General features: G+C 49.3%; 2 protein-coding genes across 4 annotated transcripts; both read right to left on the bottom strand.

Moving 5' to 3' along the window:
- Nucleotides 1-41567: 41567 nt before the first annotated feature.
- On the bottom strand, nucleotides 41568-50695 carry CENPA (centromere protein A). 2 transcript variants are annotated; one of them, XM_045883725.3, is made up of 5 exons: nucleotides 50419-50695; nucleotides 44324-44433; nucleotides 43743-43820; nucleotides 43062-43214; nucleotides 41568-42702 (listed from the first exon to the last, which is right to left on the bottom strand). In XM_045883725.3, exons 1-4 carry the CDS (start codon nucleotides 50507-50509, stop codon nucleotides 43080-43082), a joined length of 414 nt encoding a protein of 137 aa, XP_045739681.1. In that variant the 5' UTR covers nucleotides 50510-50695; the 3' UTR covers nucleotides 41568-42702; nucleotides 43062-43079. The 2 variants fall into 2 exon arrangements, with proteins under 2 accessions (XP_045739681.1, XP_045739680.1); XM_045883724.3 differs by having other exon boundaries at nucleotides 41568-43214; nucleotides 50419-50694.
- A 906-nt stretch (nucleotides 50696-51601) lies between these two features.
- On the bottom strand, nucleotides 51602-68991 carry SLC35F6 (solute carrier family 35 member F6). Of its 2 annotated transcripts, XM_045884238.3 has the most exons (6): nucleotides 68784-68989; nucleotides 59720-59792; nucleotides 58799-58970; nucleotides 58349-58561; nucleotides 57497-57607; nucleotides 51602-56213 (listed from the first exon to the last, which is right to left on the bottom strand). In XM_045884238.3, the coding sequence occupies exons 1-6, from the start codon at nucleotides 68858-68860 to the stop codon at nucleotides 55744-55746; spliced, it is 1116 nt and encodes a 371-aa protein (XP_045740194.1). In that variant the 5' UTR covers nucleotides 68861-68989; the 3' UTR covers nucleotides 51602-55743. The 2 variants fall into 2 exon arrangements, with proteins under 2 accessions (XP_045740194.1, XP_064428031.1); XM_064571961.1 differs by lacking the exon at nucleotides 57497-57607 and having other exon boundaries at nucleotides 68784-68991.
- Nucleotides 68992-70177: the final 1186 nt, after the last annotated feature.

Genomic DNA, 70177 nt, shown 5'->3' with positions numbered 1-70177 from the left:
TGTTCTCTGGAGACCCCCGACTTACACAGACTCTAAGCAGACTCCTTGGGTTTGAAATTTGGTTCTGCCGCTTCACTAGCTGGGTCATTTCTGTAGCTCTGTCATTTCAACTGTAAACTGGGGATAATAATATTACTTAACTCATAGGAACTAGAACAACCCCTAGCACAGAGTAAATGCTTTGAAAGGGTTTGTTAAATAAGTCATTCTGTGGTGTCGAATTTATTTCTTAGCGGAAAGACCTGAGATATTTTTATTCCCAACAAACTGTCAACAACCAAACATGAGTGCTCTTTCCCACACGAAAACCGGAACAAGCTTGGAGCAGAAGCCCCTCACCGGTTACAGGTGTCTGGTGGTTCTTTTAGATGGTGAAGGAGCAGGTGAGATGCCAGGTTAGCTCCACACATGGTGATGATTTGGCAAGGCTGGCATCAGAGCACTTCTGGAACATTCTTCACTGCAAGTTCTCAGCTGCTGACAACAGCTGTGCTTAAAGAGGCTCAGACTCAGCATAGAGCTATTCCTACTATTTGCAAGGGTGGGAGTTCATAAAGGGGTCCTAATCATTCTTTCTGTTGCAATTAAAGATTAAATGGAGAAAAAAATTAACAAAAAAAGGGGCGCCTGGCTGGCTCAGTCACTAGAGCATGCAACTCTTGATCTCAGGGTTGCGAGTTGAGCCCCATGTTGGGCACAGAGATCACTTAGAAAAAAAAAAAAAGTCAGAAAAAAGATTAAATGGGGAATCCAAATGTTGTTTTTGTGGGCATATTCTGGGGGGAGATTGTAACGTGGTGATAACTAACATTTGCTGAGCGCTTAGTAGGGGCCAGGCACTACTCTCAATGCTATATAAACAGTAACTCATATAATCCTCATTGTATAAATGGAGAAACTGAGTCCCCAAGAGAAAAGTAATTTGCCCAAGGATAGACAGACAGAAAGTGGCAGAGTGGGGATTTGACCCCTGGTTTTCTGGCGCAGGCCCAGGCTCTCCCTCTTGTGCACATTGCCTCTGAGTCTGGACTGTGAGGAGAGGGTCCAGGAACAAGCACTAGGCTGATTGATGGGAGGGCATGAGGGGGGCACCTGGGTGGTCCAGTTGGTTAAGCGTCTGACTTCTGTTCAGGTCATGATCTCAGGGTCCTGGGATCGAGCCTGGCTTCGGGGCTCCATGCTCAGTGGGGAGTCTGCTTGTCCCTCCCCCGCTCCTCCCCGCTCCTGTGAATGTACACGCTCTTTCTCTCAAATAAATAAATACAATGTTTTTTAAAAATGGGAGGGCATGAGGGCTCAGGGGATTCTACAGTTAAATTTATTTCTTTTAAGTTGAATGAGTTTCAAAGACTGAAATAAAAGAAATCATAAACAATATTCCTTCATGAATTTCTCTTGAAGAAATGTGCCCGCTTTATACACAAATATCAAATTTCATTAAAGATTCCTACCACAGTATTTGAACCTTTCTTTAATCTTTATATAAAAAATTTAAGGCAGGGGCGCCTGGGTGGCTCAGTCAGTTGAGTGTCCAACTCTTGGTTTTGGCTCAGGTCATGAATTCAGGGTTGTGAGATCTGCCCGGCCTAGGGCTCCGCGCTCAGCACAGAGTCTGCTTGAGATTCTCTCCCTCTGCCCCTCCCCCCACTCAAGCTCAAGCTCTCTCTCTGAAATAAATTAATTAAAAAAAAACTTAAAGCAAAGAGACCCCGAAACTATTTCTCATTTATTCACTAGCAGTGCAATAAAATCAAACACCTTACTTGTTATTCTCATTTGATTTCACAGTACGCCAACTTCTTCCTATAGTTTTTCACACTGACAAAGATTTTCTGTATTATTGTTCTCCTATACGATCCTGTGAACTAAGTCTTAGAAGACTTTTCTGAAAGTTCTTATAGTTCAGAAAACAAAAAAGAACAGGATCAGATTCTATCAGAATTTGGTTAATTTTTACACCAAAAAGATAGAATCTTAGATTTTTTAAAATGTAATCTCTACACCCAAAACTCATCACCCCAAGATCAAGAGTCGCATGCTCTACTGACTGAGCCAGCCAGACACCCTGGGGTCTTAGATATTGTTTTCTAATAATACCGACTTCTCTGGCTCTGTATAATTATCTAAATCCTAATTTACCCCAGAGAGGTGTCCAGTTGTGATAGCCTTTGGCCTATAGTTCCCTGGAGCTAATGTAGGATTATGCTGACTCCTGGGTCAGAGGAGCTGTTATGAAGGAGGGAAAATTCCCAGATATCCATGGTAGAAGAACAGAGAGAGGTGGATGTACCACAGATGAAGCCTACACCAAGTCCCCAAACTTAACTGTGGCCAATCATGTACACTTGCTTTGCTGCATGCCTTGCTGTTCCCATTGGTGGAAATACCCGTGCATTCAGCATATTGAAACTATCCTGGCTTATATCTCTATCTTGGAGAGGCTATGCTGAAAACAGCCAGGTCTTCATGTCCTATGAGCATCTTTTTTTTTTTTTTTAAGATTTTATTTATTTATTTTAAAGAGAGAGAGAGCACGCACGCACAAGCAGGGAGATGGAGCAGAGGGGTCGGAAGAGGTTAGGGAGAAGAATCTCAAGCAGACTCATGCTGAGCATGGAGCCCAATGCTGGGCTCGATCCCATGACGGACTGGAGATCACGACCTGAGCAAAACCCGAAGTCGGATGCTCAACCAACTGAGCCATCCAGGTGCCCCTATGAACATCTTATATATACCTAGCTGAGGTCCCCAAGGTCAGGGAGATGGGAGTTAACAATGGCACTCCAGAATTCTGGGGTCACCTGCCCCTCCCTTCTGGGCGCTGTCTCCCAGACATTTTCATAAGAGGTAGGAGGGGGATGCTGCTTTCTCTCCATCTTCCATGTAGAAATGGGCTGGTCATACTGGCATTCCTCATCTATGGACTCCCCAGGAGGAAAATATTGGGTTGGATGTTCACACAGTGCTTGACAGGATTACAGCCTTAAACAAATCCATAAAATTCTTTCAAAAAGAATAAACCAACAAAACATTCCCTCCTGAAACTTTCCCCCTTGGGTAATGACAGAAAAACATTTCCTATTGGAGCTTTTTCATAAGAAAAAACCTTCATGTCAGATTTTAGGTTTTCTAATATTGAGATTCCTGGTTTGCATCTACTGTAGAGATAGATAGGTCTAGTCTATTAACTTAGCTTAAAACATCCAATGAACATTCCAGCTAATCCTCTCAGACAAGTTTTGTAAATTCGGAGAGGCACCACCTCAAAACACCATCCTTGAAAACCAGCAAGATATAGTCTACTTGCTTTCCTATGACCACTCGGTATAGCCCAGATAGAAGGCCTTCAGGTTGGCAACTATCGAACGTTCTGGGAAAGAGCCAACAGTGACATCACAGCCTTATGCATCAACCTGGTTAAGAAAGAAAATCCTGGGTTTCAAGGCTAGACAGAGCCAAAGGCTCATCGGTTAACTTAATGGCAAATATAAGTCACAATGATTAGGCCTGTGATGCTCTGTCTTTTATCCACGCTTCCTTTGCTCTTGGAATAAAAATGCTTCTGCCTTGCCTTCCCTCCCCACTTTTTTGTTAAATGAACGGCAATTCAAAAGTATAAACCTTATGCTAAAGAGTCACCTTTAATATAAACTAAACAATGATCAAAGAAAACCTCTAAACCAGAATTTTAGGATTGGGCAGTCCTTTCACATGTCAAGATGTTGCAGCCCAACATGAAAGATGCTTACACAGCCAGCAAGACTACGAGTGCATGGAAAGCTCTGCTGAATCCCTGTTTTGTGCTTCCATTTCTGTTCATCTGCTTTCCCATGGGCAAGCAGCCACCTCCTATCACAGAGCCATCCACGTCTTAGGTCAGCAGACAATATGGGCAAAATCTGCAAAGGATGGACACACTGGCTTGGGTGTGGTCACTGGCAATGGGAAGCTTTGGACCCCGGCTGCAGGCTCAAAAAGTCAGGAGCCGCACCCTTGGCAGGTAATCTCCAAAACCACTTCTCTGGATTTTAGCACACAATCCACACCAACCCTGACTGCTCCCTCTATGAACACACAGCAGACCTTAGACGTGGCCAGTCTCGGCAGACAAAGCCGACTGCTCAGGGGGCTCACTCTGCACCGAAGCAATCTCCAGGTCGCCGCCAGGCCACGTCTGGGCTACTGGTCAACCAGCAAGGGGGCAGGCGGCCAGCGCCGAGGCCAGCAGGCACCAAAGCCGGTGGTGGGGCTTTCTGCCCGACCCCCAGTCTGGGGGGTCCTGAGACTCACACCAGGGAATTAACAGCGGGGCTTGATGCCCCAACACAAACCCCAAAAGACGAGAGCATGCCCTGAGATTTCTACGGGAGCATTTTCTGCACCAGAAAACTGCACACTTGAGTTCTGGGGGGGCGGGGAGGGGAGAGGCCCTAGTTCGGGGTCGGGTGGATACCAGTGCCGGCTATTGTTCTCCCGGTCTCTCCGGCGGGAGACGTTCCCCATCCCGCCTCCCAGCCAGCATCTGCCACTGGACCAAGCCTTTCAGCTCCGAGAAGAAAGGGGTGTGGCCTGCGGATTATCGCAAAACCTGAAGCGAGTCCCTACGGGCTGTGTCAGGCTGGGAGACAAAGCTCCTGGTGGGGACGGCTCAGCCCAGTCTCCGATCCGCCATCCCGGGTCTGTCGTCTGTCCAAGGGCCACGCCCAGCTGACCACCTGGACCGCCAGGCTCCACGTCGCGAGCCGAGGGTCTTCAGGCCCGAGACCTGCCTCCCAGACGCCCGCCCCTCCCTGCACCGGAGACCATCCTCCCCTGGGAGCCCTCCCTCCCCAGAGAGTCCCTCCCCCGGCCCGCGCGGGTCTCCTCCTCCCAGGCGTCTACCCTCCTCAAACCCCGGCGGTCTCCACCCTCCAGCATCTCTCCTCCCATCCTCATTCTTCATCAGCCCCAGACTCGCCCCGCCTCGCGCCACCTGCACCGCACTCCTTCCCTCCCTCCTCAGGCCCGCCCCCCGCCCCCTCTCTTTCCTCCCCGAACCCTGGTCTCCACTTCCCCCTCCACCCAGACCCCCAGTCCACCTGTCCCCACCCAGCTTCCCCATCTCCCCATCTTTGCTCAGACGGAGGCCTCGTGTCCGCCTCTCCCCATCCCAGCTTCTCTCTGGCTCGGGCTCTCGCCCCTCCCCAGGCCTGGGGCGTCGGTGTCTGTCGCCCGCCAAGATCGATGCTGCGGGAAGAGCTCCCGCACTGGGCTCCAGCGAAGGGATTCAGCTCGGCGTTCGCTCTGAGCCGGGCAGCCACAGGCGGCCTTTGTGGTTCAGGCAGGTGCCTCGGAGGCGGCAGGCGAGTCGTCCTTAGGCGACCGCTGCGTTAGCCAGACGGGTGGAACGGGCCGTCTGGTCCGGTCCAGGCTGGGCAAGCCCCAGCCCGGAGGCGAGATGGACGCAGGGTGTGTGTACGGATGGTAGTGGGGGGCCAGAGGCAGCGACGACCTAGGGACTCGGGCAGGACGGGCCCGTAGCCAGAGAAGCCCCCGCCCAGCCTTCCAGCCATTCACTGCACCTCGACGAGCCAGGTTGGGCGCCTACTGTGTGCCAAGAGTGAACCCCCTTCGACGAAGCCGTCTCCTCACCCCAGTTCTTTGCAATCCCACGAGCACACACGAAACGCCTACTATGAGCAAGGCACTGCACGGCGCTCTGTGGGCGTACAAAGAGCACCCGATTCGGGCCCCAGTTTAGCCCCGATGGCCGCCCCGATCCCAAACCACACCTCCCGCCGCGTCCCCTGCGGCCGGGCCCCTGGGCGCACCCCTATCCCTGCCCTTTTGTGCGCCTCCCAGAGAAACAGAGGCCGTGAGAAGGATGTCCCAGCCCGGAGAGAATAAGCCCACCGCCCGCCCCGCCATCACGCACTCCTCCGGGATGCTGCGGCTGCGAGGGTCCGTCGGTCGGTCCGTGTCTCCTCGGTCTCGCCGCGGCGCGGGAGCTGCGGGTGCTCGGGGCGGCGGCGGCTGCACGCGCGCTCGCTCGATCGCCGCCTTGGCGCGCGGGGCTCTGGAGTCGGAAGCCGGGAGCTGGGGAGGGGACGTGGGTGGGGGCTGGAGGCGGCCTCGGCCAATCACCGACCCGACGCCTCCTCCCCAGTGCTCCCCACCTCGCGCTAGCAGGTTAGGGGGAGGCGGGGACGGGCGGCGCCCCGCATCTTCGCCGCCGCGCGCGGCCGCCGCCTTGGGACTACAACTCCCGACAGGCCCTGCTGCAGGGCCGGGGTCCGAGAGGGGAAGGAGAGTGAGGCCCGAGAACCCGCCGACCCCCTAGCGCCCCTCTCCGCGTTCCTTTGGGTTTCCATGGTGACTGACGACACTTCACAAAGCCCCAGCGCTGGGACGCGCTGATGCACGAGTCCCCTGGGAGGGCTACGGGGCGGGTCCCGAGGACACACCACCTCCCCTCCCCCTGCAGGACCCCACCCGAGGGGCTGAAACAATGCCCCGGCCGCCTCTCCCGGCTGCTGCCGGGCCTGCCCTTTGCCGCCTGGTTCCTTCCGAGACCCAGTACAACGCCTTCGAAGTGGGCGCTCGGCGGGACCGCAGGATGGAGAGGGCGGGGTGGTCGTTGTAGCAAAATGTTCTGACGTACAGTACATAGTGGACGGCCACTCAGGGCCAACTAAGTTCGCATCTGTTCCCTCCTGGAGCTCGAACTCGGAGTTCATTCTCTGGGCTGCTCTGAGCTAGAGCTTCTCCATCCCGAGCTCTCAGATCCAGCTGCCTGTCCTATTTCTGACACCACCTTTCAGGACATGGCGAAGTCTCTGGAAACGTTTTATAACTCAACTTACACTCACCTGTTTTTCTTCGCGTTTTAAACACATAATTTAACTGAATCAACAAATCTAAAAAAAGAGAGGGAGAATCATCCGGCCTTTGTACCACGTACCTAAACCCTTCTCAAGTCTTTAATCTTTTATTTTATGTAGTGGTAATAGTAGCTCAGATACGGTTTAGTAGTTTGCCTCTTTTCACTAAATGTCACTTCAAAGGCGTTCCTATTGATTAAAATGCACCAGTGGATCCTCACCTCCAACCCCATCCCCAAGGGTCCCTCCAGGAAACCCTAATGGGTTACTGCAGAAACCCCTTTCTTCCCAGCTTGAGAGAAGGGGTGAAGGTGAGGGAGTTCCCAGCCTCCTCGGGAGAGGGCCAGAGAGGTAGTTCACACCTCTCTACAAGTTATTTTCAACCAAAATGGTGCTTCACTACTCCCCAGGGTGCCCCCCTCCTCCTCTCAGCAAAACCTACAGGGGTTGGCAGGCCCGCAGAGTCTGCCAAAGTGAGGTGTCCATGGACCACTTTCATGGCCATCCTTTGCAGTGGGCTCAGGGTCTGGAGCAGGTCAGGCCGGCAGTTGGGGAATGCACTGCTGGATTACCCACGTGCAGTCTCTGCTTCTCCAGGGAGGAAGGTTTACTATTCTGCCCCCTGCCCCACACATCCTGAGCTTATGCAAGGAGTCCCCAAACGAGCCTGGGGCCTCTATCAAAGTATCCCTGATCCAGGGAGCCCAGGATGTAGCTGTGAAAACTTGGGAGGGGGAGGGGCTTGTCCCTCCCACTGCTTCAGCTTGAGGCCTTGCCCTAGGGATTCACAGGCTGGCGGGGCTCTGCAGGGACCCAGGCATTTAGGCAAAATGGATTGAGCCTCAGGGAGGTGGAGTGAAGCCCCCTACAGGCTGGCAATAGCTGGATCCCTGGCTACCACTTTCCTTGGAAGCTGCACTTTTTGCCTAAGGGGGAGGGAGTCCTCTAGTGGAGGAAACGTTTTCTGCAGCATGTAGTGGATCTCAAATTTGGACTCTTGCTTTCCTGGGCCTGCGTCCCCTGGTAAGAGAAAGAGCAGCTTTGAGGTCATCTGTCTGCCTGGGACATTGATGAAAATCGCACCCAAACCTGATACTGCAAATGTCCCCAGTACATGATTTTAGCTTTATTCATTTACGTTCAATCTAGGTTATCTCTCCTGGGAAGTAGAAAGGGCACAGGACATGGAGTCATACATCCCTACGTTGGAATCATTGCTCTACTTTCTGGATAATTGATGTTGGGAATGCCACCTGAGCCTTAGCTCCCTACAGAACACGAGGGTCATAGTGCATCTTAAAAAAACTTTGCCTTGATGATTACATAAGGAAATACCTATAAAGGGCAGAGCACACACTCAACAAATGGAGCTGTGATGGTTCATTTATTCAACAAATGGTTATGGAACAGCGTGAGGGGATATAAGAATATGACATTGCTGGGACACCTAGGTGGCTCAGTCGGTTAAGTGTCCAAATCTTGATTTCTGCTCAGGTCATGATCTCAGAGTCGTGAGAAGGAGCCCAACCTCTGGCTCTGCGCTGGGCATGGAACCTGCCTAAGATTCTCTCTCTCCCTCTGCTTCCCTCCCCCCCACCCCCTGTCACGTGTGTGCATGCGCTGTCTCTAAAAAAAAAAAAAAAGATGTTCTCATTATAACAGCTATAAAAAACAGTTTGTTGTGATTTTTATAAAGTTCATACGACCAGCTTCGATGAAGTAGAAAAGGAATTCAGATGAGAGAGAAGTCAGTTCTAAGACAGATTATCAGGGAACAGAGGAGCTTGATTTGGATTTCACCTGGATATTGATTTGCTGGATGATTTTTTTTTTTTAAGATTTTTATTTATTTATTTGACAGAGAGAGACAGCGAGAAAGGGCACACAAGCAGGGGGAGTGGGAGAGGGAGAAGCAGGCTTCCCGCAGAGCAGGGAGCTCAATGCAGGGCTCGATCCCAGGACCCTGGGATCATGACCTGAGCTGAAGGCAGATGCTCAACTGACTGAGCCACCCAGGCGCCCCTGCTGGATTCTAGGATGAAGCAGTAAAAGTTGGTGGGTAGGGAAGCTGGGAAGTGTTTGGAAGGCAGCAAAGGAACCCATCATGACTTGAAAGTCAAGTCCATGAATGGGGGTGGTGGGAAGAGAAAGAGGATAGTAGATAGGCTGGTGTTGGGGCCAGACTTCTTAAAGCTGAAGGCTACTGGCTTTTATCAGTAAATGTGTTTGGGGTTCCAAATTGCCTTAACAACAAGCTTCTAAATAATGGGCAAGTGAAGGGGTATCATAAGGGGGGAAGAGGTGTAGGACTAGTAGGTGTTTCGGGAACACACTGGATCCTTACAACACCACATGGCAGATAGCCTTGCTCATTTCTTATAGATGAGGAGGTCCAGACTTAGAGAGGTCAAGTGTCTTGCCCAGAAAGTCACCCCGCTACAGTGGTATTACCAGGGCTCCAAACCACATCTACCTGATGCAGAGCAGAGCCCTTCCTGCCCCAGCATGGCCTACCCTACAAGTCTTCCAGAAGGCTGACTTTCCAGTGCAGGGGCTGTTGTGCCCATGAATGACTCTCAAGGAGTCATGTTCCTTCCTCTGTAGTTTCAGCCTGTTACTCCTCAAGGTGTCCTCAGAGAAAGGGTGTTCTCCAACATTCCCAAGGTGGTTTGTATTAGATTTCTTCCTCGGCCTTCTGTTTTCGCCCTCCCCATAAGTCAAAGACAACCCTAGCGTGGAGAACATATTGTGAAGTCTACTTAGCCGTTAAAACAATTGTGAGCCAGCGGTCAAACTTCTCTATTCAGGTCAGTGCCACGGGGCAGGAACCAAAAAGGAGTCAGGGAGATGGACAAATGGACATTGAGAGAAAGACAAGAGAGGAGGCCTGTAGAAGATCTAAAGGCATAGAGCTAGGGGCGCCTGGCTGGCTTAGCGGGTAGAGCGTGAGACTCTCAATCTCAGGGTTGTGTGTTTGAGCCCCATGTTGGGCATAGAGATCACTTAAAAATAAAATCTTAAAAAAATAATTAAAAAAATAAAGGCATAGGGCTAAACAGATACACAAACAAGGGCAGTGGGAATAAGACTAACAGATTGTCAGATTCCACAGCTGTGGCCACCCAGCCCAACACTGAGACACAGGGGAGGGGACCCTGGGAGGCTGGGGTGGCTGTGCTTGAGCGGAAAACATCAAAGTAAATTCCAGTGGCTTATCACTGCTCTTGAAATGCTGATGAGCTCTCCAAAAATTTAAATCATTCCTTTTGGCCTAGGAAACTTTTTTTTCTGCTTTTATTTTTAAATTTCAAAGTTTAATTTTAAAATACAAGCGTAACTTGTCTTGGAACTAGAATAGCACAAGCCAACATAAAGCAAGAATCGCTGGAAACTCCAGCTACCCTAGCCCCATAGCAGAAATCTACAATGTGAAATTTACATTTATTTCACACCCACATACAGAGAGTCTTCAAGCCCAAAGGAACCTGTGAACTGCATGGTCTCACAATGTTTTGTTTTAAGCCATATTCTCCCTTAACAAATCAACTTCATCTGGGCATTAGCAAGAATAATAGTGGCAACAAGGAACAACTTAAATATATAGAACCACCTTCAGAGAACAAAACAGTTACTCTAAGAACCAGATCTTTAATCATCTTTTTGTTCCCCACCTGTCACATTCCACAGCACAATGCTTTATTAAACCCCTGATGAGTGTCTAAGAGCTGAGAATATTGGAAAGAATCCCCTCACCCTGCTACCAAGTTGGATTTTCATTTATAAAACGAGTCCAAAGAAATACAACACTAAAAAAGACCCATCACTGCCTTTACCTGATTTTTTCTGATGTTATTTTATGAAGCCAGCCCTACTGTTCAGCTAATTTTTTTCCTTTAGTTGCATTAGTCGGAACTTATCTCAAGAATTAAAACAAGTATTTATTAAGCACTTCCTGCATACTTTATGTAAATGATTCATTTAATCCCTGTAGCAGACCTGTGAGAAAGGTGTCATGATAACTGCTTTATGAAAGAGGGGAACAGGATCTCAAAGGTAACTAACTTGCCGAAGGTCAATCAACTCCAAGGGGCAGAGCCACGTCAAAACCCAGGTCTGACTCCAGGATCCATATTTGTTCATTTAGACCACACTGCCTGTTATTGAACATTATTCTATTTACATTTGCCCTTTTCTCAACTCTATAGTGGGTTTTGGGGATTCATAGTGTAATTTTCAGACTGGCGGTCATCCCATCCAGCTTGGTGATTCTGTAGACTTCGATGAATTTGCCTCCTTACCTTCCCAATGAAAAGCCCCACGTGGGTGTGCTATGAGGGACCCAGAGAGCCATGTGTCCTGTTGTTCAAAGTTACAGAGTCTTAGAGCACTTGAATTGTCCCACATGCTTGCATATTCTGTTTTGTTTTTTCTTTTTTTTCTCTTTGCATTTAGTTTGAGAAATTGCTATTGGCATATTTTCAAGCACACTGATTTTTCCTCAGCTGTGTTAGGTCTGCTGATGAGCCCATCAAAGATATTCTTCACTTCTGTTACACTTTTTCTTCCTACTACTTCTTTTTGATTCTTAGAGTTTCCATCTCTCTGCTTGCAGTACCCATCTGTTCTTGCATGTTGTCTACTTTTTCCATTAGAGTCTTAACATAACAATCATTGTTATTTTAAATTCCCTATCTCATCATTCCACAACTATGTCATAGCTGAGTGTGGTTCTGATACTTGCTTTGTTTCCTCAGATGATATCCTTTCATGCTTTTTTAAAAAAAGTTTTATTTATTTAAGTAATCTCTACACCCAATGTGGGGCTCCAGCTCACAACCCCAAGATCAAGAGTCACATGCTCCAACTGAGCCAGCCAGGCACCCCTCTTTCATGCTTTTTTAACAAGCCTTGTAAATTTTTGTTGAAAGCCAGACATGATGAATTGGGTAAGAGAAACTGAGGTAAGTAGGTTTTTAGTATAAGGCTTTGTGTTAATCTGGGCAGGAGCTGGGCTATATTTAATAATTGCTATGGCTGTGAGTACCATAGGCTTGTTTCCTCTAATTTCCTTGTTTTTATTTCCTCTGTTATCTTTGGGTTTCCCCAAGAACTTCTTCCTAAATAGACTCTGTGATTTGCAGCTTTTCCAGTTGTAATCCACTTATTATCCTGGAGTGTGGATATAGTGGAAAGGTGTTGGAAAGGGAAGTGTTCCATAATCTTATGATTAAATCTCATTTTTTTAGCAGCCCCATGTCCCTGGGCTATGACCTTTAGAAGCATTTCTCAGCCTTTTTTCTCCCTTCTCTTACATCAGACACGGAGGCTAGACAGGGTCAGGTCTGGCTAATTGTTCTTCCTTCAGGGGCGCCTGGGTGGCTCAGTGGTTAAGCATCTGCCTTTGGCTCAGGTCATGATCCCAGGGTCTTGGGATTGAGCCCTGCATTAGGCTACCTGCTCCGCGGGAAGCCTGCTTCTCTCACTCCCACTACCCCTGCTTCTGTTCCTTCTCTCGCTGTGTCTCTCTCTCTGTCAAATAAATAAATAAAATCTTAAAAAAAAAAAATTGTTCTTCCTTCAGGCTCTGAAGAGAAGGCTCTAAGACAAGGCTCTGATAAGGTTCCCCCTTGAGGGCCCTTATTATGGAGAACCCTCTGGACTTATTTCAAAGTGGTTACCATGCCAGGACCATAAAGGGGATCTTCTCCAGTCTTTACCATGAGAACCTGGTGGGGTTCCTGGAGATAAAACCCATGAAAGGGTGAGGGCCCTTCTAAGACTGGGCTCTGCTATAGGCTGAATGTTCATCCCAAATTCATATTTTGAAATCCTAATGTCCAATGTGATGGTGTTAGGAGGTGTGGTCTTTGGGAGGTGATTAGGCCATAAGGTCAGAGCCTTCATGAATGAGATAAGTACCTTATAAAAGAGGCCTAGAAGAGCTGGAAGCAGGCCCTCACCAGACCATGACCATACTGGCACACTGATCTGGGATTTCCCGTCTCCAGAACGGTGAGAAATAGGAACTTTGCAGATTTAGTCAAATTAAGATGAGGCCATTAGGGTGGGCTTTAATCCAATAAGGCTGGTGTCCTCATAAGAAGGGAGAAATTTAGACCCAGAGACACAGAGAGAATGCCATGTGACAATGGAGGCTGAGTGATGTCTACAAGCCAATGACCACCAAGGCTTGCCAGGAACCACAAGAAACTGGAAGAGGCAAGGAAGGATTCTTTGCTGGCAACCTTAGAGAGAGCATAGCCCTGCAGACACCTTGATCTGGACTTTTAGCTTTCAAAACTGGGAGGATATCCATTTCCATTGTTTTATAATACCCATTTAGTGTTGTGGTACTCAACCCTAGGAAATTAATACAGTACTCTTTCTGTGGAAAGCCAGGCTTGGAACTTTCTGGGCTTACCTGATTCTCTTGTGTCTGTGCCTTTCATTATCTTTAATCATTTTGTAACTCTCTAGAATAAAATGTAATGTGGAGAATTGATGGTAATTGTAAATGATTCCTGTTTACAGACTTATAAATACATTTTCTCCAGTAAAGATGCAATTAATTTCATCCAGTGAAAGAGAACCAGTCTTGCCTCTATGATTAGCAAATTCATCTCGGCATCCTGAGTGTTCGTATACACATTTGTTATTTGGATTCTCCTTGTTAATAATTTTTATATCTTACTGGTTCTCTTGGTAATAAATGTGTTAAATAAAACTTTTTTTTAAAAGACTTTATTCATTTATTTGACAGAGAGAGACACAGCGAGAGAGGGAACACAAGCAGGGGGAGTGGGAGAGGGAGAAGCAGTCCTCCCGCTGAGCAGGGAGCCCGATGCAGGGCTCGATCCCAGGACCGCTGGGATCATGACCCGAGCCGAAGGCAGACACTTAACCACTGAGCCACCCAGACACCCCGAGTTAAATAAAACTTTTAACGTGTCTTCATTTTATTTACTATGTGTCATGATTTTACCTTCTTTTTTAAAATCATATTTTATTTTCAATACTTTGGTTACTTATTTTTATTTATTTATTTTTAAGATCTTATTTTTAAGATTTCTTCCCCCAACGTGGGGCTTGAACTTAAAACCCCGAGATCAAGAGTCATATGCTCCACCGACTGAACCAGCCAGGCACCCCTGACTTTATCTTTCTGAAAAAGATATCACTAAGGTACAGAGTGTGAAGGGATAATATTTTGAAATGTCTACTGAGGGATATTTCTCCATTTTTCCTTGGTTCTTTCTCCATTCAGTCAGCTAGGGTATTCATCATTCACTGCCTCCAGAGAGGCAGAAAGCAGAGAAAAAAAGGAGTTAATTCCTGTCTTTAGTGTCTCCAAAGCCTAGCCCTCAGGGAGAGCAGAAGGAACTCAGGTGTAATCCATAGACTTGGAAGAATATAGGAGTCTGAGCAAGTCTTGTTCACGCTCTGGAGGTCAGATTAATATTTCCAGACTTGGGCCGAGTAGAGCAACAGGGAGGGTGAGAAAGGCCGAGCACAGCTGTTTGTGGACACCAAAGAGAGAGTGTCCATTCCCCCCACCCTGAGCCAAACTGTGGTGAGGGGGACGACAGACTGTCCAAACGGCATAGGAAATCTAGAGCAGAGAGTGTTTGCTGTTACTCTAGGTAAGCCCCCTGGAATTTAGATACACCCCACAGGAGGGGAACCACAAATTCTCTGAGATTAATTCACCCCTGCTTCTCCTACCCCCAGTGAATGGGCACTTGTGATAAGAACCAAGTTCAGCTAGGGAAATCAAGTTCATAGATTTAGATTCAGCCCCCTTACAGTAGCATCCCACTTCTATTCAGGTATCATTTATTTTGTCTATTTCCTAATCCGGTGCACATTTGTCAATCTTTTTGGACTCTCAGCATCCAAATTCCTTTCCAGCACAAGGCGAAGCAGAGCCAGCCTCCCTCTACAGAAACCAAGAGTCCCAACTGGTTCCCAGGCTCCCTTGATGGTGGAGCCCAGGCACGGGATCCAGAGTCTGCCCATCGCGTGCATCCGCCCCTCATATCCAGGCCAGAGGCTTACTGGTTGGCCACAGTCAGCAGTAGTAAATTCAGGTGAGAGGGAGGGAGGCTGGGCAGGGCTGGGCCCCTGAAAGCACCAGGGTGGAGAAATGTCCAGCGTCTCCCATGGGAGGCAGTACCTGTCGCCCGATCCCCACCCCCAAACTCTTCCCATAACCTGTGTCTAAACTGGACAGGCCAGCCCAGGTTCAGCCAGCACCACAGCCCTGGGGAGAAAGGGGCTGTTCTCTGCTCCTAAAATTGAGGCTTTTCTGCTTCTCCTGTTGCCTGGTATTGCCTCCCATGCAAGTAGTACTCAATCTCCCCTTGACATTAAAGCTGTTTTCTGTCACATGCTCTCCCCTTGCTGACGACTCCTGAGGAGCCATGTCTGCCCTTCCTGCAGCAGAGGAGTCTCCAAGGCTGAGGCATGGGGTGTAAGGGCTGGTGGATGGGGCTGGGGTGTATTTGGGTCTCCAGTAAAGACAGTGGCCACCTGAGTGAGGTCCCAGGAAGTATGTTAAGGGCTTTATACATATTACCCCATTTAATCCTTTCAATAACTTGATTAAATTTTCAGATGAGAGAATTGAAACTCAGGAGAAGTCAGCTCAGGAAGGGGTTTAAGTTCTATACACTGTCAGAGTGTTTGGGTTTGGGAGAAGATTAAGGGTCTGAGCAGATGTGAGGCCAACATTTTGCTTTTTGGCTTGTGCTGGGAAGTTCGGGAGCTCCCAAGATACCATAGATTCCGGTTTTCCCTGGCCTTTTCCTGGATTGACCTCATTATGTATACTGGCATGATTTTCATTTTTTTTAAAGATTTATTTATTTATTTTAGAGAGAGAGAGAGTGCAAGGTGGGGGAGGGGCAGAAGGAGAGGGAGAGAAGCAGACTTCCCGCTGAGGAGGGAGCCCGATGTGGGGCTCGATCCCAAGACCCTGGGATCGTGACCTGAGCTGAAGGTAGATGCTTCACCAACTGAGCCACCCAGGTGACCCTTGGATGATTTTTAAAAACCAGGGCATGCACAGGAGACTTGAGCTCAGGGCAGAGGGTCTCCCAGGCGTAGGCAAGGCCAAGGGAAAGGTGATGGTAGATCAGCTCTAAGGAGATGAAGTAAGGAAGGAAGCAGTGGTTTGGGGAGCTACAAGGAGAAAGATATGTGACTGGCCAGGCCGTGGAAAGCCCGCCTTGTATGAAAGCCCAAGATGACCGAGAATTCCCGCATCCCTGGCAGAAGTGGAGAAGCCGCGAGGTGGAGACAGCTTTGAGGGGAAGAGGAGGAATCCAGGTTTAGAGAATTTATATTGTGAGATCTCAGGAGGTTGAGTGGCCAAGAAGCTGTGTCCTCATGGTTTTGGAAATAGGAGGTGCTAGGCACCAGAGGGAAGAATCGGAGGCCATCTGCAGAGAGGCTTCAGCTTGATGAGGAGAACAAAATGTAGCTTAAATTAAATCTCCTTAGAACTACCCTACAACCCCACAATTGTACTACTAGGTATTTATCCAAGGGATACAAACATAGTGATTCGAGAGGGCACATGCACCCCAATGTTTATAGCAGCAATGTCCACAATAGCCAAACTATGGAAAGAGCCCAATGTCCATCGACAGATGAATGGATAAAGAAGGTGTCACACACACACACACACACACACACACAGGAATACTACTCAGCCATCAAAAAGAATGAAATCTTGCCATTTCCAATGATGCAGATGGAACCAGAGGGTATTATGCTAAGCGAAATAAGTCAGTTAGAGAAAGACAAATACCATATGATTTGTGGAATTTAAGAAACAAAACAGAAGAACATAGGCAAAAGGAAGGAAAAATAAGAGGAAGACAAAGAGGGAGGCAAACCATAAGGGACACTGAATTCTATGAAACAGACTGAGGGTTGCTGGAGGGGAGGTGGGTGGGGGGATGCGGTAACTGGGTGATGGACATTGGGGAGGGCCCTTGATGTAATCAGCACTGGGTGTTGTATGCAATTGATGAATCACTAAATTCTACCCCTGAAACTAATAATACAGTATATGTTAACTAAATTGAATTTAAATAAAAAAATTTAAAAAAAAATCTCCTTACAACTTGCAGCCCACTGATAAATACCTGAGACATGCTGAGTGTGGCATTCCTCATCGCTGCCTTAAGGTTGGTGTTCTTTTAGAGACTGAAAGCAACCTTATCTGGCCAAGAGCCACACTTCCACGGTCCTGCAGACCCTGCTTTCAGCATACAGAAATTCCTTAGAAATTAAGTTATCTCTGCCTTCCCTCCCTCCACAAACTCAAAAGTATATAATCAGTCACTCCAAACAATCACAAGTGCAGCTCCTTCTGCCTACGGGTCCTGTCTCTGTGCTTTAATAAAATCACCTTTTTTTGCACCAAAGACATCTCAAGAATTCTTTCTTGGCCATCGGCTTCGGACCTCACCAACATTCCAAAACTACATCCTTGGGCGCCCTAACGTGGAGCTTTGAATCTTTTCATCTGGACCCTGAGCTTCGGTGCAAACTTGGTGAGTACTTTCTCTCCTCTTCCTTTACTCTCATTCAAGGGGCTCTTCACGGAGTGCAGTCTTATTGGAACACTTTCATGCCGATTGCTCAGGCTGTAATCCTCTAGCCCGTGGCTACTCTATGGGGAGGAGAAAGCCTGCCTTTTGGCTGGAAGTTAGTACCCTGGCCGGAATGGTAATAAGACCCAGAAACTTGATGCCCTCGCTTTATTCCTGTCCTTATACAAAGTTGTCTGTCTTGGGCGTGGGACGGCCACCTAAGCCATCAGGATGGCCACCTAAGCCACCAGGATGGCTGCCAATCTTAAGACTCCGTGTGAGGTTTCCTTCTCATTGGTCTAATGTGATCCCCTCCACATCCCTGGTCTAGCTTCTACATGGGACCTCCACTGGGAGCCAGCCAAAACCAGCACCCGATTGAATTAAAACCCAACTAGGGATGTTTCCTAGGGAAGTTGGCTGTTTATATGCGTTGGAATGTCACTTAGGTCATGATGGATTTCTATCTTTACTGTTTCCTGTCAATGTCCTCTACTAACTACTTAAGTTACAAAATTGGGTAATTTCCTCTTGTACAACTTTTCTAGGGTGTTCCATGGGTTAAAAATGGCAGGTTCTATGTGGTCTTCATGGCAGGGCCTTCATGGCAAGACAAGCCAAGGCACAATGGGGCCTTCACAGCAAGACAAAGGCGGTCCATCTGCCGGCACATGTCAGAGCCTAGTATGTGATGGGGAAGTGGGGGGAGGGAACGCCTCCCTCCTACAGGGCTTTTATGGCAGGTGGTGATCATAGAGATTTTGTTCGAGGGACGCCTCAGGTCGCCTTGACTCCAGGAACCTCTGACATATCCTGCATGTGGGACACCACCCAGGAGACAGGGTGGAAGGATTTTCTTGGTAATGGACCGTCTCTCCTTTTCTAGGAGCATGGGAGATTCTTCTTCAGTCCCCAAGGACTCTCCCTCAGGATGGCCTTTTAACCCACTGGAAATAATTTGGATTGTAAGATTTTTTTTTAAAGATTTTTTTATTTATTTGAACAGAGAGAGACACAGCGAGAGAGGGAACACAAGCAGGGGGAGTGGGAGAGGGAGAAGCAGGCTCCCTGCTGAGCAGGGAGCCCTACATGGGGCTCGATCCCAAGACCCTGGGATAAGGACCTGAACCGAAGGTAGATGCTTAATGACTGAGCCACCCAGGAGCCCCTGGATTGTAAGATTTAAGAAAAAAGAAACTAATCTTCTTCTGTAACACTGCATGACCTCAGTACTCCTTAGGAGACCAGGAAAAATGGCCCATTAATGGGACATTAAGCTTCCATATGATCTATCAGTTAGATCTCTATTGCAAGAAACAGGGCAAATGGACAGAGATACCCTATGTTCAGGCTTTCTTGGCTCTAGATCAGGACCCCAACCTAAGGGCTTCTTGCAGAATATGTTTGGCCACTAATCAGACCAACAAACCCCCTCCTGATATATTGGATGATGATTGTCTAAACAGGCCTCCTCCTATTAAATCTAAGTTGCTGGAGGAAGCACAGGCCTCTCCAAATGAAGAAGACATTGGTCCTGTCACTTCTCCTCCTTATGAGCCTGAAGGCCCTTCTATACCCAGCCCAGCTGAGCACATTAGGAGAGGGACTCCTTATCTCCCCGGAGCTCCCCCCAGATCAGGATTATATCCTCTTAGGGAGGTTGCTAATGGAGAAATGCGCACTATTAGAGTCCATGTCCCGTTCTCCAGGGCAGATTTGGGTCAAATAAAAAATTAGGATGATATTCTGAAAACCCTTCTCCATTTACTGAGGGTTTTCAATATCCATTATGTTTGATTTGACCTGGCAAGATATATATATCATACTAACTCGCTGCTGTACCCCTGAGGGGGGGAGGGGCGAAACATATCTGGGGTAGGCATCCAAGAGTTTGCTGATGAACTGGAAACAAGGGGCAGAGAGCATTATCCGGTGGGGGGTACTGCTGTCCCAAATACTGAACCACATTGGAACTATCAAGAGGATAGTCGGGGAAGAGAGGAACGAGATCATAGGATCACCTGCCTGACAGAAGGAATGAAAAAAGACTTTACTAAACGTATAAATTTTAACAAAACTCAGGAAGTCACTCAAAGAGCTGTTGAAAATCCTGCTCTGTTTCAGGGTCACGTAGTAGGAGCAATCCGCAAGTATGCAAACCTGGACCCAAGGACACCTGAGGGAATGACTATTTTATTTTATTATTTTATTATTTTATTTTTATTTTTTATTTTTTTTTAAGATTTTGTTTATTTTTTAGAGAGCCAGCGAGAGAGAAACAGCATGAGAGGGGAGAGGGTCAGAGGGAGAAGCAGGCTCCCCGCTGAGCCGGGAGCCCGATGTGGGACTCGATCCCAGGACCCTGGAGTCATGACCTGAGCCGAAGGCAGACGCTTAACCATCTGAGCCACCCAGGCGCCCCGGGAATGACTATTTTAAACAGGCATTTTATCAACCAGTTGGAGCCTGACATCTACTGGAAGTTAACTAAAATCGCTTTAGGCCCTCAAACACCCACTCAACACCTCTTGGCGGTGGCCATGGGAGTTTTTAATGATATATTGATGTGATTAAGTTACAGAGTGAGATATAGGTTTGACTATTGGCTGCCGCTACGGCGAACTCCTCACGACCCTTGGCTAACCAGGAGCAAGGCAAGGGCCGATTCTGGGCAAAAGATCAAGTTAGACCCCATGCTTCCGACGCAGCCAGAATGGACGTTGTGAGAAAGGGGCAGGCGGGGCTAGGTAGGGAGAGATAGGTAAGGGGGCTACACCATCAGGCTCACAGAAATCCCCCAAAATGTGGAGGTGTAAGGAAACCAGAGACGAGGGCACACTCTAGACCATCCTACCCTAGGTGTCCAAGGGGGGAGTCTTATTTATGACAATCTCCTGTGGTCAACAGAAAATAACCAGACCCCCAAAAGAGGTAAGCCATTAAAGATGTTATTGCTACTCCTTAATCCATGGTGTTGCAGGGAGAAAAGTCAAGAAGATGTAAGTTCCCTGGTTAAGTTTTAATAAAAGAACAACCCTAAAAGTGCACAGTGGCCACCCTGTCGGGACCCCTCTCACTCCTGAGAGCTTTTCTTTCTGTACCCTTGCTTGATAAAAACTCTATCACTTTACTCACTGTCCTGTGTCCACGGGATTCATTCTTCGACTCCGTGAGATAAGAACCTAGCTCTCCCGCTTCAATTGGAGGAGTAAATGCCCCAAGAAGGGCTCTCCACCTTGGGCCATGTCCTGCTTGGAAAAAAGAAGGACGTTGCAAGAGAGACTGTCCTCGTCCCAGAGAGAGAGGAGGTCAGACACTCACGTCCCCGAGGGAGAGGAAGCAGCACGGGAAGATCTGACATGACGGGCCCCCTGAGGCTGGTTGGTTTGGCTCCTTTGACATCAAGATGACTGAGCCCCCTCTGCTCAGCGGGAAGCCTGCTTCTCCCTCTCCCGCTCCCCCTGCTTGTGTTCCCTCTCTCGCTGTGTCTCTCTGTCAAATAAATAAATAAAAAATCTAAAAAAAAAAAAAAAAGATGACTGAGCCCCGGTTACCCTGGATGTGGGAGGTGAGTTTATCAATTTTCTTGTTGATACAGGAGCCACTTACTCCTTGTTCAGCCCTCTGGCCCTACTTGTCTTTCTAGCCATAGAATTGTTGGTATAGAAGGGGAGACGAAAACGTGCCATCAGACCAAGCCTCTAATTTGTCAATACAAGAGCCAATCGTTACTCATGTTTTTCTGGACCTTCTGTCTTGTCCCATGCCATTACTTGGGCGAGGCTTGATGTATAAACTGGGAAGCAGGCTTGCTCTTAGGAAAGAAGAGGACGGTGTGTTCTCTTTAACACTTGGAGAACAAAACCTTTACCCTGATATCCCTTTTGATATTTGGAAGGAAGTTAACCCACAGGTCTGGGATTGTGATGTCCCAGGATGGGCTCTTAAAGCACAACCACTTAAAGTAACCTTAAAAGACCCAACTGCTAGACCTTATAAAAGACAATATGTCTCAAAGCCTGAGGCAAAGGCTAGATTACACCCACTTATTGATAAGTTTCTCAAACATATTTTAAAACCATGTCAATCTCTTTATAACACTCCAATTTTACCAGTAAAAAAAGCCAAATGGAGAATATTGAATGGTGTAAGATCTAAGGGCCATAAATGAAGCAGTCATACCTATTTGTCCCATAGTGCTAAATCCATATACTATTCTCACCCTGGTCCCTGGGGATGCCAACTGGTTTACAGTACTTGATTTAAAAGACGCCTTCATTTGCATCCCTCTAAGTGAAGAAACACAGCCCCTATTTGCCTTCGAGTGGGCCTCCCCTTCAGACCTGCTCAGTGAGCTTGGACAGTCTTGCCATAGGGATTTACAGACAGTCCTCACTTACTCCAGGCTGCACTTAACAAAGACCTCCATGGTAACACTTTGCCTCAAGGGACTGTAATTCAATATGTGGGTGATATTTTAATCTGTAGTCCTACAAAGGAAATCTGACAAAAATTCTATAACCTTACTTAACTTCTTGGCAGACAGAGGGTATCATGTCTCCCCTAAAAAGGCACAAATATCTAAGCAGAAAGTACAATATTTGGGATATGAACTAACACCACGTCACGGTACTCACCTGATAGAAAAAAGGCTATCTTAGATCTTGAGCCCCCAGCTACTAAGAAAAAACTCCGAACTTTCCCAGGCATGGCAGGCTTTTGCCACCTATAGATCCCTGGATTGGGGCTCGTAGCCAAGCCATTGTATGATTCAATTAAAGGTCCTGATGAAGAACGTTTACTCTGGACTAAAGCCCTGCAGACAGCCTTCAGAATGTTAAAAACTAAACTCCTATCAGCCCCAGCCTTGGCTCTACCAAATTTAGAAAAACCTTTCACTTTATATGTGGCAGAGAAATAGGGCCAAGCTATGGGAGTTCTCACCCAAAAATCCAGAAATGAAACCAGACCAGTGGGCTATTTTTCGAAGCCATCCGACAAGGTAGCACAGGGGTGGCTGGCTCACCTCTGAACAGTGGTTACGACTGCCCTCCTGGTAGAGGAAGCCTCAAAACTTACTGCGGGGCAGTCCCTAACTGTGACGACCTCACACCAGGTCCAGAGTGCTTTAGAAACTAAAGGCCAGGGGCGCCTGGGTGGCTCAGTCATTAGGCGTCTGCCTTCGGCCCAGGTCATGATCCCGGGGTCCTGGGATCGAGCCCCGAACAGGCTCCCTGCTCAGCAGGGAAGACTCCTTCTCCCTCTCCCACTCCCCCTGCTGTGTTCCCTCTCTCATTGTCTCTCTCTCTGTCAAATAAGTAAATACAATCTTTAAAAAACAAAACAAAACCTGTCGTTATACCTGGACCTGACCATTGTATTTCTATAGAACATAACTGTTCAGAGGTTATTAATCTTGTTTATTGTAGCTAATCAGGCAAAAGATTCTCCTATTGATAACGCAGATGACAGTGGGTTTACTGGTGGCAGTGGTTTCATGGAAAAGGGGATAAGAAAATCTGGGTATACAATCGTCAGTCTAACTCAGACTATTGAAGCCAAAGCTCTCCCAGCAAATACATCTGCCCCAAAAGCAGAGTTCATAGTGCTCACTCGTGGTCTACAATTGGCAAAGGGCCTCAGAATCAATATCTATACTGACTGTAAATATGCCTTCCTAGTCCTACAGGCTCATGGGGCAATCTGGAAAGAGAGCGGGCTATTATTAAGTCATAACTCTCCCATTAAATTTGGACTTAAAAAACCAGATCTCTTAGAGGCTGTGCACGAACCCAAAGAGGTGGCTGTAATTCATCTCAGGAGACATCAGAAGGACGGAGCCCATGGAATCTAAAGGGAATAACACAGCGGACTGTGTAGCCAAGCAGGCTGCTCAAAGCCTGCAAATACCGAGTCTCATGCCAGTCCTGACCCCAACAAAAGAGATATCCCCAGTCTAGTCACATCAAGAAACCTGAGTAGCCCAGGAACAGGAATTTTCAAAAAATGCACAGGACTGGTTTATAAATGATAGAGGAAAAGTCTTTAAACCCAAAGGCAACCAATGGAAATTAATGCAGGGTATACATCAGACTACTCATTTGGGTAAAAAGGCCCTGGAACAAATGGTTAAAACCATCTTTGATGGGATTCACTTAATCATTACCATTAAACAGGTTTGTCAGTCCTGTGCTGTTTGCATACAAGCAAATCCGGAGGGTGCTCTTCGCGCCCCCAACGCCCCCCACCAAACGTTTAAGGCCAGTCCAAAGGTGGGGGCCAAATCCTGGGGAGGACTGGCAATTAGGTTTTACACAAATGCCATCATGTAAAGGATAGAAATACTTACTGGTTTAGGTAGACACCTTTACTGGATGGATAGAGGCCTTTCCTTGTAGAAAAGAAAAGGCCACTGAGGTAACAAAAACTTTGCTAAGGCAAATTGTCCCTAGATTTAGACTCCCTTGGTCCCTACAAAGTGACAACGGACCATCTTTTATCGCACAAATAACTCAGCAAATAGCTTGGGCCTTAAAGATTAATTACTATTGGGAGACAAACCATGAGAGACCCTTAACTCAAGGAAATAGACTGAGAGTTGTTGGAGGGGTGGTGGGTGGGGGGATGGGGTACCTGGGTGATGGGCATTAAGGAGGGCACTTGATGTGATGAGCACTGGGTGTTACATGCAACCAATGACTCACTAAACTCTACCTCTGAAACCAACAATATACTATATGCTAATTAATTGATTTTAAATTTTTAAAAATTAATTACTATTTACATTCAGCCTGGCATCCACAATCCTCTGGAAAGGTGGGAAAGGCTAACCACAACTTAAAGCAGCATTTTACCAACTGAACATTGAGACTCAAGAAAACTGGATTACTCTTACTGGTAGGGCTTCTCAAAATGAGGATTGCCCTGAAACAACAAACAGGGTTAAGTCCCTTTGAGTTACTGTATGGAAAACCTTTTCTCACTGCAGACCTATTAATAGATGGAGACTATAATGCTCTGTTAAATTATTCACTTGAGGCCGGCTTAATTCATAAATCTCTAAATGAATATGCAAACCATATCCTCCCTAAACCTGATCTGACTTGTCACTAGCAACCCACCCCATATAAACCCAGGAGACATGGTTTATTTAAAGGATTGGAAGTCTAGTACAGCAGGGGATTTAACTCCAAAATGGAAGGGCCCCTATGGAGTCATATTATGGACTCCCACTGCAGTAAAATTAGAGGGACGCTCTTCTTGGGCCCATATAACTAGAATAAAACCCGGATCTCCTTCACAGGAAACCAATGAGCAAACTAATGTGCCTTCTTATTCCTGTGAACCCATGGAAAATCTCAAATATATTTTCAAAGGACAATACAGGACTGGAGGAAAATTTTATTTATTTATTTATTTTATTTTTAAAAAAATTTTTTATAGATTTTTATTTATTTGACAGAGAGAGATACAGCGAGAGAGGGAACACAAGCAGGGGGAGTGGAGAAGGAGAAGCAGGCCTCCCGCCGAGCAGGGAGCCTGATGCAGGGCTAGATCCCAGGACCCTGAGATCATGACCTGAGCCGAAGGCAGACGCTTAACGACTGAGCCACCCAGGCGCCCCTGGAGGAAAATTTTAGTTAACTACCAAAGGTCTTTTTTATTCAGAGTTCTTTTTTTTTTTTTTTAATTTGAGAGAGAGAGAGAATGAGAGAGAGCAAGCACATGAGAGGGGGGAGGGTCAGAGGGAGAAGCAGACTCCCTGCCGAGCAGGGAGCCCGATGCGGGAGTCGATCCAGGGACTCCAGGATCATGACCTGAGCCGAAGGCAGTCGCTTAACCAACTGAGCCACCCAGGCGCCCCTATTCAGAGTTCTTGATCTTATTATAATATTAAGCTTCTTCTGTTGTCTTTTCCAATGTCTCCCAGGCTGGTGCCAAGACTCCTTCACTGTCATAACTTCCACCTGACAGATGATCCTTTCTACTCAAGGAGGTTCATCTATGTTGTCTACCTTGGATTGGCTGCCTCCACCTTTGGTAACTCCTATATATAAATTCCCATACTGACCAATGTTGACCCAGAGGTCTACACTCTACGCCCCTATTCAGCAGAAAGAAGTTACAGAAGATGAGACCTCCCACCCTCAACAACCTTAAAGATTTAAGGGTCAAAACTGTTCAGGGGGGAATGAGGTAGGAAACAAAAGCAGAAGGAAATGAAGATAAAATTAAATGTCCTTATCACCTGCAGCCCATTGAAAAATACTTGAGATAGGCCGATTATAACATCCCTCCAGGAACCTGAATCTTCTCTAGCATGTGAAAGTCCTTTCGGAACTTCCCTTATCTTTACTTCCCCTGACCCAAGGTATATAATCAGTGGCTCCTACAATCTTGAGGCAGCAGCTGCAGAAGCTCTTTCTGTCCATGGGTCCTGTCCCTGTGCTTTCATAAAACCACCTTTTTGCACCAAAGACGTTTCCAGACCCACCAACACACCAACATTCAAAAAACTACATCAAAAGATCACATCAAGCTGAAGCCTGGGGGACTGTCGGAATGAGGGCAGAGGGGCAAAGGAGGGACCTTGGGACGCTTGAGGCGGGTGGGGGGGACAGGAGAGGGGAAGCTGCTGAGGGTGGGGGATCCCACACAGAGCCCCGGCTTCAGAGTCCCGCTCTTGGGAGCTCCAACCCCGATGACGCTGAGTGAATCTGGCTACTTCGCCTGTAACCGGGCTAACAGGACCCTTCCCTGGAGGTGAGTTTAAGGGTGGCTGGCAGGGTGCCTGCAGCGGGAGGACCCCCCCCCCCCCCGCCCCGCCCCGGAGAGGGTGGTTATGACACAGGAGGAGAACGGTGTGTGGTGAGCAGTTGCAGTCAAGGGGGAAGGTGGAGGTCCGCTGGTGGGCTCAGGAGGAGGCGGTGAGACGTGAAAGCTCGCACGGGCTCCAGGCCGGGGGGGAAACCTGTCAGGGAGAGGAAGGGGCCCGGGTGGGGTGGACAGTGGCTAAGAGGAGGGCCAGCAGGACCGGGGAAGGTTTTTTCCAGCTTCAGGACACGGCCCCGGCCAAGTTGGTGGGTGAGGAGAAATGTCCCATGAAGAGCAAGAAGCCGAAAGCAGAGGGGCGCCTGGGTGGCTCAGTCGTTAAGCGTCTGCCTTCAGCTCAGGTCATGATCCCAGGGTCCTGGGATCGAGCCCCGCATCGGGCTCCCTGCTCCGCGGGGAAGCCTGCTTCTCCCTCTCCCACTCCTCCTGCTTGTGTTCCCTCTCTCACTGTCTCTCTCTCTCTGTCAAATAAATAAATAAATAAAATCTTTAAAAAAAAAAAAAAAAAAAGAAGCCGAAAGCAGAGGGGACAGGATTGAGAATACAGGAGGAATTTGGGGGCACCCTCGGAAGGAGAAAATAACAGACGTGGCAATGCATGGAGTGGCTGGGGTCCCAGAGCCCTGCGGCCAGGACAGCCCAGGCCTTCCACACCCACCTGCCCTGCAGAGGGCTGCTTCCGTGGTATTCAGCGCTGGCTCCTTGGGATTCAGAGAGCGGGGGGGTTATGGCATTGGCATGAGCTGCTTGATTCAAAGGCCTTCTGGGGACCTGGCCCTGCTTCGATCTGTGTGGAACTTAATACCAACGTGCAACGACATGTGCCCTGCTGCCCTCACTTTGGAGAGGCACTCAAGCTTCCTGGGCTCCCATTTACCCTAACCTGTAAAATGGGGTCAATCTCACCTGTCTGCTTCCCAGAGCGCCATTGGGGATCTATGCAAAAGCCTTTTGTAAATCATAAAAAACTATAAAATTTCAGAGATTATGACTGATGTCCAGCATAACTCATAGGTGAAATGGGGATTTTCCCACTGGCTTCTTTTTCAGAAAAGTTTGGCGGGAACTATTTGAAGTGCTTTGATCTCCTTGGCAGAAAAGCACCAAATAAATTCAAGATGTCATGGCAGATTCATCTCTCTGCTGTGGAACAGAGGGTGACCAATTTTATTCAATAGCTGGTGACAACCTTTCAGAATTGCTTAAAACCCCTGAGCCCCACCAAGTCCTACCGCGCCCCGCCCCCCCGCAAGACTGCTGTCCTCTGAGCTATCCTCACATAGCCATCCTGAAATAGGGCCCAGGGCTACCTGGGAAGACCTTTCCAAGGCCAACACCCGGTTGCTTGGTGATGCGGAGAACAAAGGCAAAAGGAAACGTAGACAAAATTAAATTTCCTTTCAACTGGCTGCCCACTGACAAATACTTGAGACAGGTAGCGTCTGACGTTCCTCCAGGAACTCCCAACCGTCTTAATGCTGATGCTTTGCTAGAGGTAAAAAACCTTAGCTTGACAATAGCCAGGGCTCCAGCACCCTGTAAGTCTTCTTTAACATATGAAAATCCTTTTGGAAACTTTCTTTGCCTCAACCCAGGGCCCCCCCCCCCCCAACTTAAAAGTATAAAACCAATGGCTCCTCACAATCCCGGTGCAGCTCGTTCTGCCCACAGGTCCTGTCCCTGTGCTTTAACAAAACCATCTTTTTTGCACCAAAAAAGAATTCTCAAGAATTCTTTCTGTACTGTTCACTCCCGGGCCCCACATCACATCACCTGGAACCAGGGGGTCTGTTCCTGGAGGTCGTCTGGTGACTTGGGTCTGCCCACTGCTCAGGCCCCGCTTCTGCCTCGGCGCCTCACCGGGAACGGTGACTGTGGAAACATAAGGATTATAGCAGCTACCATTGTTTGGGTGGCAGGTGCTTCCCCCACATCAGTGTGTTCAACCCTCACAATAGCCCAGTGAGAAGGTTCTCCCATCCCCACCTGCTGACCCTGTGGCTTAGAGGGAATGGGCAACTTGCCTGGGTCAGAGTCGGGGTTCAAACCTGGGACCGTCCCGTGCCAAGCTTAGGTTCCTTTCTACTGGTTACAGACTACCTCGTATGGGAGATGGAGAACCTGACCATCACCTCAGACCTGTCAGGAGGAACAGGTGCAGATCCCCTCACGTGAAAGCCCTTGGGACATAGAAGGTTCTTTATGTATGATCTTTCTTGTTACAATCATTTTCTTTTCTTTTTTTAAAATTTCTTTTTAAAAAAGTTTTATTTATTTGAGAGAGAGAGAGAGGGAGAGCTCGAGCACAAGCAGGGGGAGGGGCAGAGGCAGAGGGAGAGAGAACCCCAAGCAGATTTCCTGCGAGTGTGGAGCCTGATGCGGGGCTTGATCCCACAACCTCGGGCTCATGGCCTGAGCTGAAGCCAAGAGTCGGACGCCCAACCGACTGAGCCATCCAGGCGCCCTTTTACAATCATTTTCTAATTTAAATGTCTGCACAGGTGTTGCTCATGTAATGGTCTAATCAGGTTTATTTTCCTTCAGATTTCCTCCTGGGCCTGTGGCCTGCTGTTCTTGCCACCTGAGAAGGTGGGCGTGAGCTGGGGGGGGTTGCAGGCCTCTCTTCCTACCATGGATTCCACAGTTCTTCCTACTCAAGATTCTCTGCCTGGGGGTTCCAGTGGAAAAGGCGTCAAATGAGTCCGGGACTCCCACCCAAGCACGTAGGGACCCATTCCTTCTACTTAGGACACACTGTTTCTACCGTCTGCCATGGTGACGGTTGGCCTCCTCACCCCACAGCCTCCACGCACGCTCTCTGTGGTGGGCCCACTGCCCCCTTCCATTGTCACACCTGGCTTGTCTTCTTGTGCGAGACCTTCCTGTAACAGCAAGACCCCTGAGGGCTGGATTCGTGTGCCAGGGCTGACATACGAAATACCACAGACTGGGGGCGCCTGGCTGGCTCGGTCGGTGGAGCATGTGGCTCTTGATCTCGGGGTTGTGAGTGCAAGCCCACATTGGGTGTAGAGATTACTTGAAAAAGAAATTACTTTTAAAAAACAACAATACAAAGTACCACAGACTGAGGTACAACAGAAATTTATTCTCTCACAGTCTGGAGGCTGGAAGTCCAAGATCAAGGTGCTGGCAGGGCTGTTTCTTCTGAGACCTCTCTCTCCTAGGCTTGCAGATGGCTGTCTTCTCCCTATTCTGCCACATGACCTTTCCTCTATACCCATCTGTGTCCAAATGTTCTCTTCTTAGGAGGAGACCAGTCGGATTGCCCTGGGGCCCACCCTAATGACCTCATTTTACCTGAACTGCCTCTCTGAAGGCCCTATCTCCCAGTACAGGCACATTCGGAGGTGCTGGGGTTAGGACTTGAACCAATGAATGGGGGCGGGGGGCATAACTCAGCCCATAACAAGGGCCAGAGGGATATTTTAGAGGGATCTCCAAAGTCAGGATCCTGCACGAGTGAAGGCAGTGTAGCAGGGAGGGAAGGGGGACGGGAAAGGTCCCCTGACTCCTGCCTTGTGCTGCGGTACCTGGCTCAGGTGGTCACTAGGGCTTCAGCCCTTTCTCTCCTCACAGAAAGGCAGGGGCTGGAGTGCTCCCTGGGGCCCCAGGAGGGTCGGACTCTGCTTTTGGTGGGAATAGGTTTGGAGAGCACAAGGACGTGGGGACCTGGGGCCCCCCTGGATCTTGGGGGTGACTCGGGGCTGACTCATGTCACAGTCTAATGCTGTGTCTTTCTTTTCTCTGTCACTTTTCTCCCCTCCCTGTCTCCCTGGCCGGTCATCCCCATTGCTACGGCAGGACTAAGTAACCACCCCCCTTCTTGCCCTGTCTCACCTCAGGCCTGCAAAGTCTTCTTGACCTCAGGCAGGGGAGCCTCTCTGCCCAAGAATTCACTTACCCTCCCTGGGCTTCCGTTTCCTTGGCTGTGGAACGGGGCTGGGAGGGACCCCAGGGGGAGAGCCCAGAGAGCCCCAGGCCAATATGAGCCCCTGGAAATCTCTTGGGGGTTCTTTTTTTTTTTTTTTTTCTCTCTTGGGCGTTCTTGCAGGACTGTCCTCTCCTGGTCGGTCTAGGTTCTGGGAGAGACTGAGAGGCACTGGTTACCACTAACGGCCCCTGGGGCTGGGTGTGCAGACCACCGAGCTGCTTCTCCTTCCCCAGTACACCCTCCGGGGTGGGTGACCTTGGGTATGGTGTCCTAATCCTGGTGCATCTGTTAGCAAGGGAGTCACCCACGTATGGCCTGCTCATCACCACACTGTATCGCCAGGCCGTCTCTTGACTGTCACACGTATTTCTAATGTGCGTGGTACACCTCTGTGTAAGTTTTAGTTGAATTGTTTTTCTATACTCAGTCTTCCAAGTCTGCAGTTTACATAGTGAATTCATCTGCTCACAACTTTACACATTTAGTGAAAAAAACAGTGCTTCGGTCTTAGGGAAGACAAGAGGACATGGGGCAGGGGAAGAGCTGAGGTGGTTGTCAGAGCATCTTGGTACTGGGCATGGGAGAGCCCAGAGAGAAGCTGAACGCACAGCAGGGCAGGGAATGAAGGTATGGCTGCCTTGGCTGGGGCAAGCCTCTTCCTTGAGACCTTACACAGCCTGGCTTTAGGAGTCGATTGTGAACAGCTCTGCTCATATCACACTCCTCAGAGAACTAGAAGGTCCAGGGTGGTCCTGGGAAGCCGGCTCCCCCCACCCCCACTGCGGTCCCTATCCTACCCCTCCCCCAGGAGCCTGGGCACAAGAAGCTCCCCTGGGGGAGAGAGGAGTCCCTCTGAGAGAGGGGCTGCGTGTCCACCTGAAACCTTCTTTTCCTTCCCTGATTTGAATGGCGTAATCAAATTTAAATGTCCTCCAAACCAAGGAGCTGGAGTCTCTGATAAAATAGTCAAGACAGATAACCTAGTGGTGACATTGGAACTGGTCACATGGCTGTCTCTTCACTGGAAATCCTGTCCTGTTGGGGAGGGGCAGGGTCTGACCTGTATGGCCCCAATAGGGGAAATTTAGAAATAGTTGGTGGAAATTACAGACTTTTCTGGAGTGAGAGGTGTCAGGGATGGAATAGGCTTCCTTGGGAGGTAACGAGCTCCTGGTCAATAGAGGAGTCCAAGGAGAAGCACGGAGCTAGCAGGGAGGGGGTTGTTGGAGAGAAGATTCAGGCACAGGAGTGTGGATAGGTTGACTGGACATTACAGATAGGTGCATCTGATGCTGGCTGTCTCCTGTTCCTTGCTGCTTTTCCTGTGGGAAAGTTTCAGGGGAGTGTCATGCATTATTATTATTATTATTATTATTATTATTATTATTATTATTATTATTTTAAAGTAAGTTTTATGCCCAGCGTAGGGCTTGAACTCACAACCCTGAGATCAAGCGTCACATGCTCTACCGACTAAGCCAGCCAGGTACACCAAGTGTCATGCTATTATTTTTATTTTTTAATTATTTTTATTTTTGAAAAGATTTTATTTATTTTGACACAGAGAGAGAGAGACAGTGAGAGAGGGAACACAAGCAGGGGGAGTGGGAGAGGGAGAAGCAGGCTTCCCGCTGAGCAGGGAGCCCGATGCGGGGCTTGATCCCAGGACCCTGGGACCATGACCTGAGCCGAAGGCAGACGCTTAACGACTGAGCCACCCAGGTGCCCCTAATCTTTTTTAGTTTTAAAAAATACAAAAATGTATTTTTCATAATAAAAGTAATGCATATATAGGAGAAATTTAGAAAACATGGGTAAACCAAAAGAAACCATGGAAATCACCTAAGAGTCCACTTCTTTGAGATACCTCTGTTTACACTTGAATGTCTTTCCTGTCTTTATACATGCATGTTTATTTCTAAATCCTGTGATCATACTACATATACTTCTTCAACATTATTTTTCACTTCACTATAGGCTGTATTATGTTTTGCTTAAAGATAACATTTCAGCTCAGGCAATTTTCATTATCTTAGCAGTTCACCTCCAAATTTGTGAAAAAATACTCTTCTTTCTTATCAGTGGTGAGTGTCATGCCATTATTAACAGCAGAGTTGGGTTTTCAGTTCTATGGGTGTCTAAGCGTGATCTGATAAAATGTAGTGTGCACCATCTGTGTGTACTTGTACACTGGGGAAACTGAGGCAGCTTGAAAGGCTGAAGAGACTTGGAGAGACCTTTTTACTGGCAGGGATGGTTTTGTTTGACGGGGGGCCTGAATTGCGTTCTCTCTCCACAGCCTTGGCGGGCATCTCAGTATATGGCTCATTGCCTTCCACTCTGCTGAGCCCTGCCTCCATGCAGGCTGACGGCAAGACTAGAGAGGGTGTCCACACGGACACCTGGGGCTGGGGTGGCGTGGGGACTGTCCAGAACGCAGTGGATATACAGTGACAGCCACCTTGTGAGTTCTCTTCAGCTCAGCTGGAGACTCTGAAATGAAAGTCTCTTGTTTCTCTGCTGCGTTGAGCTGCATTTGCTTCTCTCTGGATGCCTCTGCAGGCTGGGGATTTGGAATCAGTTGTATATTCTCATCAGTGAGAACAATAGCTATTATCAGCAGGGATTCAAACATATAAATATTGAGGCCTGAGTCTGTTTTTTTTTCCAGGGGAAAGATGTAAAACTACAGAATTTGAAAAACTATTTCATTGAATGTTTATTAAGACAAAACTAACATTCTCTTTGCAAAATATTCAACGATATAGAGGTGCACGAAGGAAATGATCTCTCCTTCCTTTCCCAATCCCACCCACATATGGACAGCTCGGGTTGGATCTTCCTACACTTCTCTCTATACCCTTGTAAACATGCACACACACAAATTTAAGGTTATTTTAAAAAATAGCAGCTTTTTTGAGATATAATTCACATGCCGTGCAATTCACCCTGTTAAAGTGCAGAGAGTTCAGTGGATTTTAGTATATTCACAGAGTTGTGTACCCACATGATAGTTTTATTCCTTCTTAAAAAAATACCATGCTTCACACATCTATCCATGTTACTTCCCAATTTTCCTTTTTAATTAATTTTTTTTTAATTTAGAGAGAGAGAGTGCAGGGGAGGGGGAGAGGGAGAGGGAGAGAGAAACCCAAGCAGACTCTGCACTGAGCACGGAGCCTGAGGCAGGGCTTGATCTGATGACCCTAAGATCAGACCTGAGCCAAAACCAAGAGTCAGATGCTCAACTGACTGCATCACTGAGGCGCCCCACAATTTTCCTTTTTCCTTATTATATCATGAAAATCCCTCCAGACCAATAGATATAGATTTTATTTTATTTATTATTTTTTTAGATGGGGAGGGGCAGAGGGAGAGGGAGAGAATCTTAAGCAAGCTCCGTACCTAGTGTGAAGCTTGAGGGAGGGGCTCAATTTCAGGACCCTGAGATCACAACTGGAGTCAGATGCTTCACCGACTGAGCCACCCAGGTGCCCAGATATAGGTTTTATTTATTACTTTTAATAGCTATGTAATGTAATATGGATATACTATATTTCTTTTTTTTTTTTTAAGATTTTATTTATTTATTTGACACAGAGAGAATGAGAGAGACAGAGAGCACATGAGAGGGGGGAGGGTCAGAGGGAGAAGCAGGCTCCCTGCCGAGCAGGGAGCCCGATGCGGGACTCGATTCCGGGACTCCAGGATCATGACCTGAGCAGAAGGCAGTCGCTTAACCGACTGAGCCACCCAGGCGCCCTGGATATACTATATTTCATTGTATGGATATACCATAGTCTATTTAACCATTCAGGTAATTTCCCATTTTTTGTTATAACTAACAGAAGAATAGGGAGTGAGCAGAAATAGATACAAGTGTCAATGGGAACTTCGTATATAGTAAAGCAGATCTTTTCATCCTATAGAGGAAAATTCAATAGGCACTTTACTTAATAAATGATGCAGGCATATTTTGCTGGCCATCTGGAAGAAAATAAAATTAGACGCCTCTTACCATATATATGAATACATTCCACCCAGAAGTCAAAAAATATTTGCAATTGGGGCGCCTGGGTGGCTCAGTCGGTTAAGTGGCTGCCTTCGGCTCAGGTCATGATCCTGGGGTCCTGGGATTGAGCCCCACATCAGGCTCCCTGCTCTGCGGGAAGCCTGCTTCTCCCTCTCCCTCTGCCTGCCACTCTGCCTGCTTGTGCTCTCTCTCTCTGTGTCAAATAAATAAATAAAATCTTAAAAAAAAAAACATTTGCAATATATTTGATTTAATAAGGGTTAATATCCCTAATATATAAAAGTTTCTAGGGGCGCCTGAGTGGCTCAGTCAGTTAAATGTCTGACTCCTAATTTCAGCTCAGGTCAAGATCTCAGGGTTGTGATTGAGCCCCACGTTGAGCTCCTTGTCAGGCTCCGTGCTCAGTGGGGTGTCTGCTTCATTCTGTCCCTCTCCCTCTGCCCCTCCCCCCACTCACGCACTGTCTCTTTCTCTCTCTAAAATAAATAAAGAAATCTTTTTAAAAAGTTTCTACAAATTGATAAAGAAAAGTAGGTAAAGAATATGTAGGGCTTATAAGGAGGGAAGGTAAATGGCTAATAAACACACATTCAGCCTCTCTGCTGGTTAAGGAAAATATGAATAAAAACAACAAGATACCATTTTTTTCATACCCATATCTATGGCTCAGGGGTCTTCCCTTTCCAGTTGGGAGCCTGAGGGTCTACCACCCAGGGCCACAAGCCACAGTCTACGGGGGACTCTCTATGAGCTGGTGAATGGTCCAGCCAGATAGTTACAGTGGCTAACAGTGGAGGCAGGTCTTGAGTGAGGTGGTACATGAGTGAGGGGAGGGTACTAGTCTGATGAAGATGATGAGAGATCTCTCTCAAACTACTCAAAGAACAGTATCAAAGTAGATCTACAAGTATGGGCAAACTCACGGAACTGCAAGGGGATGTACCTGGTGGTGGTGTGGAGATGCGTGGGGACAGAGAAACTTCATGGAGGCTGTTAGTGGGAAGTGAGTGGGGAGAGGAAGAACTGGCTGTGAGCTTCCTTTCGGATATCCAGCCTACTTTCACTGTTGATTGTTGCTATTCCCAACAAGGAACACTCAACAGTATTTCTTCCAAGCTATGATCTGGCTCCCTCTGCTTATGGTTTTCTGTAATGGATGACTTGCTCGACCATAGAAGCAAGAAGTAAGTATGGTTGTCTACACCCATCTCTTCAGTGCCCTCTTGATTACTTTGGGTTCTAGATACAATTGTCATAATTAATTAATTAGCTAATTAATTAATTTAGAGAGGTAACAGAGGGAGAGGGGCAGAGGGAGAGGGAAAGAGAAAATTTTAAGCAGGCTCCATGCCCATCGGGGAGCCCAACGTGGGGCTCAGTCCCACAACCTTGAGATCATGACCTGAGCCAAAATCAAGAGATGGATGCTTAACTGACTGAGCCACCCAGGTACCTCTGTAATTATCATACTTTAGAAACAAAGCTGCCTAGTTTGTTTTTAATTTTTTAAAGATTTTATTTTTTAATGTAATTTCTACACCCAACATGGGGCTCAAACTCAGAATCCTGAGGTCAAGAGTTGCATGCTCCCCCAACTGAGCCAGCCAGGCACCCAAAAATCTACCTATTATAAACCTCTTGGACTTTGAAGAGGTTTCCAGAGGCTGACAGATAATGCCCACATGTGGTACCTCAAAATCTCTAACATGTGTAGTTTTCTATGGGTTCCAGCCACAACTCATTCCTTCACCCACTCATTCATTTGTTCACTTGAAAAGTAGTTATTCTAAGCTGAGAACTGGGCTCAGAAGTGGAGACATGGAGACAAGGATGACACAGCCTCTGCTCTCCAGGCGCTCAGAGTCTAGCAGGCTGCTCACCAGCCAGCTCTGTGAGTGAAGAAAAGCCCTTTCTTCTTTCTGTGGCTCAGTTTCTGAATTTTAAGAGAGAGGCTGTGCAGGATTGCTTCTCAGGTCCAGTTATGAAAATTCTAAAATTTTGCATTTACTGAATTTAGAGTTTCCGGGGCACAGTTGTTACCTAGCTCTTTGGGTGAAGAGAGTGGCAAATGTAGTCTCTGCCCTGTAACTGTGACTGTCTCCAGCTTAGGACCATGAAAATGGGGTGGCGTTCTGCTGACATCCCTGAGCCATGATTCCATCGCTGCAGACAGCTGACAATTGGCATTTGCCCAGTGGAGTCCCGGACACACCCCAATCTGTCAGCAGCAGGTCTCCTCAGGTGCTTGGCACCCTCTGCTGGATGGAGGCTGCAGATTTATGTTTACAATATAAACTGGCTTATGGATATTAAACTTTTTTTTTCATTGTGTCAAAATACACAAAACATAAAATTTCCTATTTTAATCATTTTTAAGTGTACAGATCAGTGCTATTAAGTACATTCAGATTATTGTGCAACCCCTGCCATCCATCTCCAGAACTCTTTTCATCTTACAAAACGTAAACTCTGTACCCATTAAATATTGATTCCCTTATCCTTCTCCCTGCCAGCCCTAGCCCCTGCCAAACACCATTGTCCCTGTGATTCTGAGTGTTCTAGGTACCTCATATAAGTGGAATCATATAGTATGTCTCATTGTGACTGGCTTATTTTGTTTAACATGGTATCCTCAAGTTCTATCCATGTTGGAATTTCCTTCCCTTTTAAGGCATATTACACTGTATGTATATGCCACATTTTACTTATCCATTCATCTGTTGATGGACACAAGTTGCTTCACGTTTTAGCTACTGTGAATACCGTCACAATGAGCATGGGTGTACAAATCTCTTTGAGATCTTGCTTTCAAATCTTTTGGGTACTGCTGGATCATATGGTAGACCTATTTTTAATTTTTTTAGGAGCCACTATACTGTTTTCCATGGCAGCTGCACCATTTTGCCTTCCTACCAGCAGTGCACAAGTGTTTCAATTTTTCCACATCCAACCAACGCTTGTTATTTTCTGTTTTTGTTTTGTTTTGTTTTACTAGTAGGCCTTCTAACAGACATGAGGTGGTATCTCATTGTGGGTTTTGTTGGCATTTCCCTAACGATTAGTGATGTAGAACATCTTTTCATGGGCTTATTGGCCATTTGTAATATCCCCTTTGGAGAAATGTTTACCCAAGTCTTTTGCCCATTTTTGAATTAAGTTATTTTTTTTGTTTTGAGTTTTAGTTCCCTATATGTTCTGATACAAATCCATTATCAAATATGATCTGCAAATATTTTCTCTTTCTGCGGGCTGCCTTCTTACTCTGTTGATAGTGCCCTTTGATGCACAAAAGTTCTGAATTTCCATGAAGTCCAATTTGTCTATATTTTTCTTTTGTTGCCTGTGCCTCTGATGTCATATTCAAGAAATCACTGCCAAATCCAATGTTGTGAAGGTTTTATCCGATGTTTTCTTCTAAGAATTTTATAATTGTTGCTCTTACATTTAGATCTTTGGTCCATTTTGAGTTGATTTTTCTATATGGTGTGAGGTAAGGGTTCAACTTCATTCCTTTGCATGGGGACATCCAGTTTTCCCAGCAACACTTCTTGAAGAGAGACTGTCTTCCCCCACTGTCAAAAATCATCTGGCCATAAATGCAAGGGTTTATTTCTGGGCTCCCTATTTTATCCTGTTCCATTGGTCTGCCTGTCTTTATGCCAGTGGTTATTTGGACCACTCTCCTACTGAAGACAACTGAAAAAGCTGGACAAATATATGTTTTTTTCTTAAAAGTATTAAAATGCTAACAAGATCATGATTAATTATTAGTAATTACCAATCCAAGATCAGAGAGAGGATGGAAATCCAGAGACGAACGTAACAGCAGATCCAACCTAACACTTCCTCGTGGCAATGTTTGCCAGTCCTAAAAGAGTAGCCAAGAAATGGGCCATATTTTTGGCAGCCTTGTGGGGTTAGGGAGAAAAAGGTTGAAGTACAAGCCCTCCAAGGTAAGCAGGATAAGCAGATTAGCTGTACTTTAGGAATAAGGCAAATGAGAATAAATTCAGACCTGAGACGGGCCTTGGCTTAGAATCATCTGGATGCCTCAGAAAATCTCAAGCTCTGAAATTGCATTAAGGTGTTTCTAAATGTTTAGTGCCTCCAGGACCTAATAGGAAAAAAACAAACAAACAATGCTCTCTAGAGAAAGATATCATTCTAGGTTTCAAATTATTTCCGCATATAGATGTGTCAGGCATAATATCAAATGTAATCAAGCACCAAAGAGAAAAGAAATCGAGAAGTGAGAATCAACAGAAAACATGAATAGAAACAGATCCATAGGGACTCTAAATATAAGACTTATCAGACACAGCCTGCAAAGCACTGTGCTTACTATGCTAAATGATATAAAAACCAAGCTCAACATTTTCAGCAGGAAACTGGGAACTATAAAAAGTGACATGACAGGGGTGCCTGGCTGGCTCAGTCAGTAGAGCGTGGGACTCTTGATCTTGGGGTTGTGGGTTCAAGCCCCACATTGGGTGTAGAGAATACTTAAAAAGAAAAAAAGTGACATGACAATTTTGAAAACAACCAAACAGAAATTCTGAACAAAAAAATACAATAACTGAAATTAAGATATCATTCAGGTTTTTCTTTTAAAGATTTATTTATCTGAGAGGGAGAGCCTGTGCACACATGTGGGGGAGGGGCAGAGGGAGAGGGAGAATCTCAAGCAGACTCTGTGCTGAGTGCCAAGCCTGACTAGGAGCTCGTTTTCATGATCCTGAGATCATAACCAGATTGGAAATCCAGAGTTGGATGCTTAACTGACTGAACCAGCCAGGTGCCCCTCAGTCAGGTTTAAAAGTGGATTAGATGTTGCTGAAAGAAAATCAATGAATTCCAAGGCAGGGCAGAAGAAACAGTTAGGTGGGCAGCAAGGGAGAGACAAAAGGATGGAACACAGAAGAAGGAAAGAAACATCATCGAGGATTCAGTAGTAAGAAAACCGGCAACCCAGAAAGAGGAGAGAGATGGGGAGAGGCATTATTTGAAGAGATAATGATTGAGAATTTTCCAAAATTGATGAAAAGACATCACCCCTATCCAGGAAGCCCAATGAATGCTGTTAAGATAAATAAAAATAAATCCACACACATGACAGGTCATAATGACATTGCAGAATACCAAAAATGAAGAAAAATCTTTTAAGGAGAGATCACCAGAAAAATGACACTAGCTTCAAAGGGGCAACTGTTGGGACTGACGGCTGACTTCTCAGCAGCAAACATAGAACCCAGAAAATAGTGGAATCACCTTTCTCTTGTGAAGAAAGCTAACAGCTGCCAATCTCCAATTCTCTACAGTCAGAGGCTCAGCATGAATCCACAGGGATGGGGAGATGGGGAGAGGAGCCAACAGTACTGAAGTCCTAAAAGCTGGCAGGCAGATGGATGATAGGAACAGCCCCACAGACCCACAAGAGTGGGATCCTCAGCTAGCAGGCGGAAAGGGAGGACCACCACAACCCACACGGCAAAATCTTTACAAGGCTCAGGTACTGGGAGCGCCGAGTCCCTCTGCAACTAGGTGTACATGAGCCGGGCTAATGGGAGGGAGGACCGGTTGCACTGTTGAGGAGGCAGCTCCCCCAGTGCTCCTCTCCCAGCCCTCACTCACCGGGTGACTCTCTTCCCCATCCCAGCACAAGTCTGGATGCTTGGGGTTCGGGGCTCTGGTGTGGGATGGGGGGAAGCCAAGGAGAGTAAGGATGCAGTGGATTTTAAATATGGATTGCCTCAGCTCTCTTCCAGCCAGCAACTAGACCCAGCTAGGCCTCTCTCCTCCCTGCAGGCTGATGACTCTCCGAGGGCAGCCGGCTAGCAGAGAGAACGGGGCTCCCCAGCAAAGGGCCCAGGAGGCACTCCCCAGCTAGGCTCCCAGGCAAGTCCTGTCATGAGTGAGAGACCTGTCTGTACAGGAAAAGTATCAACTTGGAAAACAGAGAGACCATGTGGCAAAAACAAAAATCAGTAACAAAGAAATCCTAATAAATATCCTTAAAATGGCATTACACCCATGAGACTGGGGACGTGTGCAGATGATGTTTCTGTAGGCTCCAAGCTCCTTTCTCACCCTACAAGTTCTCTGTAACACAAGGGGGTTAGAAGGCAGCCAATCGTTTTTCCAGACTCTCCTGTAGCTGCTTCTGGTTAAGTTCTGCCAGTGGAAAATACTGGTGGGGCCTGGAAAGTGGGAAGAAAAAAGAGACATTTTCCTTTTGCGATCTGGCAGGGCCTGTGGCAGCAGAAGCTGCAGAGGAGGGCCAGGGCATCCTTGGGGTCAGTGGTGGCGTCAGCAGGACTGGTTGGAGCAGGGCTGCCTGAGTTCCCGCTCAGTAGCAAGTGCGGCTCTAACAGGGTCCTGGTGGGGGTCGGGGGGGGGGGGTGGCGTGCTTCCAGCAGAGCGGCCGTGGTGTGGGCTGCAGGCGCCGGAGGCTTCCTGATCTCTGGGTAGCATCCTCTCCCGTTTGCTCTTCCAGTCCTCCTGATATTAATTAAACAATCCCTTCCATTAAATTCTTTGTTTGAAATACCTAGGCTGGTTTCTGTTTTTTTTGAGTAAACACTGACGGACTGGGATACTGTAATGAGGAAACATTCCAAAGCTAAGAGTTCTCAGATATTAAAAAGGTGAAAGCAGAAATAAAAGATCAAATGGAAAGATAATGTGGATGGAATCATCCAGAAAAACAAGTGAGTTACTTATTCTCATGCTACCCTGTAAATTCCACCTGGTGGCTCCTGCCTGGCATGTGGTATGTGTTGCATGTGTCCTGGGTAGTACAATTTAATTTACTAAAAAAAAAATTTTTTTAAAAAGTAGTCTCCCTGCCTGACTTGGGCCTTGAAGTCACAACCCCAAGGTCAAGAGCTGCATACTGTAGTGACTGAGCCAGCCAGGAGCCAGTGGTTAGTACAATTTTAGGAGAGCAGAGGTGTCAATTTAAAGAAAACTAAAGGCAGACTATAATTTTTTTTTAAGATTTTATTTATTTGAGAGAGAGAGAGAAAGCACAAGCAGGGGGGTGGGGTGGGGAAAGGGAGAAGGAGGCTCCCTGCTGAGCAGGGAGCCCGATGCAGGGCTCGATCCCAGGAACCTGAGATCATGACCTGAGCTGAAGGCAGACACTTAACCAACTGAAACACCAAGGCGCCCCAAGGCAGACTATAATCTTCTAATTAATAATACTGACAAGAACTTTAAGTATATTCATCAGTAGATACACTTTATTCGAATGTCTGTATAAATAGGACTTGATGTTGAACAAGAAGAGGTTTTTCCAAAGGGTTAAAATTTATTCAACAACAGAACTTGGTCCTTCCCTTCATTCGTCTTGGAACTTGGGTCACCTGACACATCATTGTCAGAGGTCCACCCTCACTAATCATTTCCATCACATGCAAAGTCTAAAAGTCTTCCAGTGGCCCTTTCCATTTCTCTGGAAATCTCTTCAACTGCTTTCGGTTGCAACAGAAGGGCAAGGTTTTTATCCGCTCACACTCTCCTCCACTGGAGCCCAAAACACATCCCTCCATTCTCTTGTTTAAATGGTGGCTGCTTGCAACATGGCGTACAAATGGAGAACCGAACATGAACACACCAAAAATGTAGCATATCTACGTGCAGTAACCAACTTTGCTTTACAGTTTTTTCATCAAAGAAATATTCTTATTTTTTATCTCTCCACAAAGAAGTTATAAAAACACCTGTAAAAACTTTGAAAAGGCACTTTAAAATCCCGGGATGAAAAATTCTAAAGTATAAATCATGATGTCATCTATGATTTACAAATTTCTGAATGAGTTTGACAGGAATTTACTCAAAGGAACGAGAACATCAGGACTTAAAGATTTTCTATTTTAACCCCAATTGAGTTTTTTAAAAAGCTACACAGTTGTTGGCAGGCACGGTCCATGCCTCACTTTCTGCTGCCGCTCAGGTGAGCTTAACCGAAGGACAGATTTGTGGGCAGATGTTCCAGGCTCTTCTGTGCAACTGAACGAAGTGGTCGCCTTTTATTTTTTTCCCTTATGTTTCAAAGAAAAGTAAATATACGTATGGCAAAAAATGTAAGCAGTACAGGAAGATCTAAAATAATAAGCAAATATCCATTTTTTCCATAGCCCAGAAAGTCTGATGTCTTCAAAATCATTCAGCGGTCATGTGAATCATTTGCAAACTGAAGCGAACCTTGGAGTCTCATTATCTAAAAAGAATTCTCAGTCCTTTGGAATGCTGTTGATTTTCTCATATATTACCTCTGTTACAGAGGAAAGCCATACAGTTTTCTCCTTGAAAGAACCAGTTACAAAAGCTGCATGCACCCTGCTCAGGGACAGTGAGTCCAGACGCCTCCTTACCCTCCACGGATCTGTTCCTTGGCTCCAGACAGAGGCTCTGGTGTCATCCCTGGAAGTCAGGTATCACATTTACTACCAAGGCATTTTCAAAAGCAAAACTTCTCTTAATCACAATGAGTCATCTGGTCCTTGTAAGACAGAGGCTGAACTCTAACAGACTCATGTCGTCTGGACATTAGTAGATAGATAAATATTTTTATTTAACATTGTACAAAAGGGCAGGAGCCATAGAACCCCAAGCATTCAAGCTAAAACCAAGTCAGACCTTTCCTAGAGAACAAAGGGAAGGTGAGACAGCAAGGGACCACGGATGGAAATTCCTTCAGAGGAACTCCCATCGCAGGGATGAGAGGCTGGGGGCTTCTTTCCCAAAGGGCGCTCTCTCTGCGGCGGGCAGGAAAGGCTTACAGAGATGGGGGCAGGGGCTCAGCCAAGCCCTTCCTGAATGCCTCGGATCCTCCTGGCCAGCTGCACGTCCTTCGGGAAGAGAGTAACACGGCCGGCATGTAAGGACAGAAGATAGGCGTCCTCAAAGAGATGAACTAGAAATGCTTCTGCGGCCTGGGGGCAGAGAGACAAGTCCAAAGACTGATATACGACGGGGCATGGGCTGCTTTGTTCTCGGAGTCCCGCTGCCCTTGGTCTCTGAGGGCTCCCAGCACTGTCTGAAACGCTGCCCACAGAATGAGGGTGGACTGTGCCTGGGAATTCTGCTACCACCACACAAGGATCCGGCCTCCAAACCCCAGGTGTTCCTTGATGCTGTCTTTAAAGAGGCAAGAGTCGGGCGCCTGGGTGGCTCAGTTGGTTAAGCGACTGCCTTTGGCTCAGGTCATGATCCTGGAGTCCCGGGATCAAGTCCCGCATCGGGCTCCCTGCTCGGCGGGGAGTCTGCTTCTCCCTCGGACCCTCCCCCCTCTCATGTACTCTCTCTCATTCTCGCTCTCTCAAATAAATAAATAAAATCTTAAAAAAAAAAAAAAAAAAAAGAGGCAAGAGTCAGTGTGTGGCACGCCTCAGTCAGCCCTGTGGAATTCCAGAATGCCTTTCCCCTGTCCCCACCCAACCGTACCTGGGCCCCCTTCTTACCTCTTGTAGGGCCAACAGGGCCTGGGCTTGCCAAGAGAAGTCCACACCGCGAGTGAATGTAATGCATATCTCTCTTGCCTGTGAAGGAGGGGCATGGGGAGCAAGGGAGGAGGGGAGTGGGGAGGAGTAGACAGTAAAAGAAGAGAGATTCAAGGGGAAGATTCTCTCCATGAGTTTCTATGAATCTTCATTTCCGTGATACCTTTGTGGCCCTTAATCTTAGGACCTAACTAGTAGCTGGTGTCAACTCCTGGGAGCTGTGGAATTGGCATCAGTCCTATTAGTGGTGGGGAGAGGAGGAAGGGTATCTCCCAGGGTAGGAAGGGAGCTCAAAGCATGGATAGATGAGAGAGTTCCTATTTATATAATCAAAGGGCACAGTTTCAGAGGTGGTGGGGGTTAGAAATTAATTCCATAAAGAACCAGAGGTGCCTTCAGTGGGCTCATGGTTTCCAAAGATGAAGAGTCCTCTTCCAGGTTAGAGAAGAGGTTCCCTTAGCCATTCAGGCAAGAGATGAATCAGTCCCCACTACCTGGGAGATTTAAAGAAAGGAGGCAGCATGGGGGTTGGTGGAGCTCACCAGGCGGCTGAAGGGGCTCTTCCTTATCAACAGGGCTGTGCTCTTCTGAAGCGTTCGGATCTCCTTCAGAACCCGGGATCTCCGGGGACCACGCTGACGGGAGGGAGTGCCTGGGCAAAAGAGTTGTGTCAGCAAGGGTCGTGGTCAGTAGTGGTGCCTCTCAGCATGGCTGTGACAGGCAGACTGTCAGATCACTAGTTTACCATTTACTCTGATTATCTTCAGCAACTGGAGAACAGTGGATAGATGCTACATAAATATTTGTTAAATGAATGAGTGATCCTCTGAGGATCTTATCCTCAATAAAAATCCTTTGAGGGTATTATCTTAAATGTCAACTCTTCCATGAAGCCTTTCCTGAGTCCCATCCCTCCTCTGAGCCCTGCAGTACTTTGGTCATTTCTTCTATCTTTCCCATCTAGATTGGAAACTCAGTTATTTTATGTTGTCTTTTTTTTTTTTTTAAGAGCTAGAAGGAATCTGAGAGGTTCTCTAGCACAATTCCCTGTCTCAGTTATCCTGAGGCCCAAAGAGGTGAAGACAATTGGCCAGAGCTTATTTGTTTTTTTTTTGTTTTTTTTTTTAAAGATTTTATTTATTTATTTGAGACAGAGAGAATGAGAGAGACAGAGAGCACATGAGAGGGGGGAGGGTCAGAGGGAGAAGCAGGCTCCCTGCCGAGCAGGGAGCCCGATGCAGGACTCGATCCAGGGACTCCAGGATCATGACCTGAGTCGAAGGCAGTCGCTTAACCAACTGAGCCACCCAGGTGCCCGGCCAGAGCTTATTTGTGGCCAAGAAGGGACCTCAGACGTGGCATAACTTGGTCCCTGTGTTGGGCATTGGGCTATGGAGCCAGACGCCTTTGGCTCAAAGACCAGTTCCAACAACAACAAAAAAGAAAAAAAAAATCTTAAAAATATTCCCAAAAGTAGAGGTCAAAAAAGCCAAACTCTCTGATTTGAAATTAAAAACACAAGAATCCAAAAAAAAAACACCCAACCAACCAACCAAACAAAAAACTTCTAACTCTTGTGTTGAAGAGGAAACTTAATTGACATTAGACTATTTAGAAGTGAATCAAAAGTCTACATCTCAAAACTTATGAGCTATAGCTAAATAGTACTAGAAGAAAACGCACAGGCTCAAGATTGAAAAGGCAGCTGAGCTCAGTATTCAACTCAAGTGTTAGGAAGAGAATTATTAAAATACACCAAAAGAAGATAACCAAATGTTCAAGATAGTAAAATAAATTAATGGAAAAGAGAGTAAAACAAAACAAAACAAAAAACAGTACGATCGTTAGATAAATAAAACCAAGGAACAACAAAAATCAGTAAACCGCTCAGCTGAACAAAGAATAAAAAGAGAACAAACCTCCATGAAAACTAACACTTTTTTAAATAGGATTATTTATTTATTTATTTGACAGAGAGAGAGAGAGAGAGAGAGCACAAGCAGGGGGAGCAGCAGGCAGAGGGAGAGGGAGAAGCAGGCTCCCCACGGAGCAGGGAGCCCGACGCGGGGCTCGATCCCAGGACCCTGAGATCATGACCTGAGCCGAAGGCAGACGCCTAACCGGCTGAGTCACCCAGGTGCCCCCAAAACTAACATTTTGAAGGGGAAAATTAGCTTCAGAAATTTTACTCAAGGTCCAGCCTAGGAAAGAGAAGCCACACCAAGTAGTAAATCCACAGGAGGGATTTAATAGTGACCTAATTACAAAGTGTTAGAAGAGCTGCATGAGCAAATGGGGACAGTGAGGCAATCCAGAGCTGCCCGTGCCACGCAGCGGGCACTGGAGATGTTATCTCTGGGTGGGGAACGCGGGCCAGAGATCAGGGGACCGGTGACATTTAGGAGGGAAGCCCCACACTCAGGAGTCAGGCTCCTGGCATCTGCCTCCCCTGCCACTGGTCCACAATCCACACTCACTTGGAGGCAGCCTTTAATAGACAGACACAGCAGTCACAGACAATAGAAAGATGAACACAACCAAATCTCACCAATGTGAGAAGGACAACACTATGAAAGGAAGGAACCAAACTCAACAAACAAAATAATCAATACTGGAGGAATCTGAGTTAACAGAGAAAAAAGAGACTTGGAGAGAAATATGCCTAATGGCCTCAGAGGTGTAAGAGAAAACCTGAAATCCGGCCCCGGAACAAGTGGTTATGAAAAGTAACCAAGTAGAGAGATCACGGGAAAGAACTGGGGTTAGATACTCAATTGTTGGGTCTTGCAGTGCCAACATTTGGAGTTGGGATTTAATCCCAAAGTAATGGGAAGCTATGGGAGAGTTTTCTTTTCTTTTTTTTTTTTTTTTAAAGATTTTATTTATTTATTTGACAGAGAGAGACACAGCGAGAGAGGGAACACAAGCAGGGAGAGTGGGAGAGGGAGAAGCAGGCTTCCCGCGGAGCAGGGAGCCCGATGTGGGGCTCGATCCCAGGACTCTGGGATCATGACCTGAGCCGAAGGCAGACGCTTAACGACTGAGCCACCCAGGCACCCCTATGGGAGAGTTTTAAGCAAGACAGAGAGGTGATCCACTTACATTTTATTTATTAATTTTTTAAAGATTTACTTATTGGGGCACCTGGGTGGCTCAGTCGGTTAAGAGTCTGACTTTAGCTCAGGTCATGATCTCAGGGTCCTGAGAATCTGCTTGTCCCTCTCCCTCTGCTCCTCCCCCTGCTCATGCTCTATTTATTTGAGAGAGAGAGGAGAGCATGAGCAGGGGGAGGGGCAGAGGGAGAGAGAACCTCAAGCTGACTCCACGCTGAGCGCAGAGCCCACCCACCATGGTGCTTGCTCTCACAAGCTTGAGATCAAGACCTGAGCGGAAACCAAGAGTCAGACGCTCAACCAACTGTGCCACCCAGGTGCCCCGATCTATTGACATTTTATTTTATTTATTTATTTTTAAAGATTTTATTTACCTGACAGAAACACAAAAAGATTTTATTTATTTATTTGAGAGAGAGAGAACGAGAGAGAGAGAGAGCAGGAAGGGGGGAGGGTCAGAGGGAGAAGCAGGCTCCCTATAGAGCACGGAGCACGACGCGGGACTCGATCCTGCGACTCCAGGATCATGACCTGAGCCGAGGGCAGTCGCTTAACCGACTGTGCCACTCAGGCCCCCTCTATTGACGTTTTAACGATGAGTCCAGCTGCGGCGAGGGACGAGAGTGCAAGAAGAGTAGCAGCCAGGTTAGGGCACTGGTGGCTGGGACTAGCAGGTGGGAGTAGAGCTGACAAGTGGTGTGATGAAGGATGTGACTTGGAGGTAGAACGGCCCGAAGGTACTTGTGTTTGGGGATAAGAGAAGGTCTCCCAGGTTTCTGGCTTACACAACTAGGGGATGCTTGTGCCATTTCCTAAAATGGGGAAAACTGCAGCTGACAAGACTGGAAGGGAGTAATCAAGAGTTTGGTTTTAGACATGTTCCACTGACAAACCCAGGACCTGCATGTGGAAAGGCAGCTGGATATGGGGATCTGGAGTCAGAGGAGAGATCTGGGCCAGAGATATAAACATGAACGTGGTTGATGTAGGAGTGGTATGCAGAGCCCTGGGAGTGGATGGGACCACTTGGGGAAGGAAAGAAAGGAGAAGGACAGCAAGGAGTCCAACATCAAGTTGTTATGGAGAGGTGGCACGGGCAGTAAGGAACACTAGGCAGGAACGGCAGAGTGTGTGCCAAGGGGATAGTGTTTCTAGGAGAAAGTGGCCCCCTGTGTCAAATGCTTCTCAGAGCAAGAGGACACACACGTGTCTACTGGATTTAGCAACACTAAAGTGGCTGGTGACCTTGAGAAGAGTACCTCACGTGCACCAGAAGGAGGGGAAGCAGTTGTGGGGAGGCAGACTGGAATGGGTTCCAGGGTGCCTGGGAAGAGGGGAAACACACACGTGCGAAGTCTTAAGTCATCTTAAGTCTGGCCATTTACAAAAAGGTGGCTATGAAAGGCACTAGAGAGAAACGGGGACTAGGAGAGACAGAGGTGTGGGGACAGGAAACACCCCTGCTCTTTTTCTTTAGATCAGAAAGAGCAGAGCACATTTGTGGAATGCCAATGTAAGGAGTATGAATTTAATTCTAAGTGCAGGTGGAAAGGCTAACAGAAAGCCCAGCAAAGGTGAGAGAAAAATATGACCAAGAGCCCATGTAGTAGGAGTGGCTTTTGATACAAAGGGGAGACCGGGGTTCTCTGTTGTGAGAAGATAAGGGGAATGCAGTCTGGAGGCTTGTTTCCTCAGTGAAGCAGACATGCAACAAGGTCATCATCAGCTGAGAGTGAGTTGGGGGGCTGGAGTTGTAGGAATTTGAAGAAAAAGGTATGGAATAGTCAATGGGGAGAATGGAAAAGCAGGACTGCCAGGACCTGCTGAGTGTCCATTTGAGATAAAACATTTAATTTAACCAGGAGCACAAGCAAAAGCAAAGCAACAGCTAACAACATACTTAACAGTATTTGTGTTAAAAATAGAAATGTGGGGGGGGGCACCTGGGTGGCTCAGTCAGTTAAGCGTGGGACTCTTGATTTCAGCTCAAGTCTTGATCTCAGGGTCGTTAGTTCAAGCCCCAGGCTGGGCTCCACTCTGGGCGTGGAGCCTACTTAAAAAAAAAAAAAGAAAAGAAGAGAAAGAAAGAAAAGAAACAGGACAAGGATGGCCAAAACATTGCTCTTATTTCAATACTAATCTCAGGGCCTCATTAATAAAATACACTAGGAAATAAAATATATAAAAGTGAAAAAGAAGATTCAAAAGTCCTTATTTGCAGGGGCGCCTTGATGGCTCAGTCGGGTAAGCGTCTTGTCTGCCTTTGGCTCAGGTCATGATCTAGGGATCCTCGGATGAAGCCTGCTCAGTGGGGAGTCTGCTCCCTCTCTGCTCCCTCTCCCTCTGCTGCTCCCCCTGCTTGTGCTCTCTCTCTGTGTCAAATAAATAAATCTTAAAAAAAAAAAGAAAAAAAGTCCTTATTTGCAGACAATAACCTACTCAATCATTTCAATCAAAGCAACTGAACAATAGAATTAACAAGAGAATTCAGCAAGTTGGCTGGATGCAAAGGTTATTAAGGTTCAGGAAAGGGGCGCCTGTGTGGCTCAGTCGGTTGAGCATCTGCCTTCGGCTCAGGTCATGATCCTGGGGTCCTGGGATCGAGCCCCAGGTCGGGCTCCCTGCTCAGCAGGGAGTCTGCTTCTCCCTCTCCCTCTGCTGCTCCCCCTGCTTGTGTTCTCTCTGTGTCTCTCTGTCAAATAAATAAATAAAATCTTAAAAAAAAAAAAGTTAAGGTTCAGGAAAGAAAATAACCCATAATACACTTTCTTCACCCTGCTCTTAACTATGGAGCAGGAGACAAGTAAAGCAGCTGCTGCCCCAAGGAACAGTTCTTGCTCCGTGGGTCTCCCATCCACCAGACCACAGGACCACAGACCTGTCTTCTTTCAAGGCCCAAAACCTCAGGAAGGGAACAAGGTGAGAGCACTCTACTTAATGCCCAACAACGCCACTACTGAAGAAACACACACATGCATAAGGACACCTGGAAGGGCACCTTCCAGAAGTAGAATTGTTTGAAATTGTCCCAAAAAGCAGCCGATAATTTTGCAATTTAGAAAAAGCACAAACACTTAAAAATCCTGACTGCTGGAGCAAGCTGTGTGACCCTGTTCAAGTTACCGGGCCTGTCTGCATCAGTTTCCTCATCTGTAAAATGGGCACAATGTAAAGTTGGGATAATTCACGCAAGGAGTTGAACACAATGCCTGGTTAGTGGTAATTACTCAAATGCGAGCTGTAGCAAGAATTAGTATTAGGAGCCAGGCCGCCTGGGCCATCCTTTCTCCTCCTCTGAACTGCTTTCCCCAGGCCCTTGCGGGCCCTGGAACTTGGGCCGGGCCCGAGCAGGTGCACCCGCAGCAGGGCTTTGCCCACCCGCAGGGGAGCGCCAGCCGGAAGTCGGGAGATTCGGACCCGGGCTCCGCAAGCGAGCTCGGTTTTCTGGTCTGTGAAAGGGGCAAGCGGATCACAGCCAGGCTGCAAGGCGGCCGGCTCGAGGGCAAGGGGCCGCGGCCGGTTACCTAAGGGGCCCCGCCGGGGGGGGCCGGGGGCCGGGCTCACGGTGCGCCTCCTCGGGACTTCGGGCTTGCGGGTCCGGCGGCGCGGGCCCATGCCGGGCGCGGAGAGTGGCGGCCCCGCGGCTTCTTCTCGGCCTTCGGGCTCCGGGGACAGAGGCTGGCGTCCGGGGAGAAGCCCGGGAACGTCCCGGCCGCGTGCCCCGACCAGGTGAGTGCTCCAGCCGCCCCCCGCGCCGCCGCGGTTCCAGGGCCCGCGGCGCCACTTCACTGGCGGCGTTTTTTAAACGAATTCAGCAACTCCCAGTGGCTGCCTCTGGAACGCCCCTGGCGCAGAACGACTGCGCGGAGGGCCAATGAGAGCACAGGCCGGAAGGCTAGCGGCGCGCGGCGATAGGAGGAGAGAGCGGGGACGTGACGGATCGACGGTAGGAATCAGCCAATGGGAATCTGGAGAAGTTAAAGGAGGCGGGAACTGCTGCCCTCTGCTTGCTGGGGCGGGTGCTCAGTTCTAAGAGATCGGACCCTCGTCCTCCGGCGCCCTGTGGCTGGCAATAGAAAGCTCTACCCTGAAGATGTAGTTAGTGCGTTTGCAGAACGCGTTTCTCAAGAGAAATCACTTTATTCAAACATTTTGTGTTTTGGCCTATTAACCCGAAAGTGGTTTTTAAAGATGAGGAGACAGACCCACAGAGAATGGGACAACCCCTTGTCGCCCCTGTGACCCTCCCAGGAACACCCCACGAATATGGCTCAGAAGCCAGTTTACCTGCATGAACGTTATTGATGACTGGGGTCGTGGGACAGCCAGGATATGACCATGTCTTGGATCACACTCTCCAGCACTGCAATAGAATCCTCCTAGGGAAACGACCCCTTCCCTTCATGTTGAGATAATACGCCTTCCGGCCAAATGTACATCTGGATAGTTAGAATAAAGGAGATTTTATCTTCTACACTTTGTTTTCTTGCATTTTCTAAATGTTCTCCAGTTAACATGTATTGTAATCAGGGAAAATGTCATTATGAAATCAGTGATTTCATGGAACCCTTGTTCACTGGTGCAGCCAGAGTGGAAAATAGTATGTTGATCAGCCAAAAAAATTAAATGTAGAATTACCATATGGTCCAGCAATTCCACTTCTGGGTATACACTCAAAAGAATTAAAAGCAGGGACTTGAACGGGTATTTGCTCACAGCAATGTTATTCACAATAGCCCAATATGTCCAAATGGATGAATAAACAAAATGTAGTGCATACATACAATGAGATAGTATTCAGCCTTAAAAAGAAAGTAAATTCTGACATATGTTACAACATGAATAAACCTCGAAGGCATTGTGGTAAGCAAAACACAAGAGACACAAAAGGAGAACTATTGCATGATTCCACTTACATTAGGTACCTAGAGTAGTCAAATTCATAGAAAGTAGGATAGTGGTTGTCAGGGGCTCACAGGAAAGGAGGAATGGGGAGTAGTGTTGAATGGGTACAGAGTTGCAGTTTGGGAAGATAAAAAAGTTCTAGGGTTGGATGGTGGGGACCGCTGCACAACAAGGAGAATTTAATGCCACTGAACACTTCATAATGGTCAAAATGATGTTTTGTTGTGTGTATTTTACGAGTTTTAAAATGAGGGAAAAAAGGGCAAAGGAAGGCAGGAAAGAAAAGGGAAGCAGCTGTAGTTGGGGACACTCCGTGGGTCCACTGTGATGGAAGGTGGGGTGAGCAGTCTGGTCCAGAAGACCCACTCTTTGGTGATGGCTTATGCAATAGAAGATCTGACAGCCAAGGGCTCTAAAATTAAGTTCACTCCTTGAATGGCTCTTGCATTCATTCACCATTTCTCTAGTTCAGACTCTAATTAATTAAACGTTGTTTCACTGGTCTCTGCCTTTAGTGATCTTTCCAAACAGCAGTTTGGATCACATCACTCCCTTGCTTAAAACTCCCCCAGGGTACTCTACTGTCTACAGACGGAGTTCTCATGCCTCAGCAAAATCTAAAAGGTACAGCACCACCTGGGCGCCTGTCCACCTCTCTGACCTTGTCTCTGGCCACTTTTAGCATTGCATGCTTATTGGCATACCTGTCTACTTCCCTGCAGTTCTTGAGTACATCACTTACATGTTTCCGTGCTTTTTTACAAGCTGCTCCTTCCTCCTGGAGGAAGTCTCCCCGGGGAATCTTGCCCAGTCTTTAACACCCAGCTCGAGTGGAGCTCTCTGGTTCTAGGCTGAGTTAGCTGATCGCTCCTGTACAGCTTCCTTTGTATCTCATACAAAGGCCTCTTGTGCACATCACACTGTGCCTGCATTCTTTCTTTACGCATTTGTCTCCTGTTTTTCTTTCACAGATCCACAGCCCTTGGGGCACATCCATTCCCAGTACAGTTGGCTAAATTCTGAGATAGTAATCCTTTACTGAAGATTTTTTGACAAGTGTTCCTAATGAAGATGGGTGATTTATAAACTTTTATAGCTAGGGGAAGTTCTCTGCTGACCTTAAGTTTAGAAAGGATGTAGTCAACAAAAGGCCAAAGGGGCTTTTAACCAAGGCAAATATGAAAGCATGAGGTTAATCTGTAAGCGGGTCAGGAAGGTATACATATTTAGTAACGCTGAGAACCTGTTAGGTAGCTAAGGTCTTGAGAGGTAACGTGATTTGTCCAAGGTCACCCAAAGTCGAAGCGGGGCTGCGAACACAGCTGATTCTGGTTCTACTTCTTTCCTCTATACCAGGAGGCCCTTTGCTCCACTCCTCCTACTGTCCTCAGCAGGGGTCAGAGATCTGACCTCTTTGAGTGCTGTTTCTTAAACTAGCAGAGACCTTTGGTCAAAGTGAAGCCAAATGGAACCACTTGGTATGGTGCTAAATCTCTGCCTTGCGGGCAGATTCCTGGTGGCGGAGCCCGAGGGCCACCCCAGGTGCTGCATGGCAGTCCTGCAGGTAGCCCCTGCCCTAGGCTTCCTTCCAAGACCACTTTGCAAGGGGCAGGGATTGAGCAGTCTGCTACGATGCACATGGTTTAAATTACAGTCTTCGAACTGATGTTTACAGAAGCCCAGTATCAGTCAGTTCTGATTTTGGTGTTCGGAACCTCCACACCAAACTTCCACCATTCCGAACCCCCTTACTCCACTCAGCGAGAGAGAGTGGTGGTCCTTACCCTCCCGCCCACACGACCAGCAAGACCTCTCAAACTCACCCTCCAGAGCACCCCTGAGCGACAGGAGAGTGAACGCATCTCTGGGGGCTGGGAGGGTATCTACCAAAGGCATAAAGTGTTCTTGAGGCATCTTGTTTTGTCTTAAGATAGATGGGAATTTTGTATTCTCCTCAATGATGGTGTACTTTTTTCCATGATGGTGTATTTTAAAACATTTCTTCCCCTCTGAGCAAAAGCTGATGCTCCGCGCTGGGCCTCTGCTGGGACTTCGTGCCCCCGGCAGACCACACTGGTGGGCAGTGCGGCCTGACACGACTGTCCACCGTGCACTGGCATTTACAGGCACCTTCGGTTTATTATCTCATGTGATTTTCGTGTTCATCCGGCAAGATGGAGGGCCGGCTTTCCTGTTTTAGAGATGTGAAGACCCAAAGCTCCAGACGTAAAGTGATTTGCCCGATTTGGTGGCAGGCCTGATGTTTAACCCTTGTGCTCCTTCCCTCCCATTAAAAAAAAAAAAAAAAAAAAAAAGCCACACTGCCAATTTCCCTTTTGTTTTTAAAAATAGAGCCTAAAACGACATTGTAAGGCCCCAGTTCTTTTGGACAGGGCGGCTGGAGTCCCCACCACACTCGCCCTCCATTTCCTTCTTTTGTGGCACACACTGTGACCCACAGAAGCTCCGGGGCCCCTGGGACTCGGAGCTGGTGGCATGGAGAGGCCCTCCTCTCCCAATAAACTGTAATAACCTGCTGATTTCCACACAGCCTGAGGGCTTTGCTTGTCAAAGATCCCTTCCCCCAGAACCTATTTTAAGGAAGGCATTCGGTGTTTTGTTTTGATTGAGCTGCCCAGAAAAATGGTCTGAGGTTCCAGAAACTGCCACGGAATGAGGAACTCCATAAGGAAGGGCTGCTCTGCTCCTTGGGGTCCCCAATGCCAGTTCCCTCTCTTCAGGGTGGGGAGGACAAAAGCACATGAAGCTTTTATTCTGGCCATGGGAAATTTACCCCAAAGGCCCCAGAGACCTGTATGGTGGGTGGAGCTGTAGGTTTGGAATCAGGCAAACCTAGCTTGGACTGCTGGCTCCGTTGAGGAAGCCAGTTAACCACCTCTGGGCCACGGCTTCCTCATCTGCACACACCTGAGCAGGTTGTTACGCCAGAGGGCTATTGCTGAGCATTTAACACATGCCTAGGATACCAGAATTACTCTAAATGGTGCAGTGCTGGTAAATTCATCACCCTGGAGGGATATTTAGGGAGTCAGGTTGCTGGGGGTGGGGCTGAGGTCCCGATGTGCTCTGGATCCCAAGTGCATGGCCAGAGTCCACAGCAGGAGAGCCTTCTTACAAAACCACTTATGTCTCTGGGCCTCAGTCTTTTCATCTTTAAAATGGAAGGTGAAGAGTTCATAAAAGCTGCTATTAAGGGCTGCTTGGAGTTCCCCCTGACATCTCCCCCAGGCAGGGAGGCCTTGAGAGCGTGGGAGCAAGGACCAACACTGGCATGGGGAGGAGGCACTGTGGGCAAAGGGGCATTTCCAAAGAATGGGCTCCTCCCTTCCCACAGGATGGGCCCGGCTGAGGCTGGAAGGTACGGAAGCCACAGCATCTGCACCTTCTGCTTTACAGACGGGACCCCAAGGCCCAGGGCCAGTAGGTAATGGGCTGGGGGACATATGCTGAGTTTGTGGCAGAGTCCAGCTAAAACTCAGGTCTCCAAGACAGGGTTAGCGAAGAGCCTACAAGTTCTAGAAAATACGGCGCTTAGTTCTGGTTTGAATTTGTTCACTGGCCCCTCTTCTCTGGAGAACCAAATTTAGCTTATGATTTAGGAGGAAATCTTAGGGTTGTTAGTTCCTGCAGTACCACTTCATGATTTAGTGCTAGAGCTGCAGGAGGGGCTTGCGGGGTGTGGGGTGGGAACCTGGCAGGGGGTAGGTCACCACACTCAGGCCTGTGGGGGCTGTAGGGGGTGGTGACAAAGGAGCACCCGGGTGTCTGGTCATCTCCTGTGGCAGCAGCTGCTCTGGGGGGGATCGGGGGTCTGAGAGGAGGGGCAGGGTGAGGCCTTGGGGACAGCACACTGTCCACTGTGTGCCCTCGGCCTCAGGGTGGACAAGGTGCATCCAGGTAGCAGCAGAGAACCCACCAGAGGCTCAGCTGGCATCATTGATGGGAGTCCGAGGACCAGCGAGCAGTCTCTCATGCTCGCCCTCGTCTGCTGAGGGCCGGCCCCTGGCCAGGCGGGTCAGCAGCGGGCGGTGCAGCCCATTGTAGAGGGCGGTGCCCATCAGGAGGATGAAGAAGCCCAGGATCTGCAGAGGGTGGAAGGCCTCCCAGCCCAGCGCCAGGCTCAGTGCCCAGATGACAATGGTGCGCAGGCTGTCCAGCACCATGCGGGTGGTGGCGCTCAGTTCCTTGGTGACGCTGATGCCCGCAAAGTTGAAGAAGGCGATGCTGCTGATGTTGCCCAGCAGCGCCAGGGCGATGAGTGGCTGTCGGGCCACCTGGCAGAAGGCGTCCAGCGTGTCCTCCAGCGTCCCTCGGGGGTTTCCACTGAAGGAGCCGGCGGGGATGTAGTACATGGGCACCAGCAGCAGGGACAGGATCACGAAGCCAAAGAGGCCTGTGGGGGTGGAGGAAGCACGCTGCACTCTCTGCTCAGCTCCCACCCCACCCCTCCCCATCCCTAGCTCAGCCCACCCAGCAGGGGCTGCGCTGGTCTCCCTCCCTCCCAGCCACCCCTCCGGGCGGCCTCACACCAGCTCCTTCCTGTTCATCCAGAGTGCAGAGCGGCCCAGAGGGGGCTCTAGCTGCCCTTCTCCACTTTAATCACGTTTTCTGACTGGACCAAGAATAATAAATACATTTTATATCGTGACCGGTATAAGTATGCACAGGCGCGTACCCACGCACGCACTTTCACAAAATAATAGCTACCCTGCCAATGTTCTCTGGCATTCTTAAATTCTGTTGTGTGCATTCACAAAAGAATGGCAGCTGCGACCAGGACATTGCTCTCACGAGCGTGGAAAGACAAGAGTTCTCTAATTCAGGGTCACTGGTCTGTGACCAGGAGTGGACCAGAATGTGAATCAACGCACTGCTCCATTCAGAAAGCCTCACTGGGGAAAAACCGAGTGGATACAACAATGTGCTTGATGACGTGGTGGATCGAGATGATTAACGTTGTGCCAGGAGCCCGTGGTGCACGCACAGCTCCCTGCCGGGTCCACAGGCCACACGTGGTCTGTGCTGAGCTCATCTGCCCTGCTGGCCTCGTATTTTTAAAGCTTAAACGTTTTGGTAGTTACTTCCCTGCTCAAAAACTTTTGGTGGTTCCACCCTGTCTGTCACTTAAAGTCTGGATTAAATCCACTTGCCTGACATTCAAGGTTTTCCATAATAAGACCCTGACCTGTTCAATTCCCGATCAGGGTCCCAACATCAAACCTGTATCTCACCAACCACTCCTTACTTGTTTCGACACTCGTGGCCAGCTCCCCATGTCTTTGCTCTGTCTGGAGCTTTCCCTCCTTCCCACTCTTGTAGCTCGACCACCACCTTCCCCATCCTGAAGACACTCAGATGTGCTTGTCAAGTGAAACAGCACTTGAGCACAAGCGGTCTGAGCTCAAAAGCACTGTCTGGTCCTTACCTGTTGGCCAACTCCTCTAGAGTGGGGCGTGCATCCCCTTCATCCTCGACCTCGTCCCCGCCCCCAGCTCTGGGGTCAGTCTCTGTCAGCACACACGTCGGGAAGGGAGGGAGGATTGGGGGTGGGGGCTCATCCCCTCCCCGTGGACCCCGGCACCTTGCCCTGCACTCCTGCTTGTGCATCCCCTCCACATGCCACCGTCCAGGGTGCCCCCACAGCAGCAACCCCTCTCAGCCCCTGTGCTCACACACCCTCAGTGCCAACCGCCCGCAGCGGGTGCACATTATGCCTGTAGACGAACTTCTCCTCGAGCACCATCTGGATGGAGACGATGATCTGGGCCATGATGATCAACAGGTCCCCTGTGGGGAAGCGAGCCAGGGTAAGGCTGGGCTGCATGGGGTGGGGGTGGGGGGCGAGGACGGAGCATGGCCATGGGGCCCTCAGCAGGGTGGTGGGCCCAGTGCTGGGGTGGACGGCTCCCACAGGGACACAATAACCCCCAATTTGGCAGGGTAGCATGTAGTTCGTGAGGCAGTCATGACAGCCCCATGCCTGGTCTCCTGGCCCCGGAGGGGTGGGGCAGGCCAGCAGGGCAGGCACTGTTACCACTCTGGGCCAAGGCTCCAGAAGATCCAGAGGCCCGCCTGGGCCTGTGAGGGGCATAGTAAGGTAATAAGCAGGTCTTCTGAGATGCACAAGGCTTGGTGATAGACGTTTCTGGTTTAGTCCATCCTCTGAGGACCAGAGGGGTCCCGTCATTGCTGAAGAGGCTGCCGGGCTGGGTACTTGGTAAACACTCAATAGACACTCGGTCCCTCCCCATCCCAGACCCAGCAATTTGTGTGTGTGTGTGTGTCACAGCACGAACCTTCTCCCTCCTCTGACCTCCCGCTCCTTATCTACCCCCTCTCATGCTGCTTGTGCTTTTCTGCATTCTATCTGTCACCTCGAGAGCAGATGCAGGCCCACGTCCCCCATGCACCCACACCCAGGGCTGGGCATAGAGAAGAGCTTGCAAAAGTCTGTTGACTGACTGTGCTGGGCTCTCAGGGAGGACAGGACAAGATGGGCAGCCCCTGGGTCCCCGACCCTCACCGCACCTGTGATCACTTCGCTGAGCTTGTGCTGATCATCGTGCTTGCTCAGGAGGTCGGCCAGGCCCACAACGACCAGCCCCACGATGGTGGCAAGGATGCCCAGCCACTGGCTCAGCGCCAGCCTCCGCCCCAGGAAGGCCACTGAGAATAGGCCTGTGAATATGATCACTGCGCCCCGGAGCATCTGGAAGCTGGAGGCACTCGTCATGTTCAGGGCTGGGAGAAGAGAGACACACGATGTTAGCTCCTGAGGGCCAAGGCTATCTAGTCTCTGAGGTGCCCTCAGGGCTGAAGACACACCTTGCACATAGTATGTGCTCAGTAAATCTTGCTCGCACGCATGCACACGCGTGTGTAAGTATGGGAGGAGGCAGGGGTGAGGTGAGCTGGGGTAGGGGTGGCTGTTTCACCAGTGCCCCCTCGGGCCCTTCTCAGCCTGGCCTGGCTACTCACCCACATACATGATGCTGGTCCCCGTCATGTCGCACAGGGCAGGGGGCAGGAAAAGAAGGGGGTTGAAGGGCTGCTGAGGATCCATGCTGGCATCTGGGTGCCTCGCAGCTCTGCAGCGGAGCAGGAAGAAGGCCGCCAGGCAGGACAACTCCCCCAGGAACATGCCCACTGCCTGCAGGGATGGAACCCTACAAGTTCACAGCTGGAAGGAGAATCACCTTTGACAAAATTTTAACACAGCCCGTCTTCACATGAAAGCTTACCTATGACTTGACACATAAACCAGACAAAAGCAGAGCTGCTGTGTGTGGAAGACCAGAGACTACCTCCTAGGCCTTAGCCCTAACCCCTAGAAACATCTCGATGGAAACCCTAAGGCTGCACAGGGCCTGGTCTGAAAACCACTGATCTAGGCCAACCTCTGGTCAAGTTCCAGATGGAGAAACAGAGGCCCAGAGAGGCTCAGGAACTTACTTAGGGTCACAGAGCAAATTGCTGGGAGAGCAGGGGCTGAAATATGAGCCTCTGCTTCCCAGTCTGGCCGTATGGTGCCTTCCATTTATGTTGTCTGCCCCATCCCAGTGGAGTCTGGGCTGCCCATGAATGACGAGCCGGTTTTGCTACTGGGGTTGATGTGTTCCAAATGGGTCCTGACGTGGACATGCGAGGGCTGGCCTTGCAGCGTCCAGGGCATGACTGCTTCCCGGGACTCATGCAGCCCTCCCAGAGAGGGCTGTGCCCTCTGCCCCCTTCCATGGGCACTCACACCCTGGCCTCTGTTCTGGCGAGGGAGGGAGGGAGTGATGGCTCTTCTGGGAGTACAGGCAGGCTCCACCCCAGGTCAGGAAGCAGTAGGGCCTCACGGGGGACACCTGACCTGAGGCCCAGGCGATAGGAGGTGGGGAGGGATGGGGTGGATACCTGGAGAAAGGGATGCTGGAAGCTGTGCTCCTTGCTCCCTCCGCAGCCCTGGGCCATGAAGTTGTCTGCCCACCTGCAGCGGAGAGACAGAGAAGGTCAAACCCTTGGCAGAGTGCCAGCTCTGCAACCCTGGCCCCCGTATCTGTGGACAAGCTCGCTCCTCTCAACACCGAGGCCAGACTTCGGGGACCTGGCCCAGCGTGAGACTCCCTCTCCAAGAGGCCAGTTCCCGCAGCAGGAAGTCTTCATCTGGGATCGTGGACAGCAAAAGCGGGGGGGGGGGGGGGGGGCGGCAGAAACCTTTAGCTGAAATGTAGCACTTCCTCACATTGTGAATGTAGCCCCGCAGTACCTGTGACTTTGTCATACACACAAGTCACGGCTGCTCTTCTCGGCACGTCAGAGTCCTTGCAGGAACCGGGAAGTGGCATTTACAATCATCGCTACTACAAAATCACAGTAATTAGACCCACTGCTTATAATATTCTGTGTCAAGAAGTGTATACACACACATATTACTATAGCACAAATTGGCTTTTTCAATGTTTTGATAACTTTACTTCAACATAAGTGACTTTTTCTGTAATCCAAACCTTTAATTGCACTTTTTTTTTTTAAAGATTTTACCCATTCATTTGAGAGAGAGACAGAAAGACAGAGAGACAGAGAGAGCACAAGCATGGGGGAGGCAGAGAAAGAGGGAGAAGCAGACTCCCCGCTGAGCAGGGAGTCCGATGCGGGGCTCGATCCCAGGACCCTGGGATCATGACCTGAGCCGAAGGCAGACGCTTAACCATCTGAGCCACCCAGGCGCCCCTAAATGCACATTTAAAAACAATATTCTAGGCTTTACCAGACTGTCAAATGGGCCGACGGCACAAAAAATATCAGGAGCCTGTGGTCTGCAAGGGCATTCGGGCCCTTGGGAAATGACTGCCTGACACATCCGGTCACCTTCCTGTAACCTGCAGCGTTTGGAGGGTCTTTCTAGCACTAACTGGGAAGCAGGTGGCAAGTACATGGCACTAGTGGAGCGGCTTCCCGGCCAGCACCCTGCCAGATGGCATCACTGAGTCTGGCACGCTTCCCTAGCAAACCCAGACGCAAGCCCAGAATCCTCTGCGGCAGAGCGCCGTGGGCAGCTACCACCAATCATTCTGCACCGTCTGCCGCTCCTGCCCCCCAATTTCACTCTTGCTGGGCTTTGTTGGGTCCCTGGGGTCTCATCTAATCTCTTTCATTTAAAAGTCCTTTGGGGCGCCTGGGTGACTCAGTCAGTTAAGTGTCTGCCTTTGGCTCAGGTCATGATCCCGGGGTCCTGGGATCAGGCCCCGTGCTTCTCCTTCTCCCCCTGCTTGTGCTCTCTCTCTCTCTGACAAATAAGTTAATAAAACCTTTTAAAAAAAAATGTCCTTTAGATATTCGGAGACTTTCTTACCTTCTTTTGAATCTTCTCATCTTGTGGCTAAACAGCCCCAGCCCTTCCTAACCTTTAACTCCCGTGGCTGCTGACTTCTGGAAGCACTCAGGTGGGCCCAGGCCCCGAGGTAAGTGCATGGCATCTGGCCAGGACCGAGCCTGGCAAGACAGCCGCCCCTCCTTCATGTTACACATCCTGTCATTCGCTGCCACAGCTCTAACGGAGTCTGTCACATCACACAGCTGACTCGAGTCAATGCGGACCCAGGGCAGTGTCCTGTGGGCCCTGGACCCTTTCTTTCTGCAGCGCCCCACGCCTAGGCGGTGGCTGTCTCTAAACTACAAGACTCAGGACTTCTTTTTCTCAAATGTCTTTCCTTACAATGTCTGTCAAGAGCAGCCACATGGTAGTCCCCAGCCCTACTACGCGGGCTCATTTGGCAACCAGCCTGAGGTTTCAAAAGGCAGGGGGAAGCCTTTTGTTTCTGTGCCCCCCACAGGACTGCAAGCCTGGGACACTGGTTAGGGCTGGGTTTGACAAAGATCCGGGCCAGCCATGGCTTCCCTGTGCCCTGAGTTTGGGGAGGGGACAGGGGACGCCTGGAAGCTGGCAGCAGGAAGGGCGGGCTGAATGGCTGTAGAATTCCCCATTGGCCCTGAGGGCGAGACCACATCTACTCATTGATCTGAACACACTCCAGGGCCAGTGAACAAAACAGGGCTAGGGCAAACTTAGCTCATAGTGAGTGAGCTCTCAGCGGGAGACCCCACCCACCCCAGAGATGCCAGGAGGGGCATTTAGGAGGGCTTGTGGTTCTTGGGAATGGTGGGGGTCAAAGGAGAGCTGAAGGGTGGCGAGAAGGTCTCACAGGACCCTTTGGAAACGTGGAGAGAAATCTGGGTCAGGGGACTAGGCTGTAACCAGTCCCAGTACCAATGGGGCAAAGAAAGCTATAACTAAAGAAACCATCTGCTCTGTGGGGTCTCATTTCTGCCCCATCTGCTGCAAGTTCTGGCTCTTGGATCCCCAGGCAGGACAGGACATGGGATGCGGGTGGGGGCCACAGACAATGGTGTGGCACCCCCCCCAAGGCAGGTCTGCTCTCCAACTCAGGCTTGCTTTTGCAGAAAGAGCACTCTGGGAGGGCCTGGGTGAGGCAACTGAGTGTAACAGAGGAGAAGCGAGGAAGAGTAAAGAGGTCCTGCTTTACCAAAGTGCAGAGCCAGCTGCCCCAAAGCACGTCAGAGATGGAAATTCCTGCAGCTGGAGCCAGGGCTCCTCCAGGAGGAACAAGGGAGGTTCTGCCAAGCCCATGAAGGTCAACAAGTTTAAGGCGAGGGCACGTGTGGAAGCCCCTTCCTCATCACGATGGTGTACCCAGAGTGCATGGCAGGCTCCAGAAGAACCCCTGATTTACTGGTAGAGCCGCCTCCCCCCTGGGCTACTGCCTACGCAGCTTACCGTAACGACCACTCACACATCGATCCCTCTGTGTGTTCGAGTCACTACCGCTTGAGGGTGGAAGCTCAGCACGCAGCAACTTCTCTATCTCTGGATCCCCAGCTCCTGGCATACAGGAGCTCCATTTTGTTGTTGTTGTGGAATAATGGCATTTTCAGGCTCCACCTGGCGAACGGGCAGGTACTACAGTCCAGAGGTAGCGTATGCTTGCCTCCTAATTTCCCACCGGGGGAGGTGCCGCTTGCTGGTGGGACCCGCTGGGCTTGTCCCCCAGGAGTGGGCACCAAGTGCAAAGAGCTGGCTGTAAGGCCGGTGCTGAGCTCCCTCTCCCGCCCCTGGGGCCTTCTTTGCTTTCCCCAAGGGGTGGATTTGCCTCAACAAGCTGGGGCTGGCAGTGTTCCCAGCCTGGGAAATGGAGTCTTTTTGTATCTGGATGCCTGGGGCGGGCTTGCAGTCCAAGGGATTGGGTGTCGCAAGGACAGGCGGCCCTGCCCAGCCTTTCTTCAGAGAGAGAGGAGTTCAGGCCTGCAGAGATTTGGGGCTAGGGTCAGGCTTCACCTCCTGGTCGTGAGACAGGCTTCAGCTCATTGCATAGGCACAGATGGACCCCAGATAGCACAGAACGAGAGCCAAGATCCAGGCTCTGTTGATCGGGGGGTGACAGCAAGAGCCCCTAAGGTGGGACAGCTGTTTGCAAAACACTTCACTGCATGTTTTTATAAAGGTACAATTCGCCGGGTACTGACTTCGTGCCAGGCCTGTGCTGGACGCTTCATGTTCTTCATTTTACAGATGGGGACTTCATGGTTTGGGGTGGAGGGGTGGAGAGCGCTGGGTGCAGACCCACACAGTTAACAACAGGCGGGTCTAGGGCCAAATCCATCTGCTTCAATTTGCATTCAGAAAAGGCAGCAGAATATATGGAAAGCTCATGACTTTTGAGTCTCACAGGCTGGACAAGTTAATAGTCTTCTCATCTATAAAATGGGGATAATAAGGCCAGCACTGATGAACTGTCAAAAGTATAAATAAGATATATAAGAGCTGGCACATGGGGCGGCCTGGGTGGCTCAGACCTTAAGTGTCTGCCTTCAGCTCAGGTCATGATTCCAGGGTCCTGGGATCGAGCCCTGCATCGGGCTCCCTGCTCTGTGGGAAGCCTGCTTCTCCCTCTCCCACTGCCCCTGCTTGGGTTCCTTCTCTCACTGTATGTCTGTCAAATAAATAAATAAAATCTTAAAAAAACAAAACAAAACAAAAAACAAGAGCTGGCACATGGCAGGGAGTCAGTGAAAGTCCTTTTCTGCCCCTTCTCCCTCTTTCGCCTCTATTAAGCAGGAGTCTGTCCCCTTGTGTTGGGTCAATACGGCCCGCTCTGCTCCAGCCCAAGAGCGCACATCCATTCTCTGGGACCCACTGGCCAGCTGAAGCAGAGGTGGCCGGAGGGCCACAGAGCCACAAAGTGCCGACAGAAAAGAAACTCAACCATCATCTCAGAAAGCTCCTTATTTGACAGACAAGAAAACCCAGGGATCAGAGAGCGCTTGAGGGACAGAGGGCTCATCTGGTGCCGAGAAAGGCTAGTCCCCAGGGGTCTCCACTTCCAGTTCCATGAATTTCTCCCATCACCTTCTTATTCCAGATTTTTCCCACTCCCCTGGCTGAGGTGGAGAGAGGCCAGCTCTGCAGATGGGCCCTCCCTTCTCTCTAGATAGAAGGCCATGGTCGCGTGGGCAGGAGGGGAAGCTTGTGGGGACCCCCGAGAGTCAGGCTGACGCTACATGAGGAGCTGCCTTCTGCTGGCAGAGACCGGCTTCTTTTATAATTTTTTCTTTAAATTAAAAAAATTTTTTTTAAAGTAATCTCTGCACCCAACATGGGGCTCGAACTCACAATCCTGAGATCAAGAGTCACACACTCTACTGACTGAGCCAGGAGACCGGCTTCTTTTAGGAGGGGCCTCGGCAGGCCGGGGGTGGGGTCCCCTGGCTGGGGGTGAGTCACTCCAGCCTGGCCAAACTCAGAGCTCAGCATTCTGAGAGGTGTGCGTGGCCACGTGAGGGCAGCGGGTGCCGACAGACTGAGGAAGTGGCCAATGTGGCTAGCTCAGACTGACAGTCGGGTGTCCAGTCCCCTGCAGAATCTCTGCCACTTCCTTTGGTGCCCCCAGCTTGTTAAGCCCAGTGAGTCAGCGCCTTTCTCCTGCCTGGGATCTCCAGCAAGGACGCAGGGCTGCTCCACTCTTTGGTGTCACAGCAGCTGGTGATAAACGATCACGCGACCTCTCATCTAAGTATTACCCAGTCTTCCTCAGTAGAGCCTACCCTGCATCTGGGAAGAAGGGAGGGAAGTCAGGCCCATTTTACAGATGAACCTGAGGCTTGGAGAGGCCCAGTGACTCATCTAATCCCATAAACTCCCATGCCTTGCACTCTTTTCACTCTACATACTGCCCTCCTGGTTTAAGGCGTTCTGTGGCTGGTGCAGGAACCCTTTGAAGCAATTATCCCAGGCCAGCTCCTCAGATTTAAGGGTGGGGTCAGCCACCAAGGCAGAAGTTAGAGCTGGCACAGGAAGGACAGAGAGAGTCCTTCCCTATTAGAGACCCAGGGGTCCCAGGCCTCCTGCCACTTTCGTGGCAGGGTCCCCACACCAGGGGCCTGACTGTTGGGAGGGGAAGTCACCCCCTGGCTCCTCTCTGGCTGGGTGGGCTTCACAGCCTGCAGCATTTAGGAGGGCACCTGAGCCTTACTTAGTGAGCGTCTGCTTGACCCTGGCTCTTGACATGCAGAACCCCAGCTGGATTCAGGAGAACGGGGCTCTGAAATGGGCAGGACCCCACAGACAGGCACTAGTTCAGGCACAGCCCCAAGCAGTGCTGGGGGGTGGGGACTGCCTGCTGTGCAGGAGATGCATCAGCAGAAGGCCCCGGTGAGCGGGGCAGCAGAAAGCAGCCACAGAAAGCAGAAGCAACCGCTTGACTGGAAGGGCCCTTTGCCGAGGCCCAGGGACAGGGCCAGAGGGCCAGGCCGATGGGTGGCTTTCTGCTGTGGGTATGTGACCCCTGCCCCCATCGCAGCAAGGGCAGGCCTGTCTCCTGCAGCCTACCCAGACCTGCTGAGCAGGCACAGTGGCCTCCTCCGGGGGACAGACGCCCTGTGGTCCCAGCACAACACGCGGCAGGTGTTCACCCACTTCCTCCGCCGCAAGTTTCGTCTTCCCTGGACATTTTACAAGTCAAGGAACTGAAAGAGGCTACTGAGACACTAAATGAGAACCGTGAGTGGCCCCCTGTCTCCAGGGGGAAACGAAGTAGGATGATGGCAGGATCCCCTGGGCTGGGACAGAGCTTTGCTGCCCAGTCCCAGAGGGAGGGCACTCTGGCAGCAGGGAGGGGAGCTGTCGCTTGTGGGACTACAACTTCCGTGGGCCAGGCTTGGCTGCTCTCCCTGGGGAGATGTGAGAGGCGATCCCCAAGGAAGCGGAACTTTGGGGTACTGCCACTGTAGAAGGACTGGACTAAAATGCTGAGACCTAGCTTCTGGTCCCCACTCTGATGCCAGCCAGCTAGTCACAAAAAGAAACTTCTCATGGGACCAAGACTATAAATTGTGGGGATTAGGATGGGTGATTTCTATGTTTCTAACAGCTTTAAATGCCCTGAAAAATGACTTGAGAAGTCCCTAGCCTCATCCCATAGTGATAGTTAAGAGCCTGGAGTCTCAAGCCAGATTACTTTGGCTCAATATAAACTCTGCCACTGACCAGCTGAGTTGAACTCGGGCAAGCGATTCCATCTCTCCATAGCTCAGTTTCCTGATCCCGGGACAGGGAGTTTATCCCCCTCATAGGCCGGTTACGAGAGTTCATTAAACGAACACATGAAAGGCGGCCGCAGCAGGGCCAGGCCCTGGTTAGAGCAGCTGCTTAGCACTCGCTGTGGTCACATTGTAGTCTGTCTGTCCTGCCAGAAACTGCAGGTCAGAGTGTGATTACAAATCGGTAATTCCCATCAGGATGTACACAGGCGCTCTCTCACATTTTCTCTCTGAGGGCGTCCTTCTCAAAGTCTGGCCTCAGAACACTGTTTAGGGCCCAATTCTGGGGCCCATTTGAGGTAGGGAGGTTCCTGAGAGGCCCCACATCAGGTGACCTGGCAGGGGACGGGGCCAAAGGCTGGGTCCCCATGTGGGAGTCTCTTTCCTGCCTCTCAGGCAGCCTCCAAGGGCAAGGCCTCCTGAGGCCAAGGATCCCAGGGCCTCCTACCTGGCCGGGAAGGAGCTGAGTCAGTTTACCCCAGTAATAACTGTCCATCTCGACTCTCCGTGGGGACAGAAGCCCTGGCAGACCTATAGCCACTCCCTAAACACTTGACTGAGGCCTTGGAGGGTATGACAGATGGACAGACAGACGACTTGTTCTGCTGCATTCAGATCCCGAGATGGGAGCTCCCATGTTGAGTCTCCTTTACAGTTAAGGAGGCCACAGGGCTCAGGAGACCAGCTCAAAACACAGACATAGACAAACCAGAGACTGGGGGGGGGGGGGAGGGGGGTCTACCCAGAGCTGTACTTCCTTTGGAGAAGGGAGGACACTGGTTGTCAAGTGTGTATGCTCTGTCCCCTTCACCTCTGATTCTAAGCTTCTCAAACCTTCTGAGTTTGAGTCCAGACAGTGCTTCACACCCTGTAGGTACCTTATACAAGGCTGACGAATTGAACTGGATACCTCCCTCCCAGGTCTCTCCTCTGGAGCATTTGAACGAACACTTCAACACTGAATAAGAGATGACTAGCCCCCTACCACCCAGGGGGCCTCGAGCACAGCCCAGAGGGTGACTGGTGTGACTCTGCATTGCTGTGGAGCCTGGCAGGGCCCAGCTGGAAGTGAGGTCTGGCTGGGACAGGGCCACTGTCTACTCTTCTCCAAATGCCTTTTGGAATCGGTTCAGAAAAAGGCCAGGATCCAGGCACTGGGGGTTCTGAAATGGTAAACTGAGGGGGCAGGAGGGCCCTGCCTTGAGGTGGGGGCAGAGCAAGCGACAAAGTGCTGCCAAGAGAAGGGGCTGCCTTCTGGGTCTCCTGTACATTACAGAGGAGGCTATGCTCAACCCCTCGGCCTCGTGACAGCCCCGGGTCCTCAATCCCTAACCTCCTGGGGTCTGTCTTCCCGGTCCCACAAGCACCTCACCCTCATGCATCACAGCTGAACTGTGCACCTGCCCTCCCTGTCTGGGTTCATGACACTTCTGTTCTCCCAGGCAGAAACCCTGGAGGGTTCACTGTCTCTCTCTCTCTCTCTCTCTCTCTCTCTCTCAATCCTGTGGGTCAGGCCTTATGGCTTCATTCTGCACCTGGTCTCTCCTACCTGTCCCCTCCTTGCCTGCCTCACTGCCCCCTCTTCCCTCCCTCATCTGCTCTGCAGCAGCCTCCGAGTGGTTTCCCCTGCCCCAAACTACTCTTCATCTTGACCACCCGGTTCATCATATCACCTTTAACATGTCACTCCCTGCTCAAAAGCCCTTCTTTGATTGTGGGATAAAATGCGGCCTGGGCATTTGGTGCTAGTTACAATACACTTCGATGTGGCCTTGCTGTTCCCTGCAACCGCATCTGGCCACATGTAGAAATTCCACCAAAATGTCAAGGCCCAGCTTTGACCTCTCCTCAATAAGAAGCCCATGGGGTACCCCCATCTCTGTCGCGACAGCCTTCCACGCTCACTGGTCACTCGGCCCTCATGGCTTCTATTGCAGCCGGTGTGCACAAGTGCGGGAGTGCCCCTTCACCTCACCCCTGCCCAAAGCTCCTGAAGGGCCCGGCCTCCAGCCAGCGTTGGAAGGGGCCGGAGAGGAACTGGTCCAACCCTTCCGTTTAAAGATGAGGAAACTGAGGCATGGAGTCGGGAGGTGACTCGCCGGGATCAAGCACACAGCGATCAAAGCCGGGGCTCGGATCCTCCAGCCGGCGACAAGGCCTCGGTCCATATTTCCCCGGGGCCTCGCGCCCCTTGGGGGCCCCAAAACCGCGTGAACCGACCGGAGAAACGCGGCGAGCCGGTGAAGCCGGGAAAGGAGAGCCGAGAAGGAGGAGGACGAGGAAGGTGCGCGGGGTCGCCGGCGCCCTCGAGGGCCGCGGCAGGTCCGGCTGAGCCCCCTCCCCTCCCGGCCGGGCCCGGACTCACTTGGCCGAGAGCGTGTTGATGGAGCCGGTGACGAGCATGAGCCCGGCCAGGAACAGCTGGTACTTGGTCCAGGCCATGGCGGCGGATGCGGGGAGCGGGAAACTGCAGGGACCCCCGCGACCTCCCCGCTCGCTCCAGGCGGCAGCTCCCGACCCCGTCACCCGGGGGTCTCGAGAGCGAGCGCTTCCGGGCCGGGCGTCACGTGACCCGAGCCGGCCCCGCCCCGCGCCGTGGCCCCGCCCCCCGGGCGGGCGCCGGGCCTCCCTGCGGTGTCAGTGCGGAGCAGATCCCCGGCGCTCTGGTCTCCGCAGGGTGACAGTGGCCAGTTACGGGCCCAGGTCTTCCCGTTTGTAAAAGCGGCTGATGGGACCGTGCAACGGGAATTCATTGTGAAGGTCAGAGCGTTCTGTAAACCGCTTAAAGAGATCGTGAGCCGAATGATGTCAGAGACAATCACAAAGTGGACACGTCCTCATGGGCATCTCTTCTGTACAGGGAACCCCCGGGAAGCCTGGAACGTGTCTCTGGATGACTTGTTCACATCTTCCAGAAAAGTGGCTCAGGAATCTAGTTCCAATTCCCCGGGAGACCATTTCATAGCTGAGGAGACTAAATTGAGAGAAGCCAAGCTTATGATCTTGCTAGTGAGTGATGGAATGGGGGTGTGCATGTAGGTTCTTCAATCTCCCCCAGATCCGTACCTTGGGCACAGTTCCTTCACCAGTGCTTCTTCGCGGATTCCCAGGATGCTGCTCTGAGGCATCTGTGGCAGAAAGACCTAGTGGTCTTGTTTGCTGAGGATTCACGGCTTTTAAAATCCTAGTTCTCAGCTCCCCAGCTGTCCTCTGTCCTCATCTCTAGGCCTCTAGTCTGCATCCCATGCCCTGTCACACCACATGCTGGAGTGCAAAACCTTGGGGCAACTCCTTCCAACCTAGTGGACACATTTTCCCCATTACGACAGGTCTTGTTACTACTTGAGGTGCAGATATAGGACCTGCCTGCCAACTCCTCGTTCTGGCCCTAAGACTGCTTTGAACTTGTGAAAATGACCAGTGTTGAATCAGAAGAACTCTGAAGGGACTGCACCAGACCCCTTTATTGCAGGAAGACCTGACAGGGAAGGTGCACAAGTGGGGTCCTGGACAAAAGGTTGGGGGTAACTAGGGGAAGGGTGTTCTCGGAGGAGGGAATACCAGTGGGATGGCACAGAGGCACGAGTGAGCATAGAGTGTGTCTGGGACCCTCAGACCTTCTGGGAACTTTTGTGCTTCCTTCATAGGAGCCTGCTCTCTTCAGTCAGTGAGAGAGATGCAGATACAGAGGAAGTTTCTTCTGAGCTTCTTGTCCTCAACAACACAACTAGTTTCATGTGATTTAAAAGGAATCCATGC

The sequence above is a fragment of the Mirounga angustirostris genome, unplaced genomic scaffold (genome assembly GCF_029215605.1).
Source record: "Mirounga angustirostris isolate CCGP_5_RB_7025 unplaced genomic scaffold, mMirAng1.0.hap1 SCAF_10, whole genome shotgun sequence".
Taxonomy (NCBI): Eukaryota; Metazoa; Chordata; class Mammalia; order Carnivora; family Phocidae; genus Mirounga; species Mirounga angustirostris.
This window is presented reverse-complemented; position numbering and strand designations above follow the sequence as displayed.

Bases quoted from the DNA above. Each gene is read 5' to 3' on its own strand.
- CENPA (XM_045883725.3), bottom strand. From the start codon at position 50,509: ATGGGCCCGCGCCGCCGGACCCGCAAGCCCGAAGTCCCGAGGAGGCGC. The intron at 44,434-50,418 runs GTAACCGGCCGC...TCTTTTGCCCAG, and splicing joins CCCCCGGCGGGGCCCCTTAG to GCACTCCCTCCCGTCAGCGT. The intron at 43,821-44,323 runs GTGAGCTCCACC...CCTCCTTCACAG, and splicing joins AGAGCCCCTTCAGCCGCCTG to GCAAGAGAGATATGCATTAC.
- SLC35F6 (XM_045884238.3), bottom strand. From the start codon at position 68,860: ATGGCCTGGACCAAGTACCAGCTGTTCCTGGCCGGGCTCATGCTCGTC. The intron at 58,971-59,719 runs GTATCCACCCCA...CCATCCCTGCAG, and splicing joins TCCAGCATCCCTTTCTCCAG to GCAGTGGGCATGTTCCTGGG. The intron at 57,608-58,348 runs GTGCGGTGAGGG...GCTTCCCCACAG, and splicing joins GCTCAGCGAAGTGATCACAG to GGGACCTGTTGATCATCATG.